The following is a 72,089-nucleotide window of genomic DNA, read 5'->3' as shown; positions in this document are numbered from 1 at the left end:
GCCTTTGTATGATACCTTTATAAATCACTCCTGCAGAACCAAGAAGTGAGCATCCTGCTATGCACAGCTGCTTGTCCAGAGAACTTCAAATAAAAAAAAAAAAAATAGAAAGAAAACTAATGTGGAAAAACACTACACAGCTGAAAACTTAGGCAAGCACAGTTTGCACTGGATCATTAGTCATGTATTGGCCAGTCCTGATTATCAAGGGTGTCACCGGCTCATAAGCCATTTGGCATTCTGATTTAGACTGTAAATATCTACTCACATGCTAAATAAAACAGTCTTTTTTGCCCATGTTATTTTAGAATAAGATTCTTCAGCTATTTAGAATCTCCCATGAAGATATTTTGGAATTTCAGTGCACAGAACAACTGGAAAATCAAGCCCTTAACTAAGCCATTTATAAACTACTCTGTTCTTACAAAATGGATTATCAATGTGCAATAGTCTGTCCTGTGACAGTTGATTGCACTTTTTTGAGGTGAGCCAAGAAATGTTCAGGTAAGATCCAAAAAGCTAATGGCAACTAAACCATAGTTCATTGGATTGCAATAAAAAATTAACATTGATAAAAGAAATCTTCCACAAATAGAAGTGAGTCATGGAGCTTTGGCTTGAAACAAGGTCTATCTCAGAGAATTCCCAAGAGGAACCCTGCCCCATGGAAGTGGACAGAACCAGCACTTTTGGAGTGAGCAAAAGAGCTTTACAAATGGGACAGATAATAGTACTATCCAAACAGTTTAATACATACTGGAACTTAAACATTTCCAGAATGTTGAATTGAAATGAATAAACTTTACTCTGATGCACATACACAAAAGATGAGCAAGGAATGTTTTATCCATTCACAAAGCAAATGAATGAAGTTTTTACCAATTCTCCAGATGCATTAGATTAAAAGGAGATCAAGATGAGTCGACAGTTTCAGGCTGCTAAAAGCAAATATTCCATTAAAAGCAGATTAACAATGAATGCACAATTGTTCTATACATTTTTCTTAAAGATTTTAATGTCACCTACTAGGGTGCAAAACACAGATGATAACTGGAAATGTTAGGTCAGAGACTAAAGGTGAATTCAAGGTGAGAAGTATCTTAAGAAAGAAAAATAAGAAAGAGAAGGAGAAAGAAAGAGAGAAAGAAAGAAGGAAAGACTGAGTATACTTAGCTAGGAAATCTATATAATGTATTGGTATAGGATATATATATACAATAAGATGGCATAGTTTATGCTTTTCCTTTAGGGATAGTGTACCTATCAATAACTAGAAGATATCAGTGCAAGATGTGCAACGAGAAGAGTGTTTTTTTGGTTTGGTTTTTTTTGTTTGTTTTTGTTTTGTTTTGTTTTGTTTTTGTGAGCAGAATTCAGCAATACCTACAGGGAAATACAAGGGTTTAACATATATTTACTATAAGACAGGCAGGGAATTGCATTCAAAGTTGAAAATGATGAGAACATATCAGCATAGGGTCGTGACAGTTGGATAGCCAGAGAGAGAGGATAGGTTTTCTAGCACTTGCATTCTTTAAAAACTGTTCTAGATTAATAGTTTCTATTGCCAAAGGTTTGACATTTCTAGATATTTATTAGTTTTCCCTCAGATATTTAGAGGATAGTTAAGAATTATTGAGATTTCATTTTATTGGCAATCCAAGACTTATTTCTAAAATATTGGAATGTACTCCATGTTTCAGTGAGAAACCACAAAGGCAGGAAATCTCACCGGCAAAACCTTTTTATGACAGTAACTGAAACAAACTTTTAGACTGAGTGGGATTTGTAAAGCCTCTTACCTTCCTCTAGATAAAAGACACACTACATCTTTACAGGAAGGACAAAAATGAATAATAATATTAAGAAACAAAAGCAGTGGACAAATACATACTTGCATAATCTGTGAATGATCTTTTGAGTGAGAGGTCGGAGTTTTGTTCTTTACGCACTAATACAATACAGTAATACAGCAGTAAAAAGAAAGCGTGCTGGCACCTGACAATAGTTTGGAATAGTAAAGTGGTACAGTGATATGGCAAGCGAGATCAATGTCTAGTTAGGAGCTGTAATTGTGTATGAGCCCATCTGGAAAAGCTGGTTTTTATGTTTATACTCAAGGTTTTCGGTGAGAAGATTTGGCCAGACTGATGGAAAAAGTAATGCTCTTTTAAGAAAGTTCAGCTCTTAGAACGGTTTCCAAGCCCTTATATTTTTGGTCACTGAGGATGAACAGCCACTAGGACTGCAGAGCAGTCCTTGGGGCTTATGGTTTACACATTACTAAGACAATTAGTGAAGTAGCTGCAGATCCAGTGCTAGTGATTTTAGACTGTGGGCTTTTTATTGTGAAAGGTCCTCAAATACGTTTTTTTCTGGTCAGCCATTTAGACAGGTTCATCAGAAGCACATACCTATTTCTCCCCTTTGTCCACTGGCTTACAGTATTATTTGCTTTAAAGAGTCCAAAACCGGCTTTAACAATAATGCTGATTATTTCTGTTCACCTGTGGCTCAGTAGATGGGCTTAAGCAGTACATGAATGTATATTTGGAGCCCAGACAAAACCTCAGTGGAACCAAAACTAGACTTTCAAAAGCCCACACCATGTTTATGTAATATTTTCTAATATTTCACATGCAATTACATTTAGTGTCTGGCTGCCCTCGAACTCACCTGCCTCTGCTTTGTGGCTTCCCTAGTCAATAATTTAAACATAAAAAAGGAGGAATCTTTTTATCTCTATTTTATGGATTTTAGGTCAAATGATGGATGAGTCAAAGTGAATTTACCAATGGGCCAGACAGGGATATACAAAGATGAAAATAGATTTCAGACGTGTTATTTAATTCAGGAAGCATCTGTGGGTGGTGAAAATTAAACAGTGTCATCCATCCTGAGCTTTACTGGACTTGAGATTCCTTTCCCTCTTCTGTGGGGAAAATAAATCTTCAGCAATCATGGCTAGTCTAAACTGAGGCCTTGTTTTTAGAAAGAGATGACCCTAAAAATCGAAATTAATTATCAGATCTATATTTTCACTGAAGCTGAGGTTTTTTAGATATGTAATTATATTGTCCGTAACAGAGATTTGAGTTTGTCATAAAGTTCTTGCATGGATCCAGATCATCATTTTGCTGAAGTAGGAGGCTGTCCAAGTCCATCTCTCATTTTGATAAATGGGAAATAATGACATTGTCTTGTTTCCCCTCAACTCCATCTAATTTTGCTGAAGTTTCCTTTGCAAGAACAAATTGTTTAAACCAAATTATGGTATGTATACCAACAGCAATGGTAAAGCTACTTCAAAGTGTGTGCAGAAAAATATCTGGCGGGGTGCCTTTTCCCCAGAGAAGATGGGGAACAGCTGTTTGGCCAGTGAAATCTGTCTGCTCAGCTAAGTGAAACATGCACAGCCTGCTGCAGAGGTGGCAGATGCTGGTGCTCTTCCTGCCAACTGGTGCAACACAGCTCTGACTCTGTGATGGCATTTGCATGCAGCAAGTGCAGATATATGGAATTACACCTTTTTTGGTTATCTTTTTACATCAAGATAAGCTGCAAGTTTTCAATGATCTGTAGTTTAGGTACAAATATTTCTGCAGTCAACATGGTCCTGCAGGAGCCTCACCTAGACTATAGACATGGTTGGTTAAGATTCCTCTTATAATTTATTTTTGAAAGAGTCATCTTTAGACTTCTGTTAAGTTCAAAAGGGAGAAGTAGAAACTTGTAAGGTGTGACTCATCTTTTGCTAACTAAATTATTTAAAACATGTCAGACAAATCACTCTCGAGAAGTGTTTAGGTTTTATGTCAGTCTGCAAAAGGAGTCTTGGCACTAGTTAATGTGTGTCCACATTGCAAACATTTTAGATTAGTCAGATGAATTCCAAGATTTGTACAGAAAATGCTCACAGTGGCTTAGAATAATTTGATGAGACTGGATTAAAGATGATTAGAACTATTCTTTTGAAAGGTCACACAAAGTAATCATAGAAAACATAAGTCTGAAAGTTTAGAGAACACAACTATGTATGTATGAGAGAGTGTGTACATTCAAATGCACATTTTCCTTTTTATGGTCCTATGTTCTTTACATGGGGCAAATATCAGTATGCTGCTTTGAATCAACAACTGGTATGTGATGTTGGTCAGGGGCAGATATTTAGAAACAAGTGTGTGAAGTTTTCTCGTAACCATGCAAGAAATTTTCAATGGTAAATTCATCCTTACCCTCCACCAAATAGTGGTGGGCTGATGAGGGATCAGAAAAAAAAGGACTAAGTGGATTAGAATCTCACTTAACTGAGGAGATTCACAGTAATTTCTAGTGGAGTTCTTATCTACTCAATGCTCAGAAAAGAATAAAGCCTAAAAAATAAACTGCTGTGTTACTTGCCCATGTTTTTTTCTTGCTGTTCTTTTGTTAATTCTTTCATGCAAATACACATACCAATACCGAACCTTTGTATTGCCATGCTGGTATACTATAATTACTGCAGGACATATTTAAACGAATAAAATATTTGGTTGAAAAAGTGATTGGATATTGGAAGCAGTGACATTATCAATTAACATTTGCTTTCTTTGGTTGGAAGAAATGCAGAGTTCATAGTCTTTACCTTGGGTGAGGTGTCGGTGTTACAAACAAGTCGGGGAGAAAGGCTTAACTGTACTCTAGATCAAGAATAAAGTTGGTAAACAAATCCCACTTGGATAACGAGCAAACTACAGAGATTTGGCAACCTTGCTTTTGTATTATTTTTGCCTTCTGTTGTTTTTTTTAATTAAATGAAGCAAGGCAGAACATTCAGAGAATGACTCAAGCTATGGCTAAAAGTACTAAATTAGAGTTTGGCATTTATGTCCCGGCAATTTTGACTCAAATACTTGGACTGTAAAGAAGGGAAACCTTGAGGAATGAGGCTGAGGTCATAACTTCTGAAAAGTCAAGTTCACATACTAAGCACCAACACAGAAGGTTCTTCTTAATGCTGTTTCTGTGCCATCCATATGTCCTGGTTACACAGTATGTCTTATCAAGAGAGTTTATTAGATGTTTCTCACATAATTTGGGAGGGAGCATTAAACCTGAAGGAAATTATAGGACATTATACATGTAGGGTGTGTAGGGCAAAGGTACTGTCAATGTCTAAATCCTTTGCTTCTTTTCATGGTACCAAGTGTCATTTTCCAGAATATTTCAACCCACTGTGCCTGTGCTAAAATTATGTTTTAAGAGCTTGTGTTGCATCTGCTCCCATTCTACACACCAGAGAGCGCACCAACAGAAGGCTTCTCAAAAAGGGGAAGCTGTCTTTATCATAGGGCCCTAGATGGTACCTAGTGGTACCTAGATTAATAACTTCATAATTTAAATTTCTTTGCATTCCATGTTACCAGAACTACAATGAACCACAATTCATAAACTGCAAAGATCCTCTTTTGCCTGTGAAGGTGGGTTTTTTTCTTCTTTATTTATTTATTTGTTTTTCTTTCTGATGAATGGTAGCTAGACAACTGCAGTCTGAATATAAGGTGAAGAGGCAGAAACATTTAGGAAAAAAGAGGATGACATAAGGCTTAAAGGTTAAGTAGGTTCTTGCTTACTTCAGCCCCCCTGATTAAAAAAAAAAAAAAAAGTTATCCACTTTATACAGGAATGTAATGACCTTTCGTTTATTTACCACTGTCTGACAGCAAGCCCTCTCTGCCTTCAGATGTTTGCAGAACACCCAGCTCAGTCTGACCTCACTTCTTAGTGCGACTTTCCTGTTACTCTAATGCCAATATTTACCAGCCATGATTAATAAAGCTTGTAAGGCCATATGCTTTTTCTGTAAGGAAGTCTGTTTAACTTGGGATAAAAATCACATTTTATCTAATAATTTTCACTTACCTGAATAAATCTAAGGATAGATATCAAACATGTTTATCAGAAAGGAAAGTGCTTTATGTTTGTGATTTATTTTTGAAAGTATAGCCTATCATATGCCATGTAACCCTTTATTTAAATTACATTCAATGGGGAACGTAATTTTACATCCTAGGTTTGTGACAATGTGATTTTCATTTATTACACGCCAGTTAAAAAGTATAGGTCACTATCAGACAGTAAGTAACTGACTTTAATTTGTCTACTGATAGGATTTTGCTATGGTGGATAAATTTTAAATGCAGCCCTTTAAAAACCAAAGCATTATGCTTAGTCCCATCAAGAAAGATTTCTGCCTTCATGCACACAGGGGAAGGGGGCGGGGGGGGGGGGGGGGGGACACAGGTGTAAAATAAATGACCTATTACCTTCTTTCTTCTTTAAAAGTTCATAGACCAAAGTATTATAGAGTTTCCTTAATGCTTCCTCCATAACAGAGCTCAGTGTTGAGTTTTAAGCCACGGATCTGACAGGGAGGATGTGATCTACATGCAAAGGGTATTACATTTCCACATGACAGGTTCTAAACTTCCTGGCTGTAAAATGCAAAACCATAACTGCATAAGCACTGATTACTGCACCTCTGGAGCAGATGTTTATTCTTCTAACCATTTCTTCCTCTTTACAGCCTTCCAGTCATGCAAATAAAGCAGTAATGAAAACCCAGTTTGTGGAGTTCACCATTGTAGCAGAAAAGAGAAAAAGTTGTTGTTGTTGTTTTCCTTTAATGAAGGAATTTTTAGAACAACAAAGGTTTCTAAAACCCAGGGGGAAAAAAAAGATGAAACCCTCAAACCAAACAGACTCATCCTCAAGATACATAAATACATGAAGCATTTTCAGTGTCAGTGACCATGAGGAGAAACACTGGTGGTTTTAGCCACTGATTCTTCAGCCCTATTGGAAAATTAGATGTTGTTTATGCCTAATATACTATTGTACCTCTTTTCACCTTCCCAAATTATGCAGAAGTTAATCTATTCCAAACAACACTAGTAAAAAGATAATATGGAAGACAGGATCACACTATAAATATTTATTGGGCCAGGCTAAAAGTAATAAAATAACATGCACCTAGAAAAACTAAATTCATGATAAAAGTAATTTTAAATGAGTCCCTGCAGAGCTATTCCAAGAGTCTTTTTTGGCATGTGTAGGGAGCAAGTGCTCTGTTAAAGGAACAGAAAGCAATTCTAAAGACTGCAGCTAGTCAACGAATGCTTCCATAAAAAAAATTACAACCATAAAACAAACCTAAAAAAACAAACAAAAGAAACCCGCAAAACCAATAACATCTAAAAGTGAATATAATTGTACATCCTTGATATATTATTTTTCCTTTATGATTGGACTCTTAAAATAAATAAACACATACAATTGTACAGCAGCAGGACAGTGCTACTTATATGAGTAACATCTACTCCAAAGCATATGCGTTGACTCTTCATGTTATAATAATCCTGGACTAATAAGCGATATATTCCTTACTCAAACATAAAATTGTGTGCAAAGTTCTGTTGTCTCTTAAAAAACACAATTGGTTTTATTCACAGAAGTGTGCATCTTTTTTTCCATGAAAAAATAATGGAGAGAAAATACTAATGTTTCTTGCCTTGTTACAAATGCATGGCAATATAAATTATTTCTTAATGGTTTCATTAGACATGTCTATTTCCTTCTCGTAATCTTGCCTACCGCTGGAGAGGGGGAGCCGGGGGGGGAAGGAAAAGAAGAAAAGAAGTGACAAGTACCTGTTAAAATTTGCAATCCATTTTTTATACCCAGAACTTTTCTAAAAAGTTTTAAAAATTGCACAAATATGACAAATAATAACATATACAATAAAAATTAAGACTTCAATGGATACTGCTCTGAATATAACTTTGACTTCTTTTTACTGGCTTTGCCAGAAAAAAAAAAATGCTTTAAAATCTTATTATCATACAAATTACCAAAAACATCATCACAAATCCAATCTAAACCTATAACTAGACAACTATCTGCCTTCTATTCGAGGCTGGCTGGGAGTCAGAGGTTACATATGGCTACCTACCCTATGGAAGCATCCACAGGAGCGTGGGTGCCATGAATATACTACAAGCAACATGGAGCTGAGCATGAGAATGTAGAGGCTGTCTTTTGCCATAACAGCCTCATGGCTGCAACACTCATTTTCAGTGGGGAGATGTGGATGCAATCCTTCCTTATCCAAAAGCCTGAAATGTTTGTTCAGGGTAGAAGTTGCTAAGCTGTGATCTGTTCTGGGGAAGAGATGGGGACCCTGTGCCCCTTCTGGTGCTGTTAACTGCTGTGCTGTGAATCACACACGGTACGAAGGACTAACAGAAGTCTAACATCAATGACTTATAACTAGAGCATCAGCAGAAAAGAAACCAGTTTCCCAGTTGAAGCAGCAGCCCTACCTCAGTAGCCTAGCAGGTAGACCACTCAGGTGGATAGTAGATGCATCAAATATTTTTTTCCTGGTCCTGGAACGTACTACAGGGATAGTGACTATGCTAACACTCCAGCCTGAAGCTCCCTCCAGGATGCAGAGGTCCACTATGCAGCAGGCACAGTGGTGACAAGACACCACGCTTTGCAGTAGGTCAGTGCTGCTGAAGGATGTGGCACGCATGGCTCAAACAAGAGATCCTGAATGCAACCTGCCTGATCACCCAGCTGCTGCCAAAAGCCTTCCTATGCAGGTAAGATGTTGGTACTGTTGCTTAGAAAACAGTCGTTATGAAATTAGCCAGCAACTAAGTAAAAAATACTGAGTCAATGAAAGAGGCATTGCTAAATTAAACGTGTGTAGAGCAGGTAGTCTGAGTACCTCTAATGAGGCTGTTCTCTGTCTGACATGTACTATTTAAAAAGTTGCATTGCACTGTGCACAAAGTGAAAATAAGGTTCAATAGCTTGAGAGAAAGTTAATATGCAGAAAATTACTTTTAAATGGCTTAGCAGTATGAAAGGTAAGGCTTCAAATATTTAAATCAAAGATTACTTCTCATTAAAAAAAAAAAAAAAAAAAAAAAGAACAGTTAAAAGCCCAGCTAAGATTAATACAAAATCACCGACTTTACCTCCATTATGAGAAATCCTCAGCTTGCTCTTGGAGAGATCTAATGTATCTGAATGATCCAGAGTAGAAACTACCTCCACCTCCTCGAGAAACTATGTAATGTGGCTTGCGTGCAGGGCCCTGCTGGGTGCTGACCCATGTGCAGGTTTATTCCCTGCACCATCAGTCTGGAAGGCTATTTGAACACCAAGGTGTACAGAGAGACTTATGAACTCTCTCAGCCAGAACAATTTACTAAATATAGAATTGTACCACTACCATCACCGCCCCCCTTCCCCAGTTTTGGTTGTAAACAGAGAAACACAAAAGCCACAAGTAACCGTAAATGTTTTCATTCTAAATTTGTGCATGGCTATTTTTAACTCAAGACTTGTTTTTTGAAAGTGAGGAAGAGGGAATCGCTATAAAAAGTGACTTTCTTGTTCAGATCAGCTTATGTACAAAATAACTGCATTGACATTATTCTGCATCTATGCTGTTGGTGTACTGAAATAAGGGATCAGCTTCAGGAACTGAAGTTCTCACCGAGCTAAGAAAACTTTCCTTGTGTAACCTTCAGTGCTTCATCTGGTTGAGAGAACATGGGGGGTGCCCTCATTAGCAATACTGTGCTGATACTGGTTGCTTGTGTATCAAGTCTCAAGCCCAAATACAGTAATCTAATAACACCACAGGCAAGCTATATTCAGGCAGTTCAACAATACAGAAAGAAGTCGGGAAGTCCAAGAGTTTGAGGTGCTATTAGGTAAAGAGCTTTGTCTGTTTTAAAAAGAAAGGGACCTTGTATGTCTCTTACTGTTTCTAAGGATGCATTGTGCTGTATGGAACGGATTTTGCTGTCTTATACATCAGTATTACACCTACGTAATTCCAAAGCTGTGCTGGACTTCCATGGATGCTGATGACAAGAGATTCAGGCCCCAAATCTGGAATCCAGTACATTCCCAACACAGAAGTGCTTAACTTCCAAGACATATGACCATAGCTGTCTGCAAACCAGCTGTCTTTGCTGATGTATTGGCACAACACCATCATTGCCTGTAGAGCTACAGACACTTACATAAAGTGAAGTTCTGAATTTCTTTTGCACTTGAGCAAAGATGAAAACAGTTAGCCAACGTACAAGAGGTAGGCAGGGCTATAGCCATGTTTCTTGGATAATTGGAGTGAGCTAAATTAATTTTGAAATTACAAAGTCTAAATATTAGGATTTAGTACAAGTGATGCCACAAACATTTAAGGATTCTGAGCATTATTCTGAATAAACAGAAGCGTAAATCCTGGATGGCAAAACTGATCCTCTCTCATACAGGGCGTTGCCTGAAAAAAATACTAAGAAAGAATCCCTCCTCTGGGACATATAACTACCGCACAGGCATTTTCCCAAGGGGAGGGTACAGACAGATGGCTGTAAATCCTCTGGCTTCTTTCCCCACAAGTCTTACTTCAGACTCCAGAGGACTCTTTGCTTGAAGGCGTATTGAGCAACCACAGAGCTACACTTTTCTCTACAAGTAGCCATGAAGCAGAGCTCCTGCTCCAAGCAGAAGGGAAGCACATGGTTCTGCTGTATTCCCAGCTGTCCATCAACTTTTGTTTTAGGCTGGAGAATTTGGCTTTGAGGACATTTGTTTAAATTCATCCTATCCTCTGGTGGATAACAACAGCCATGCCTGTGTTACCTTGTATTGCAGAGTAAATAATCACTGGAAGACTGGCAATTATAGTTAAATGGAGGGCAAAGTTTTTAGAGAGAAGAAAAAGCTGATGGCTTCCTGGCTCTGAGTTTTGTATATTTCTCTACATTTACTGCTCTATTGAAATGTTTCCTCAAACCAGAATGATGCAACACATTATCTCATGTTCAGCTGAAACTGTAGATGGCAGAGAATACAGAGAATACAGCTCTAATCAAAGAAAATAAGAGTAGACTTTGGATCTGATCAGGCAGTCTGGTTATTTTATAGCTATCCTGGCCCTTAAGGAAACAGATCTTTTTCCAAACAGAACCTGTTAGAATGCAGTCGGTTTTTGACATGCTGAAAGTCTGCATTTGTTTGATCTTGACCAACAATCTGAATGTATATCAACAGAAGGAAAGCACACATCTGCCACAACAGGCATGTTTACAATCATTTTAATGACACCATTAGATTCTGTTTGCCAGTGTTCACTTATTTCAGGCTTTTATATAAAAAGCATGTGAGATAAGTTTACCACCTGTGCACAATGGAAACAACCCACTTAAATGAATAGTTTTAATGGCAATCTATAGCTCAATAGTTTTCCTCTGTTCACCAACATAATTGTGGGAGCACAATTATGTTTACCCAGAATACACAGACTTTTTGTGTTCCTGCAGAAGGTTTCTTTTCGATTGAGCCTGGGCTAAGACTTACTCCAAACAGAACTTTGTGAGCTTGCAAAATATACAAACACGCTTTAAAGACGGGTCAGTTTAGAGTCTTTCAGGTGTCAGGTTGGATTAGTTTTAAATGAGAAATCCAGTCTTAAAAGACATCTGAAAACATTTACCCACTATGTTAAGCTCCTCTGGATTTAAATCTTTTAAGACAGTTGAAGAGCTTGTCTGTGAGGGCTTGATGCTCCCACTGATGTCACTGGGAAAATTCATGAGAGTTTCTAGAAAGCGCAATTTAAATTAAGATGGAATATAGGTGGTGTCACTCAAAAAAGTCAGAGAGACTGAAGATACGGTAACAGCCATGCATGGCAGATGTAATAAAATGCCTGACATCAGGTTAGTTAAGATGAACACACATGTACCTTCCTCACTGAGATCCTCATTGTACTGCTAGTAAACCTCCTAGAACATCATGCACTGACTGTGCCTTGTTGTGCAAGATAACCAAAGAACAGCAACAAAAAGACTGTCTCAGACACAAAGAGCTTGGCGTCAAACCCATGGGGGTGTTTAAATCTCATCGACTGGATGGATATTTATAGTCTAATTATCTAACATGTAATTAGCACTCCTTCTGGAGAGAGAACAGAACAGGGGATTACACGTGATGTTGCTGAGATGTTACAAGAGGTGGTGCGATACACAATCCAGCTTTTTGTGACAAGGAAAATAGTGATACTAACACACATCCCAGGTCTGCCCTATTGCTTTGCTCAAGGGCACTGAAGAGAACCATTGCTGGACAAACAGCAGCGGTGAAGGTGTGACGTACACACAGGTCACCTGCCCAAATCAATGTGCGTCTAGGTAAAAAAAAAATTCAGCTGAATTCAGAAGGGTACTGATACCTGGTCTCTGTTAAACTACACGTGGTTTAGCACCATTTTCAAAAACTTCATTATCTAGAAAGATGGCATTCAAAATGGATGTCAAATACTGGTACTGATACTGGTACAATACTGGTACTTCCACAGAAAAACCGTGGGGCTTAACACCACAACAGATCAGAACAAACGAAAAATAAGCCAAACCTCAGCTTTTTGTATTTATCAGTTGTACTCAATGAAGTTCCAGTGATCAGTTCTGAGTTTCGGGTTTGCTTTTTGGGTTTTGTTTTTTGGTTTTAGATTAATTATTTTTTTTAATTGCTGGGAAAATGTTATTAGTTTTGGGTTTCCATTGAAACATTCAGAAGGAATAACCCCTCCTTTTCCTTACATACACACACTTTATTACAGCTAGGCTAACCCCCCAAATTATAGAGCTTTCTTCACATGATTCTTTCAGTGTTGTTTTCTTACTGCCTCATGTTATCTTACATTCCTAGAAGGTAACAATGCTACTACATCCCAGAAAATGAGACATACTAGCATCTTAATTTTTTCTTTGAAATAATGCTCATGCAGAATGCAAAAAGAGATTTTACAGTTTTGTAGAGTCTTAAATAAAACTGACTATTAATCTTTAAGTAGCAAAAATAAATTCTAAAAAATACTCTAATAAAACATAAACCTTTCTTACAATCAGCATTTTAAATTACTGGCCTTAGGCACAGCAGAGAGCTGCTGGCAGTTACATGTGCTAACAGATTTGCAAATCACGGTACTATTCAGCATCTTGGACTATATGGTGTCTCAGATATGTCAGGTGCACCTTTTCAGTAAAGCATTTAATTGTACAGTTACACATGTATCTAAGTACCACTGAGTTATGTGAAAATGAATTAAAACGTGGTCTGAACATGCGCTTTACATTTAAGCACAGTGTTAAGTACAATAGTCAGCTTGGCTCTATAGCCTTTCTATTTTTCAAACAATTAGTAAGCCACTCCAGAGTATTTAAGGATGTTCTTTCATATTTCACAGGTGGGTAATTGAATAAAATGGATATTTTTTTTTTCTTCAGGCGGTTTTAAGTTGTTTTTATAAGGAGAATTTTATATGCATTTCACTGTGCAAGTTCAGCAAGCTCAGCTCTGACACATGCAGTGTGTAAACCAGGTGCTTTTATTTGCCTGCTTACCATGAATGCATGATTCATTAGAAGCTGGTTTGTCTATCCAGCAAATGTTACAATGCAAGTAAATTGAAGTTTTGCAGTTAGTCTCTCAATAAACCCTTTTAACTGGAAGGTTCTCAGTTATTACAGAGCCATCAAGTTGGGAAGGCACCTCTGATGATCATCTAGTTCAATCCCCTGCTCAATCATGGCCAATGAAAGCAGGTTGTCCAGGACCATGTCCAGTTAGGGTTTGAATATCTTCAAGCTTGGAGGATTTACAGCCTCACTGGAGCAACCTGCTCCAGAGTTCATCTAACCTCACAGTAAAACAGTGTTTTCTTATGTTCAGATGGAATTTCCTGTGTTTCAGTTAATGCCCATGCCCTCTTGTCCTGTCACCAGGCACCACTGAGAACTTGGCTCTGTCTTCTTCACTTCCCCCATGAGGTATTCAGACACACTGCTAAGATCCACCTGAGCCTTCTCTTCTCCAGGCTGAGAAACCCCAGCTCTCTCAGTATTATTGAATGACAGATATCCCAGTCCCTTAATCATCTTTGTAGCCCTTCACTGGATTTACTCCAGTAAATGAGTGTCTTTCTTGTACTGGAAAGGCCATCACCAGACCCAGCACTCCAGAAGGGTCTCAACAGTGTCCAGTAGAGGGGAAGAATCACCTCCCTAGTCCTGTTGGCAATACTAAGTACAACCCAGGTGGCTTTTGGTCTTTTCTGCCATAAGGGCTTATTGCTGGCTCACGATCAGTTTACTGTCTACCAGAACCACCAGGTCCCTGTCTGCAAAGCTGGTTTCCACACAGCTGGTACTGGTACATGGGGTTACTCTCCCTTATGGGCAGGACCTGGTATTTTACTTTATTGAATTTCATGAGATTTCTGGTGGTCCATTTTTCCAGCCCGTTGAGGTCTCCCTGAATGGCAGCACAGACCTGCAACTCCTCCAAGCTTTGTATCATCTGCAAACTTGCTAAGGGTACACTTGGTCTCATCACCCAGCTCCTCAAGGAACAGTTAACAGTTTAACAGTATTTGCCCTAGTATCAAGGCTTGGGTACGCCATTTGTGCCTGACCTCTGGCTGGAGTTCATGCTGCTGATGGCAACCCTTTGAGCCTGGCAACTCAACCAGTTTTCACTCCACCTCACTGTCATACTTTAGCAGCCTGTCTATAAAGATGTTACGGGAGATAACATCAAAAGTCTTACCAAAAATCAAGACAAACTACTTTCACTGCTCTTCCCTTACCTATCAAGTCAGTCACCTCATTACAGAAGGTTGGTTAGGCATGACTTTCCCTTTGTAAATTCTTGCTAACTACTCTTGATCAACTTCAAAAATAATGTTTTCCAGCATTAGCTGCCCCATCACACTTGTGTATGTCCAGCTTCATTAAGTGCTTCCCTAACCTGAGTCTTCCTTGGCTCCAGATTTTCCATGTGGTCTCAGGGCCCTTGACTGCTGAAAGTCAGTCTTAGCAAAGACTGAGGTGATGAATCCTTCAGTCTTTTCTTTGTCCTTTGTCACCAGGCATTCAGAAGCAGGCCTGTGTTTTCCCTGCTCTTTCTTTTGTTCCTGATATACCTGTAGAAGGTCATATTTTTGTCCTTCATGTCCCTTGTCAGATTTGCCTCCAGGTTGTCTTTGGTTTTCCCAACTCCATCCTTCAGCACTTGGACAGTGTATTCATATTCCACTCCAGGGCTTTATCTCATGGTATTCTTCCAGGCAGACCCCTCAAGAGGCTAAAGTCTGCCCTTCTAAGGTCCAGAATTGTGATCCTGCTTGTATTCCTGCTCCCTCCTCGCAGGATCCTGGACTGCACCACCTCCTCATGGCAGATTATACTAGTGACAATTTATTTATGGCTGATCATCTTCACCCATGCTAAGCAGAACTGATAACTAATAAAAATCCTCTTATTTCCCAGTAGTATCCTGCAGCTTTCCACTGCTGTGTAACCCCTCAAACGAATGTGTGCAGCCAGTATAAGGAACTACCTTGCATATTTTGTTAGTCAATATTCTGAATTAGGGAGTGTAATTCCACTTTTGGAAGACGTGCTTTACAACTGTTTGATGAAGTAGGCATTTTCTTCCTCATGTCTCTTCCTTTCCAAAACATAAAAACATTTTGGTTGTGGAGATATGAGTCTAGTCTCTATTTTAACCTCTCACTTAACTAGTTTTATCATCTGCTATACAAAATCACTTAATTATTTTAGAAGCAAACATTTCTAAGAAGTTTTGATTTAATACATTGAGATTCTCAATGAGAAAGATCATAATATTATAACAGAAATGCCTACCTTACTGACTAAATGAATAATGAAAGAGAATGATAGAGTCATTAGATCATGGAATCATGCAACCATAGAATCACAGAACAGCCCAGGTTGGAAGTGACATCAAAAGGTTATCTGGTCCAGCCTTTCACTGGAAAGGGAGCTTAGATGAGATCATCCAGCAACCTGTCGAGTCACATCTTGGAATCGTTCAGTGATGGGAGGTCTATCGCATACCTCAGAGGTTGTTCCAGCGATTGATTGTTCTCACTGAAAAAAATGTCTCTCTTATATTGAGGTGAAACTTCTCTCAGTGCAACTTGTACCCATTGTCCATTGTCTTCTTCATGTGGCTCCTTGTGGAAAGACAGCTGTCCTCTGTCCTCTTTGTAGCCACTCTTTATGCACTGGGATACTGTGTTCAGGTCTCCCCTGAGCCCTCTTCTGCAAACAGGAAAGACTGAACTCCTCCAGTTTTTCCTCATAGGGCAAGTTCTTCAGCTCTATATATCTTCAGGATCATCATTGTGTCCCTCTTTTGGACCCTCTCCAGTCTTTCTACATCTTTTATGAATTGTGGGGATCGGAACTGAACACAGTACTCCAAGTGTGGCCTGACAAGAGCTGAGTAGAGTAGGGTGATCATGTCTCTGTCCACTAGTAATGTCCCTGTAGATGCAGCCCAGGATCTGATTTGCATTTGTTGCTGCAGCAGTGCACTGCTGACTGGTGTTCAGCTTGTTGTTGACCAGGACATCCAGGTCCCATCCAGCAAGGCTGCTCCCCAGCCACGCAGATCCCAGCCTGTACTGTGCTCTTTGGTTATGTCATCCCAGGTGCAGGACGTTGCACTTGTCTTTGTTAAACCTCATAGCGTTCTTGCTAGCCCACTCTCCCAGCCTGTCCAGGTGTCTCTGTAAGATGGCTGTCTCTTCTGATGCATCCACCTCACCACCCAGTCTAGTGTCATCAGCAAATTTGGCGAGGGTGCCTTCAGTCCCATCATCCAGATCATTTATAAAGATGTTGAACAGCATGTGACCCAGTTTGACCCCTAGGGGACTCCGCTTTTGATGGGCTGCCAGCCTGAGTAAAGAAAACATTATCCCCACTCTCTGAGTGTGGCCTCTTAGCCAATTTCCTAGCTGTCTTGCAGACCACCTATCCAATCTGTATCTTGCCAGTTTGCCTAGAAGGCTGTGGATGACAGTGTCAAACATTTTGCCAAAGTCAAAGTCAAGATAAATGGAAAGTGAAATGAAATGCCTAAGTTTGGTACAATGATCCAGGAAATCCATGTGGCTAGTATTACTCACTGGATGACTTGCCCCAAGGTTCACTTTGTGCCCATGTTTAAATAGTTTTGAAAATTAGAATGTAAAAGATGTAGAAATGGAAGTCAATGCTTGAAAAGCAAAGTACAAAAATATTTCTACTGTCCTCTGCAGATCCATGATTTTTGGTGACCTGCTCCCTTTCCCTTTCCCTTTCCCCTCTTTCCCTTTCTCTGTCCCCTCTTTTTATTTATTTTTGCCATAACACATTAAAACATTTTTCTTCGGAAGAAATAAGGGGTTTTTTGCTTTGTGTATTGCACCATGCAGCTATCAGCCAAACCTCACTGACCCTTGTATGCTCTGTACTTTACAGAACTATGGTAGGAAACAAAAATTATCTCTAAGATTTAACAAGTTCAAAGTGCACAAAGGTCTGTCATGCTGATAGCTGTGAATATACCTTGTAAAAATATAGGCTGCAATCATCTACTTCATCTTTTGGAGCAGAAACTGAATCTCCCCAATCAGAAGATACATCTTATGAAAAATATGCAATACTTTTGAATAAGGACTAGATGCGAATAAGGACTAGATGCAAATAAGAAATAGGACTATTTTAAGGAATAAATTTAATCCCACAGGTATTTTTATAGTAGATTGGCAGTTTAGTTTATACAGGTAATATTGTCTGCATTACAATATAAATCATGTTGAACCTGTTGATTCAAGATAGAGGGGTGGTTTGGACAGTCCATGAAAATGTATTCCCAGGTACCTGATGGTAAAGGTGTGGGCTGGACCACAGGTTTGACACACACTGACTGATGTGAGTCACATCAACGTAATGCTGAGTTTACCATTATGGTATGGTCAAAGGCACATTCCTGAAAGATCTTTTTCCTGGCTAAGAGGAGGTGAAACTTATCATCCCAGTCAGCGGGAATCTTTTTCCCTTTGTGGATTTATCCTGCATAGAGGACAATCTGGACATGATCAGGGATCAGGAGTCCCAAGCCCAAGGTGTTATTTTTAAAGTGTGTTTAACTCCAAGGAATTGACGCAGGTAGATCAAATATATTACAGAGCATAAGGAGAGTAACATTTCAAGGAGGTGACTATTCAAAACAGGCAAAAGACAGTAAGAGCAAAATGTTTGAGTTCTTTTTCTCCCACCACCTTTCCCCCAGTAAATATGCATGACTAAAAAAGAAAATTAAAAAAACACAGGGGAAGTAAAGCCAGAAAAATGAAATCAAAGGATTGTATACACTACAACTATTCCACAAATGAACCTGTTCAAGGCTTTGCTCATGTGTCTCACAGAATTCACTATTTATATTTCTTTCAGTTAAAACAGCTACTTACTTTCTTACAGGATTTTTATTGTTTATTGATCTAAGAGAAAAGCATCTGCACCATGATGGGCCCTGACTCCTCCACATTTCCCAGCTGTTTACTACAAAATGAGTAAAAGAGCTCGGTGTCCTCCGCACTCTGATTCAGTGTGCCCCAGAGATCTGCCACCAGTATATATATTTTCCTCTCTGTTGTAAAATTAATTTGATTTCTACCACTCCTGACTACAAGCAGGGTCTAAAACATTAAAATCTGCTTTGCTTTTTGGTGAAATCTGTAAACCTTGGCATTCAGCATACTCCTGCCAGAGTTCTGACACAGCCCGTTCACAACGTGCTAGCTTCAAGGTCCTAACAAAAAATGTGTAGTACAATAAAAACCCTTTTCCATAGTCAACGTGAATCATTGCTGTGGCTTAACCCCAGTCGGCAACTCAGCCACATGCAGCCGCTCACTCACTCCCCACCAGTGGGATATGGGAGAGAACTGGAAGAGTGAAAGTGAGAAAACTCACAGGCTGAGATAAAGACAGAGATAAAGACTTCCCATGGGCAGGCAGGTGTTCAGCTGTCTCCAGGAAAGCAGGGCTCCATCACATGTACCAGTTACTCCGGAAGACATCACTCCAAATGTCCCCCCCTTCCCTCTTCTTCCCCCAGCTTTATGTACTGAGCATGATGCCATGTGGTCTGGGATATCCCTTGGGTCAGAGTCCCCTTCCGAGCTCCTTGTACCCCTCCAGCCTGCTCACTGGTGGGGTGGGGTGAGGAGCAGAAAAGCCCTTGGTTCTGTGTAAGCACTGCTTGGCAATAGCTAAACCACCCCTGTGTTATCAACACTTTTCAGCACAAATCCAAAACACAGCCCCATGCCAGCTACTATGAAGAAAATTAACTCTACCCCAGCCAAAACAAGCACAATCATAAAGGTTCTATGTCTGATCTAAATTTAGACTCAGAGATCCAGCTTCAGGTAAAGTCTTGGCATGTCTCTCCATATACTGAGGAAATCTGGGATATGGGAGTCTGAATCTGTTCCACATAGCACTATCCAAATGCCACATAAAACTTTCACTGGAAAAATCGTAAACCAAATTTTTCCTAAATAAATTGAGATATACATTCTTTCCAGTCATATGTTTTCTCCTATGACAGCAGATAACAGCCAAACTATACCAGACCACCCTTTGGTAATGTGTTCTGATTTTTATTACAGAAAAGTATATCACAAGGAAGTTAGTGGGAATCAAAGTGGCATCACCTGACCTACCACAGAAGATGAAAGCTAATCCATAGGGGGAAAGAATCCTATTAAAACTCTAGTCTGTCCAGGTTGCCTCCTCTCTGTGTAATGCAACCATGTTTTCTTGTGTCTCTTTATGTTAACTTCTTTCAAACTTTCCATATTCTACAAAATGTCTGCGCCATTTCACCCTGAGGTTTTTTCCCTCCCTTCTTTAAAGAACCGTAATGGTCTTTTTCTTTTGTAACTGTGCCTGGCATATGTTGAAAGGTATCTTCTAAGATTTCATTTATGATAGCTCAAAAATGTATGTCTTGCTAAGACTACAAAGCAAGCTAATGGTTTTAAAAGCACAGCGATGAAAAGCCTGGCAGGGGAGTCCGTACTAACTACATACATGGATCACGGAAGAGGGTACAAGAGGTCATTTTTTTCCCTCCTTCGTTTCCCCCTCCCCCCCCCCCCCCTTTTTTTTTTCTTTTTTCCCCCCCAGATAAAGGATCAGTTCAGGTCACATTGGTTACAGCCAATTGCACAGTGGCATTCTTTGCCATTCATCCTTGTCCAAATCCTTAATTACGGTCTACACAATCAGAGCCAAAGCGAGGAGTTACAGCCCTGTATTGTTCCACGGTGAGCGCTTAGCAAAAATGCAAGAATCTGATACTTGGTCACAGTTTGCAAACATTGTGGCTGAACCACCTGAGAGGGTCACATTTTTACATTCGGAGACAATTTATTTGTAATGGTGCTTGTCACTTGTAAGACCCCTCAAGCTCCTTCCTCTGTGTAGGTTATCTAAAGGCAGCTTGCCTTCAGCAGTGGTTTAAATGAGAGGCAAATAAAGCAGGCGATCCACCCACTTGAAGTAATTTACAAGAGAGCAGAGATTTCTCATCCTTCCCTTAGAACTAGTTGTCTGTTAAGAGCTTCAAAACATAGTGGCAGACCCCTTGAACTGAAAAAAATTCTGTCTGGGAGACTTTTTAACGTCTAGAGCCAGATGAGCCTGATGTAAATGACTGATATTTATATATATATCTTTAAAAAAAACCCATTATACTTCAAGGGACAAAAGAGAAGTCATATATATTTTCTTATATCACCTATGTGCTAAACACTACCTACCTGCAACATGCTGTTAACAGCCACAGGGAAATGTAGAACTGCCAGTCCTGTGTCAGAGACCTACCTCAACTTTTATTTTCATTTCATTTTAAAAAGGCAAAAAAAATGAGCCAAACAAGGACACTTTGTTAAAATGCCGTTTGCTTCTTGACACAAACCCTCCAAAAATGTCAAGGAAATTTGAACTTGTTGATGCTTCATGAACTTCTAGACAATACACCAAAGCAAGCTCAGAGGGAAAGCACTCTGAAATCAATATAAATGCTCCTGGGGTTTTAAAGGAGTTTAAGATCTAGAGATGTATGTAAGCTGTAATTCTGCATGTGCTAAGATGTTCCCTCTGATCTGCAAAATTTATTCGGCAAAAGCAGCCTTATTAAGGTGAAAAGGTATGCTGAAAATAATATTCTGTAACTGCAATGCCTCAAGTGCTAGAGCCCTCTGAAATCAAGGAAGTAGTTGTCCAGCTAAAGGTTACTTTTTTCATGCAATTTATTTTCCAGAAGAGCCTTCCAGACCTACAAAGGTGTCAACATATGCTGTGCCCAACTTATTTTTTTTAAATTGTTACAAAGAATTTAAGGCCATAAAATTCACCCCTCTTTAAAGAGCACAACAAAAATAAGACAAAGACGTTTGTCTCATATATATTTGGCCAAATTCTTTCTTAGAAATATTATCTCTATAGTAATTTACCTGCTTTTTAAATCAGGCTTTTTTTCTTTCTTCTTTTTTTTCTTTTCATGTTCTTCTGGCTACCATTCAGGAATTTATCATATTACAACTTCTGTTTTTATGACAAGACATAGTGTATCACCCTATAGGCAACGTAACATTGGCCTTGCTTGTAACCAGGCTGTTTGACAGAGCTTTTTAAGCTCTTTGCATTCACTGAAGACTGTGTGGGCAATTTGAAAGCTATGAATAAGAGAACTTCTGGTAAAGACAGGAACACACAAACTCCACAGAACACAAACACAACTTCTAAGAGATGATAGAACCTCAAAGCACATTTGAAAAGAAATTTTTTTCAACAATTTTGGTTCTGTGTTAAATTTCACAGGAGAGCAAAAAATCAACCTTTGAATGAAAAGAGAAAAGTTGGAGAGAAGGGCAAAAAAAAGATAAGATATTTATTTTCTCCAAACTCTTTTTCTCTTTCAAAATTGTAAACACCCATTTGTATTTAAACAGAATTTACCAACTTTGTTAATGTATCTTTTATGAAACATAAAATACAAGCATCTTAAAAGAAATCAGGTCTTTATCTACTACAGTTTACTATTAGAGCCAATTGGGTGGGCAATTAAACCAGCCAAGTTTCTTGTTTTGAAGGGATACAAAAAATAAACAAACAAACAAACAAATAAATAAATGAAAACATACCTGAGATACACAGAAGAGAAGAAATACTAGAATTTGCAGGTCTGGGGAGAGGCAGATTTGACTTTTCTTTTGTATTCTCCAGACACAGTTGATTTTTGCATGTTCATCTCATACTAGCAATGAATTAGCAATGAAAGTAAACTATGGTATCTCCCATTACCCTGGCCTACATCACTCCTATGAACGAGAATGACCCCAATACTGGTAGGATAATGGTGTTTGCACACCCTGGAATTTGACAATTATTTTGACCCTGGAATTTTCAGTGAAATTGCTTTGATAGGTAAAGCCATAACTGCTGTCTTAAGCCTACTTTTTGTTTCTTCCGTGTATGGGTGTATTTACGGTTATTTAGTTGGGATCAGCATTCTAGAGTTCCTACGCACCTCATGGCTTGACAATACAAAAATAGTAAGAAAACAAAGTCATGCATACTGGCATTCTGAAAACATTTCTCATTATCTTGGCAATCTAATGAAAGTTCAATACTGGGGTTAAATCACTGATTCAAACTTTTTCTTAGCATTATGCTTCCCATGTGGTCAGAAAAACAGTGAATAATTGAGCAGTGGAGAGAAAGGCAGATGTTTATATGTGCTATTGAGCTTCCCCTTTGCTCATAAGCAGGAAGGTTAACCCCCCTCACATGTAACAATTAATTTCATACCGCATTGATTTAATGACAGGCATATCTCCAACTGATGAAAAGATTTTGCAGCATCTTTTATAAAATATATTTTTCTTTTCTCTCACGGTTGATAGGGGTGGGTTTTTAGTATGATGTATTCCTGAGCCCACCCTGCAGTTCTGAGCTGACTACCAGAACGAGGTATTTAATACATATTATAGACTTAACCCTTTTCTGTGAAAGTCAATGGGAGTTTTGCCACTGACTTGAACTGGAATTCAGATTGCCTCATAAAGGGAGAGCACTTGAAATAAGTAATATGTATTTGAGTTGGACTATGACCAGTTATACAATCCAGAGTTCTTCCTGACATATCCAGCTGGGAATGTACTACTTCACAAGGAAATCTGCTTGATTCTGGTGGCCAGTCAGACAAGGTGCAGGAAATGTAGAGGTTCCCAGTATCTGGACCATTACGTGTGGAACACATTGTAATAGTGATCAGAAAACAAACTTCGAGCCCATGTGGGTAAAAATACAAGAATATATCTATTGTGATGAAGAAGGTAAAATATTTTTGATTGATTGAAAAAGGTAATTTATTTTTTTTAAAAAAGAAAACGTCATTTTTATAGATAACACCACAAAGACTCCATTTCTGCAACTCAAATATAAACAATATTCAGTGCCTCTGGTGTTATATAATAAAACATGTAAATATTTGAAAGTATTTAGTTATAAAGAGATTTTAAAGTAAACACTCCAGTCCCCAGGCTGTATTCAGACACCAGAAAGAATACTTTCTGTGCGTAGAGCAATTAGACATTCATAATTACAAAAAGATTTTGAAAACAACAATTTTTCTCCTATTTATTCTCTCTCAGTTACTTCCAGATCCAGTTAGACCAGTTTATAAAGACAAATGTGTATTTTTTTCATGAACAGAGCCTTCACCTGGAACTTGAATATCAAACTTTTCAAAGTTCATGTTATGGTTGCTAAGAAGGCAGCATATTTTTCAGTAAGGTAGCAAAAGTACTGGAATACAAGGTATGAATGTATCCTGTTTATATGGTACTAAAATTTTCGCTGTCTACATAAAAAGCAGACAACAAAACCCAGGTTGAATCCCACTGTATAGGCTTCTTTCTTGTTCATAGCCATACTTTGAACCAATGCTGACATGCTCATAATTGAAACAACAGGGTCTTGGTAAGATATTGTCTTATTTCCTGGTCTCAGTCATATCCAACAGTCATCATTTCAAATTCATTTATCAGTCTGTACTTTTCAGTGTTTGAGAGGTTCTGTGCTTGGTATGGTAATGTGCTTTTCCATAGGAAAAAAAAAAAAAAAAAAGGATCTTATGTAAATAAAACATACTCAAACATTAATATTTAAACATGGAGTCAATTCAGGAAACACACAATTAATAACATTCAATGTGGAGTGTCACTTAAGCCTGAATTGGTTTTATTAAGGGAAGCAAAATTCTGTGATAGCAACATAGGAAATGATTAGTCTGAAATATATAATTTCTCTATTTATTCACATCTGACTTAAAAACATTCTCTTGCACTACATCGCCACGAGTGCTTTAGATGGTAAATGTATTATTAGACATTTTTTTTCTAGTTTGTTTTATTTTTATGACATCAATTAGGACATCTCACATACTGTAAATACATTTCCCATATACTCTTGAATACGCCAGACATAAACCTATTTGGAGACTATTTATTAATCTAAGTACATATGGGACTTCCATTTCCACTACTTCATACTAATGTAGTTTCTAGCCTTAAGCAGACATGGCTCTAGCTTCTCCAAGTGGGTTCAACCACAAGCAAGCAGACTCATTTCTATGTCATAGCATGTGTTTTCGATTACACCGTGAATTAATCCAACTTATTTTAAAATATGTTTATTACTCCTTTTTCTAGAAAACAAAGTCTTCAGAAAGTGTTGTAATATATTAAGACTTTGGCCTTGATAATTAATTACACTTTTTTTTTTTTCAGAAGAGCAATTAGAGTAAATTCAGTAATAGATCTAATAGTTATTTATAAGCAAATCTGCTGTACTGCAGAACAGTAAGTGAAAAGCATTTATGCTGAACTGTGAATGTCTCTACCAATTTCTGGCAACTGGTTTTTTTTATAAAATAAAATAAGCATTATGCTTATGTTTGCTTTAAGTGATTTTCTTTTTTTCATGCTGGTCTAAGTTTTTGCTAAGAGCCCATCTACAATAACTCTTCCAGCATCAAAGGAGTTATTCAAGATTCTCAACACTACAGTTTGAGCAGGATCAGCCTCTGAGTCCTTCACTAAAGGGCATATTCAGAGTGACTGAGTGAGTGGCTACGTGCATGGCTCATGTGCAGACACACCAGTGTTTTATACATCACCAAAGAAGTTCCTAATCATTAATGATTTATCTCACTGTCAAATTGCAAAACAACATTCTCCTCACCTACCAAAAAAATGTTTTCTTTGGTACTGTTTGATAAGCAGCTTTAGTCTCTTACCACCATATCTCCTTCCTCTCCTTTATCCCTCCATTTTTCATCATTTTCTCCTTTCAGGAAGGCAAGAATCATGTACATGGGATGGATTATCATGAAGAAAGAGCACTTTGCAATAAGTAAGCTAGTTTCAACAGCTTTCAATTATACAAAAAGAGATGCCATAGAGTATTCTGATACTATGTTTGTCTACAATAAAGAGAAATGTTAAACTTTTTTCTCATCTTACACATAAACCTTTCTGCTGCTAGTGAAAAAGAACTGAAAGACAGAGGAGCTTCAAGACCAAAAGTCACCACTGAAGAAGAAACTAAGCTGACTTTCTCTTTAATTGAAGCCACATTCAGATTAGATGTTTTAGAGACTATTTCCTCTACTGGCAAATATTTCTAATGATCTTAAAGAAAAGAAGTCCTGGAAGTGTCCCTTATGCTGAGAGATAAAGTTATTAATATGGAGCTCGATGCTTTCCATGAAACTTTGGTTATTTGCTGTTTCAAAGTTATCAAAGTGGAGAGGAAGAAAGAAAACTTGCTGGGGAGAATGTAGATTAGAATTTTGAACTGGGGTCACACTGGGCAAGACAGATATTGGCACAATTTTACTCGAATCAACACAGATACTTTGAGTTGAATTCACAGCAGTTTGCATAAAAACATATACTTTTTATAAAGGAACTGTCTCAGAAGAACAAAAACAAGATCAAAGTCCATCTTACATCTCAGCAAGCAAATATTCATTTAGATTTGTAAGGTTTTGCATCAGTAGAGACAACAACTCACATAGCTGGCCTCGGAAATCTCGGGTTTCCAATTTCTACAGAGGTACCCAATATTCAGAAGAAAAACTTGTATTTTGTCAAGTGTCACCTCAAAAACACAGAAAGCCAGAATAAGGCTGTATTTTCTATTTGCAGTGGCAGATATAACTGTGCTTAGGAAGATTTATTTATTTTTTTTTTTAATTGGGAAGAAATAGCCCCTGTCTTCAGTGAAGCCACAAGTGTTGTGTTTTGATCAATTTTAAAAAACTTTTAATGCAAGACTGCATGTAACTTTACTCACCTCATTAGGTCCCCTGTACTGAGAATGAATGTGTTTCAGTTTTTGCCTGCCTATTTGCTCTCCCTTCCTTAACCAGTTTCATCCCATATTTCTTGTCCTCTTTGTCTTACTTTGCCCTCCGAACTGCACCACTTCATTTAATTTCCTTCTATTTTCCTGTCTACCTAAATATATGAACAAAAATCATATGGATGCGCAGTATCAACTGCTATGATGTCCTTCCTGCTTATGTGGTGACCACTCTGATTATGTCTAGCCTGGCTTGTCAGCTGTCTGGGGCACAGTAATAGATCTACCCTATATTTAAACAATGTCACAATGGAGATACTTTTGGTTTGGTCAACTGGCAGCACTGTGATTCTGGAAAGAAAAAGAAAAACCCATCTTACTTAGAAAAACACTTGCGTATTCACAGAAGCACCTGCTTAACTTCAACTGAAATAAAAAAATAAACAGGTATGTCTAAACTGTGTGCTCAAGTCCCTTCTAGACTAGAATAAGTGAATTTCTGTGACATTAAGATGTCTATTAGAATTTTGTTTTCTTTATTTGTCATTAGGTTTGAAACAACTAGCGTGTTAGCCATAAGACAGATCTTTCATTAATCAGAAGACAGAGGAACACTTGAAAGGTAATTAGGCAAGCTGTTTATAAGAACCAGGTCTAGGGAAGAGCTTAGACTCGTAAACTATTTATACTAAAATGTCACTGAATTCTCAGATTGCAATGATTAACATAGCTATTTGTAAACAGGATGGATGATCAAACCCTTATGAAAATAGAGTGAAACAAGCATATTTTTTTTATTTATGCACAACATTTTTTTAATGCTGTTTACACAGAGAATGTAACAAGTATTTATAAATTTGAGAACTTTAAGCATACCAAAATTTGCAAAAGCTGTCTTCGCTAGTATCTTTCCCCTTCTGTCTATTCACAAAGAGAACATGAAATGTTCATGTCTTCCTTAATTAAAAAATGTTCACAATTCCCTCCCCCCCCAGGAAATAAGCCATGATCTGCAGTTCATTTATGAACAGTTCATTTTAAAGATCTTCAGTTCACCGCGTGGTATTGTTTCTGTTCCAGGTGATTTATGGTATGGCATGTACCTAACAAATGCAGTGTGAAATATGAACACTATGAATCTTATATATGGCTGGAAGCAAGCTCTCAGTAAAGAGTAGAAGTCTCAAACTTAAGGCAAGATTGCAACTGGCTGTTTTGGACTGCCAAAATCCAAACAACAAGAGAGGGAATCATCCTCCTTAAAGCACTCAACACAGTGTTATTTCTGCCTGCATGAGAACACACAGTGCTTACTCTGCACGGTTTTTGGTACAATGTTTTCAGGAAGGAAGCGCTGCTCTACCTTCCTGTGTGTGATTAGGACCAGCGGGCTGCCAATGTCATCTCAAAGACATCCAAAGCTCTGCTTGCTCCTCTTGTAGTGACCTATCTGGAGAAGGCACAGTACTAATCAGCCTCAGCCAGTATTGTGTCAGCAGAGAGAAAAAACAAAAAATGGATGCATGGAAGAGAGAAGAAAAAAAAAAAAAAAAAAAAGAAAAAGAAAAAAGAAAGAAATGTGGTTTTAATAAGGAATAATACAGCACAAATACTGAAAACCAAATTTATTCACTTTGGAACTGACCTACAGCCCACAGATGCCAGTGGGATTCTTTATTTTAACTTCAATAATTTTTAGTTGAGATCCTTGGAGGAAAGCTAGAAACAGCTGGATCTATGGAAGAGAGAAAGAATGACCCACTAACCAGAGCACAAGGCTGTGAGTCAGGACATCTAGCTGAGCCACCTGCTTTGCCCCAGACTTTGTTAGGTCCTGAGGCTACATCTATATGTAAACAGCATATCAGAATGTGGATATGAATGACCTACTTGAGCGTGTGGCAGCTCTGAAACATGGCAACAACATCAGGCTGACACTTGACCCAGCATGACATGGGGCTGATGCAAATCAGAACTGAGATTTTTTCTGCACATAAACACTGTGATGCTTAACAGGGACATATCACTTTGGTGATCTCAGATACACCCAGACCAGTGATTCAATGTGAGTACGGCCACAGCACCACCCCAGAAAACACCACAGAGGGCTGTAGTCTGGTAAATCAGTTACGGAAGAGTTCAGGGGTATGTTCATGAAGGCCAGCTGAAAAGATATATCATGAAAAGCAGAAACATAGCATTCAGTCATAGAGAAAGGACAAAAAGACTCCTAGTATTATGGGAAGGGCAAGGTTATGGTTTGTTTGGTGACATTACAGCCAGATTAAAATCAGATATTATTACGTGCAAATCCAACTGGGTTCAAAGAAAGATTAAGTTTCCTTCTTATCAGACTTCACTTTCAGACTCAGAAGGGGGAGGATCCTACAGAAAACTTCAAAAAGGTAAAAAATTTAGCACACTGTTCAAAATTATGTAATGTATTTTAAATTATTCTTTCTTTTTTTTTTTTTTTTTGCTTTTAAATACAAATACTTTCTTTCCTATATTGTCTCTTAGCTTTCCTGCAGCTTCCTTTCTACTTGTATGTGTGTAGCATCAGCAAAGCAACAATATTGTCAGTTTTACATCTTTGAACTGAATGTACAGAGCTTGAAAGTTAATTTCTGGGGTGTTTCATATACAAAAATAGAGACATAGATCAGGGTGTATTTAAAGGGATGGACAGATCTGATATGAAGCTCTAAACAGAGGCCAAAAAGGTTATCAGAGGTTAACCACAAAGATGATTTACGTTAAGGCTATCAAATGAAGATGTGTCGCGGCTGGGCTGACCTCAGAGTAGGATGAAAAGAATTAAATGCATTTAAAAAAGAGATGTCTTTAACAGAATCTGACCATATTTACATTGCTTTGAATTTTACCATGTGTATAAAAATGACTGTTTTGTAGACAGTCTGTTATGCTTTTCCTTTGCCATTTAAAAATAATTAAAAATCAAACTTATGTCAAAATGGCACAAATAAGAAAATAAAAAGGAATCTACTTACTGATAAGATGATGGACTATATATGCTTATTGAATAAAGAATTCATAGGTTTGCAAATTACAGGAGTAAAAAAATAAAAGTAAAATTGCACATGACCACTAATATTTTATTAACATTAATATTAAAAATACTAAGGATAAATATATTTGAAGTTTATACAAAGATATCTGTTTGGGGGCAGAGCAGAGGTGTAGAGTAATATACGTAATTGTTATGTGATAAAACCGTTAAATATTTTACCTTCTTGTGTTCTGTTTTTTCCAATTGTTTTCTGTGGTAAATACATGACATATTTTACTGGGTCACCAGTTCTTGCTTTGTAACTGTGAGGCCTGCCGTGAGTCAAGGAGCAGCCACAACCCAGTGCTGCCTGACAGTCTTGCTCCCCTACACGCTGCATCAAGTGACAAGGGCATGACCCATATTGTGGGACTATCAAAGATGAGATAAGCACATACACTTTGGCATTGCCTAGCACCACAGCTTCTCTTCACATTTCCATATGCAGTGCACAAGGTCAGGGAGCTACAGGGACCTGAAACACTCAGAAATCGCAAGTCCTCAGTACTGCAGTGGAGGAAGAGGAGCGAGGGGTTAGAGAGAGCCAAAATGCAGATTTGAGTTGGATAGTCACCTCCTCTCCCTCTGTATTAGCGCTACAACTTCTGCATGAAGCTTTGTTTTCTTCAGTACTGCTCAGTATTTTATTTTAGACTCCTGGGGCACTGGTCACATTGATAAGAAAGAGGCAATGTCTTGTCTCCCACCATCCACTGGAGCAGCAGATTGAGGACCAGAAAAGACAAACTTGTCCACCTTTATGGCAACATGAGGGCTAGTGAGTCCTGCTCTACTAGTCAGACATAAAGCTTTCCTAACTTAACATTGCATCCTAATGTATTCTTCTATCTTCTCTTAAAATTTGGCATTAGAATAACAAATTAATGTGTTCAGATCACAGTATCCCAGCTCAGGTCTTCTCTAGACTCTACATTGATACTCAGATATGGTGACTTTAGGATCTTACAGTGAACTTCAGTGGTTTATCCTGTCAGTTGTACATCTAGGGCCTGCACTGAAGGAAACTGAAATGCCCTACCTTTTCTGTGCATGGTAAGTCTCCTACTTTTTTTGCTCTGCTGCTGATTCCTTGGATCCTCACTTTCAGCATTGAGCTCTGCCACCCCACAGCGCATGGTAGAGGCCTGGGAATTAACCTGTGATGGGGGGGTGGGCGGGGCAGGAATTATTCTCTCCACAGTCCTTAATTTCCTATAGCATAACATCCACCATGGATGCAGTTCAAATTATTACAACTATTTCTTTCCTCCCAGCCTGATCCTATGATGTTTCTGAAAAACCACAATACTCAGACCCACCCCCCCCACCCCCCCCATAAAATTCTTAGGAGTGGCAAGTGTTAAGTTAAAAGACTGCAGGGTGAAACCAGTCTAAGATCAAAGACTCTTTGCAAAATAAGAAGATTATCCATCTAGGTTGTATCTTTGTTTTAGCAGCCCACACTAATCTTGTTTGCTTAACTCCCATGACAATTTAAAGCCTTTATACATCCTTCTTCCCGCCACTTGGTGTGGGGGCTCCTAAAGCTTTTGCAAAGCATGGAAAGTAAAGGTGCTTGTAAAACACACAGCACGGGAGCAGTACAGTGCAAACACTGCCACAAGTGTGTCATCCTAAGTGATGGATTATACATCTATCCAGTGGAAGAGAGATTGAAAGCAGCAATGCTACCAGAGTTCCAGTTACGGACACACCATTTTTTTATGACCTCAGGAATAAGACTCCTTTTGTTAGACAATGGCAGGCAACAGAATATATCAGTGCACTACATGAGGAAAATAAATGGTTAAATGTCAGGTAAACAGGTGGAATAGAAGCTCGTAAGCTGGGAAGAAGTGGGGCTTCCCAACTCCTCAGCAGCCTAGGAACCAAGAACGTCTGAGCAGCTTCACACGCTGCTCAAGGGGTAGAGCACAGGCAGATAGGTGTCAGGCAGAGGTGGACTGAGCATGCCTCATGTAATGGTCCTGATCTGGAATGCAGCCACATGTCCCCTGGGAAGTGGAAAGAGACTAGAATTGCTTCCACAGAAGCAAAGATCATGCTAATGGGACGGATCTGTTGCCATTCTAGACTGGAACTGAAAACATTATCTGACAAACCAGCCTACAACATTGACCCTCAATCCTTCCGTGTCTGCCTCTCCTTGCCATGACGTACACCACTGCAGCTGAAAGAACTGCAGGCTGATGTCATGAGCGGTGACGTGGCAAAGGACGTTTGAGGGTTTCAGAATACTTTGAAAACTTCACCAGCAAAGGGTGGACAACTGGCTGGGCCAGGTGACATTAATGGATTATAAACAGGCTTTGAGGTAACTGCTGTTGCCTCAGTTCCACCCTTGAGGTATGTCCTCACATCTTTTCTAGTTTCATACTGGGTAGGACTGATAAATGTGGAAAGGACTGAGGAGGTATGGACTGAACTCATCAAGAATAGATGAAAGAACTAGTAGGGAAAGGAAAGTGTTGGGAACCAATGGTGGGAGCAAACCGATTCTTTCCTCCCACCTTCCTGTGTTGTAACAATCAGAGATGCAAGTGGCTTTGTCAACCAGCTGAGTGCAATTCAGAATATACTAATTTGTAATAACTTTTCTGATTAATCTGACAATCTGAATTTTAGGTTAGAGTAGAAATGGGACCTAAAAAAAACCCTAGTGTTGAATCTGCCATATTTTTAAGCCTTAGTTTGCCTTTTCTGAGTTTCAGAGGGATTTGATACTTTGAGGCATAACAATTCTGTGGTTTTCATGTAGTTTATTTTCATGTGATTCTATGATTCAGATACAAGGTATTAGCCCTCACTGTACACCTTTGTTATTGCTCTTTCACTATTTCATCCTTCTCTGTCAATACTGTATGCTACAATTCAGCAGTAGTTTTATGATAATCCATTAGCAATGAAATTACTTCTTGAGAATGTGCAAAGCCTGTATTATTACTAATTTCTGCAGTAGTTATAAACAAAACATAGGTGCTGGGGGCCAAAGCTTACGTAGAAGTTTCTCAGAGATGTTAGCAAGGCTATTACCTGCTTTTTCAATGAAGCTGTATTGACAAACGGGGAGTTCATCTGTCAGTGATCAGTGGTACCATTTTTCTTTGTCTTTCATAACTTGCTTGAACTCAGAGCAAGAGGTCACTCATCACTCCCTTTGAGTATTTATGCAAGCAAATGAGAAGCGTGATTTCAGAAGTAAATCTTTAGCAACTGTCACATATTTCCTTTCTCCTGTTGGTGTTACTAGAGGAACATGTATAGACGCTTGTTAAGCTAACACGTCCACGAAGCTGGAACTATGTGATGGGTTATAGAGCTAGAGGACATTCAGACAATGCAGTTAGGGGGTTTGGTGGCTTTTTTGTGTTTGTTTGTTTCTTTTGTCTTAAATAGCATGTAGGAGGGAATTGGACATTGACAGGTGACTACTTTGAACATAAGAATGAAATAGTTTGTCCACACACAATTTTCAACTACTGTTATGTTTAACTCAGCTTTGTGGGATTGCTGGGAGCTGGAAGTGCTGGACCTGGCAGTGCTGGTGGGCAGCAAGTTGCCCATGGGCCAGCAGTGTGTCGTTATGGCCAAGGGGCCAAAGGGACCCTGGGGTGCTTTAGGAGGACTGTGGCCAGCAGGTCGAGGGAGGTGATCCTCCCCCTCTGCTCTGCCCTGGTGAGGCCCCATCTGGAGTGCTGGGCCCAGTGCTGGGCTCCCCGGTTCAGGAGAGACAAGGAACTGCTGGAGAGGGGCCAGTGGAGGGCTGCAAAGATGATGAGGGGGCTGGAGCATCTCCCTGGTGGGGAAAGGCTGAGAGAGCTGGGGCTGTTCAGCCTGGGGAAGAGAAGGATGTGAGGGGATCTTGTCAATGCATGCAAATATCTTAAGGGTGAGCACCAAGAGGATGGGGCCGGGCTCTTTTCAGGTGCCCAGTGACAGGACAAGGGGCGACGGCCACAAACTGCAACACAGGAAGGTCCATCTGAATATGAGGAAGAACTTTACTTGGAAGGTGTCAGAGCACTGGGACAGGCTGCCCAGAGAGACTGTGGAGTCTCCTTCTCTGGAGACATTCAAAACTTGCCTGGACATGACTCTGTGCGGCCTGCTTCAGGAGACCCTGCTGTAGCCAGGGATCTCCAGAGGTCCTTTCCAACCCTGGCCATTCTGTGATTCTGCGATCCTGTGAAATGTAATAGCTTTGTGGGGGGAGAGGAGGAAGTACTCCGGCCTTTGGTTTTACTGTGATTTCATACTTGTCACAATAAAGTTCATTTCTAACTGTGGATGAAACTCACTGAGACAAATCCTTCTTGCTCTATTCTATGAATGTCACGTATTTGTGTTTCAATAACCCCTAGAATGAATCCCTAACCAACAGAGACCTGATCATAGCGTGTCTACACGCATTTGGAAAATTATGGTCCCTGCTTAGAGTTTAATGGTAAAATTAAGTGCTGGAAATGATTGCCACTTAATTGACTTCCATGTAGAGTTCCTCGTACAAGATTTCTCTTGATATATATACTAGAGGGGAATTTGTCCCAGTGGATGTGTACAGCAATATAACTTCTTGGATGCTTAAATATGTGCTGTGGGATGATGTAATCTGAGATACACAATAAATTAAATAAATTATGCTCAAAATATATTATACTTTATTGAAGAGATGCAATTATTTGAAAATAGATACCAATGGATTTATTAGGAAAACAGATATGTGGCAGTGACGAAAACCTCAGGCATTAACAAAAGCAATCCTCTGTTACTGCAGAGGCTAGTATATCTATAAGCCCTATATCTTATTCAAAATTTTATGAAGCACCACCTTTAAATAAAGAGGTTGTTGCTTTTCCTGTCATTACTGTTCCTGAATAAAAACTTACCTCTTAGGGATTAGAAAACATTATTTTCTGGGCTGGTTCTAGATTGGTCTTATATCAAAGTTTTGAGAATAATCAGTTTTCTCACTTACAAAGCATGCCATGAAAAGGTTCTGTTTTGTATATACCATAGGTAACAACAAGAAATCACAATGCTAGAATTCATTTAATGTTTTGATGAGCTTTGTTAAAAATCCCCAAACCTACAGCCTCACACTTGAGAATTAGTTTTAAACACAGACTCCTAAAGATATGCAGACTACACGTACTTTTCAGAGCCACCTTATATCGTCTGTAATTTAAGATGTCTTGTTCTGATTTAAGAAAAATGAAGTTTGAAGACCTTTTCTCCATGAAAATCATATTTCCCATGGAGTGAAATGTACCGTATTAAATCAATCTACACATCCAGCCTCTTGAATCCAATTAAAATGTTCAAGAATTCTTGGTTGTTTTTTTTTTAAGGCAGAATAATAGAAACTTAAAAACAAATTAAAGACAAATATGTTCCTAGAAAAAGATAAATGTTTTCTGACTAATACTTGGAAAGATGATCACACATGAGAAGAGACTGCTTGCAGGACAAAGGCAGAAATAGATTTATGAATGTGAAAGGATGCAGTATATTGTTTTATGGTGTCCAGTTGTGTGTCTTCTCAAATGACTTCTTAATTGATAAAGGGGCTGCAGTTTTTAGAACTACAAAAGACTTTCAGTTGTGTGCCCAACCGTTTTACTCTGTCTTTGTATTATTCTAAGCATCTTGAAAATTTGACTGGAAATTAGTATAAAATTCAGAAACTCTTTCTTTGGTTTTGGTTTATCTTTTTTTCTACATAAATCTCTCTGAATTACAAGATGTTACACACAAAAAAATCTTTTAAAATCTTGTTTGTCTGAGTAAGTATTTGTTGAACAAAAATCCTGGTTTTAATTTATATTTCATTTCCATAAATATTGTTTCATGACTAGTCATGCATTTTTGGAAGCAGTCTAGGTGCTGATTTTTATAAACAGTCCTGATTCCTCCAAGTGTCCAAAGCTAGACTGTTGGCTGCCATTGAAAAATCAATCCATCAGTGGGATTTAATAGCCTAAATATTTTTGAAGAAGTATGCTTTTGTCCTTGCATATTGTTACAGCCCCTGTTTTCATATATGTGTAGTTCTCACTGATGTAAGAGTATCTGCATGCTGAAAATGGCACTTTCTACTTATGTGAACACCAGTTACAGCATCTTTTTACCTTCTAAGGATTTATGACATCTACTTTCAGAATCTTAATTTTTTCAAACTGGAGGCATATTTTGAGCCTTTCCTGAAACAAAGTGTATCAAAATTCATTCAATAAGATATCAGGCAAGACATCAGTAAAATTTCCGTAAAGTACTGCAGAGGAGCAAAGCAGAAATTGACAGTAATGGAACAACTTTATACATCTGATTTACTACTGAAGAAAGGATGAAATTATTATCAAAAGAGATTCTTTGTTGATTTTTTTATGATAGCTAAAAAATATTATTCTTCTTTAAAGCAGAACATGTGAAAGACCCATTGGCACCAAACAGGACAGAGAGAATCAGTGTTTTCAGAACTGAACAGACAAATCATTAATTTTCAGTAGGAAATTAGTCTTAAACTCTTACCATGTCAGTGGGAATATTTTTGTGATAAAAAAGGAGTGACTCATGGAAATTTTTGTTTACTTGCTTAATTTGTCCATTTTTATCAACACTAGTGCTGCTTCATCTTATTTTTTGTACTAAAACCTTTGCATCTCCCTGACTGTCACTGGCAAACGTTTTGCTGATTAAAATGAAAAATAAACTTCAAAATCAAAATTCAGCAAGGAAAAAACCTCAGATTCCTAAGGAATCTGAAGAAGTATTCTATCAATCAACATTTTTTCAAATAGAAAAAAAAAAAAAGTCACTCTCCAATCAGCATAGTGCTATATCAACAGTCCTTTTAAAGATCCATTAGTGTTTCATCACTAAAGGCTGACTTGTTGCTGTGTTCGAGTTGCTTGAATGTCAATGGTGAGATGAAATGTATATATCAAGAGCTGAATGATTCTTTTATACTTATCCAGAGAGTAGAACCAATGAGTTTTAAATCCAGGAAGAATCCAGATCTACTTTACAAAACCCTGTTTAGCAGAATTTTTGTTCTTTTAATTAACTTCAGCCCCCCCCCCCCCCCAGTTTGAATAAGATAAATGTGCAAGAAGAAATGATGCTTATGCCAGCTGTCTGTAAACTTCATTTCTTTAAGTTTCTAGGCCTGATTCTGACCCCAGTCAAATTATGTTAAACTTCATTTCTTTAAGTTTCTAGGCCTGATTCTGACCCCAGTCAAATTGTGTTTACACCAGAAATAGTGTCTAACAGAAGCACTCCCACCTTACTTGTGTCAAAACCCCCATAACTTCTAAAAACCTGGATGATTCCCCAATCTGTGATTTCCAGATGAATTAAAAAATATAAGCCAGCTGATATGCCACACCAGCACGGGAATAGGAAGCATTCAGAGCTGTATTTGTCCCATTAAATTTCAGGGAAAAGATTTCCTTACATGGAAGAAAGCAAACTCTTCATCCTTCCTGCATCAGATACATAGTATATCTGCCCTTTAATAGCTGAAGCTAGGGCAGAAGAGTAATTACAACCTCTCATGGCTTGTCACGGTTAAAGTAATGATCATCATTTCTTAGGAGGCAACAATTTGCAGGAAGGCCTTCAAAGAATTTGAAGCTCCTTTTGGATGCCCCAATGGGGCTGGAGGAAAGGAGTAAAAGGTGGGAAAGTTATGGGTTACATTCAGCCTCCATTACCCACTACATCCTTTTGATGTGGTGCAGGGGAGAACAGCAACACTCTCCAAAGCCTTGGCAGGTATTAGCCTGCTTGTTTGAGGCTCTTGGAAACATTTTTTTCAAGATCTACAGCTATAGATGACTTGAAGTGTATATCGGATATAACTCTTTATAACTCTTCTGCAGTGTGTGGCACAGACAAAACATGCTTTGCAGATTCTGAAGAAGTATAGACTCCTGCCTACAGACTGGAATATCTTCCCCGGCATGGAAATCTTGCTTCTTTTTTTTTTTGTTGGTAACAGGATTTTTGACTTACAAGGATCATCTGACTCAACTGAACAATGTCATTTTTTCTTGCATTAAATGAAAAGTCATCACAAAATTATAAAAATGTAACACATGATTTGCCCTAAATTGCCTAAAAAGACACACTGTGTAACCTATTTGTTATACTTCGTGAGACTCTTCTACTAAAATATGGCCACTGCAGGCAGAATTTTTTCCATACTGAAGTTAATTAGAAATAATGTTTTAAAATGGGTTTCTAGGTAGCTATAACAAGAAAACCTTTCTAGCAGAGCAGCTAGACACCCTTGCTAGCAGATATGAACATAAAAGCTGCTTGACACGCTTCATGTGCAACAACAGTATTCGTTATAATCAACAACCAGCAAATTAGACAAATTAAAACTTAACTGTTTGCCCATCTAACAATTCTCAACCCTTTGGATTCTCCAGTAGTTGTAAATACTTCAAAGAAAGGTGGACTTTACAACATACCATGAAAGTCATCAAATGTAATTTATATGGAATTCAAATTATACATGCTATGTAATGTGCCTGACAGCCTGAGAAAAAGAATGAAAATGGAAAAAAAATCCTTACTGTATCTACAGATGCTGAATCCCACTCCCTGACACAATCTAGTGGGACAGTCTGAAAATACCATTTTAGTAGATTTTGTTATTAGTTTTCTCCCTTCCAACCCCCACATTTAAATATCTCATTACATTGGGACCAAAAGCTGGTAAATGCACGTTGCCTCCAGTGAGAGAAGATACTCTTGTGTTAGAATTGCTTCCTCAGTTCTTAAAAATTGAACTGGGAAGAGTTTTTAGTAAGATGTGCTTTCCTCACTTGTAAATTTACTTTTTAAATTTTACAAATATATGAAACATTTACAGTAAATATGCAGATTGGTATTTGCATAAGCAGATTAGTTTAATACAGTTAAATATTGCCACCATTTTTCAACATAAACATGCATTTTGAAGTATAAAAGCACACAAATTCCCAATTTCATTTTTATCTCACTTCATTCTTATTGCATTAAAACAGCTGTTGGAACAGATGCATAGATCAACCATTTATGCATGAAGAAATATGATTTTGTATTTTGTGAACAAGCATAGTCTAAAACAATAGGGAAAACCACATTAGCTATGTAAATAATGTAAATGTCTTATGGGAAAACGAAACAAAAAAATCATTTGAAGAAGTTGGGTTATGATCTACTTCAAAATGACCAACTTATTTAAGTCTTGCCAATTCAAATATTGCACACCATACACAATTCAGTTGGGAAAGATCAATTAATTTCCTAATGTTTATGCTTCATAACAGTTGCAGAATTTCCGCAATGATTCTGTACTTCTAATCTCTCCATCAGTTTAAACTCCACTCCAGTGAACTTTTAACTGCAAAGACAGAAGTTGAATCACCGGGGATTTTTGAAGAATTCTCCTACCTCAGCATAATTGTTATTCAGAGTAATCAAGGCTATCCTCTCTGCAAGACATTTCGTTGACAGCAGTGACTAGGCCAAACTTTCTCAGAATCCTTTGTGTCTGTATATTTAAGCTTCTGATATGCTTTTGTTTGGAAACATCTTTGTGACAATGAGTAAAAATGTTCTTTTTCTCATTCATTCATGAACAGGAAAAGATATCTGGTTTAAGACTTGTTATTTAGATGCATAAATAGAGAACTGTTACATTCAAGTTTATTGTAGACTATGTATGAGCGTAGTGACTGCTGACTGGATAACTATTTGCTAAGAAACCTCTGAAAATGGAGTTACTTCTTAAATCTCTAATTAAACTCTCTAATTAAACTCTCTATTTAAACTATCTGAGAAAACATATTGGTTAGATTCATCTGAGATTATTCATTAAGCGAATTAGTAGCTTCAAGGTACATGGGAACCTTATGAACGTTAAAAGAATAAGTTTAATGAGATTTTCTTTGTTGTTTTGGGGCAATTTGAAAGAATCTGAAAGGAACTGGTATCCAAAGATTTAATAATAACTTTCAGGTGACTGAATTTAGAGAAAAATCAAATAGTTTTGTTTGCTTTGTGAACTAAGCGTATTATTTATATTTTTCTATGTTATTTGTATTTTATATAAATAATATAGGTTTTATATTTACCTTTTCTTTAACATAAAATATTCGAAAAGTGATATTGGTATACTGAAACACTTAGATTTTTATAAATATATATACAAGGATAGATGTATGTGCATGTATATGTATGTATATTTTGTTCTTATCATGGTTGGGTGCAACTATGATGATTTGCTGACAAGCTCTGAGTCACGCATCTTCATTTTTCTAAGAAATAAGGACACTGACTATTATATTCCAAACAGTTTTGGCAAACGCCCCACATAAACAGAATACACTTGTCAGAGAATCATCTCATTATTAAGGGAACTCTTCAGACCAGTAGCGTTACTGGACCTAGTATACTAGTGAAGATGCAGGTACACAAATTTGTCTATTTAGTAGCCTCCCTTCTTTTCTTTTTTTTCTTTTTTTTTTCTATAATTATTATTTTTTTCTTTTTCCTAAAGGAACTGCATACCTAGTTTGCATCTACATTTCTATCCCTTTGGGGTTAGTTCTTGAATTAATCAGGACTTGCTTCCTTGGCTTGAAAGGAAGACTAATTTAATTTTACATTTTAATCTTTTCTGATCTTAATAGCTGATTAGGCAGCATTCAGCATTTCTCACAACAAGTTCAGCAGAGCACCAAGTGAAGGTATCTGGCAGCAGGTTTGAACAAAAGAGTGCAGCAATTATTTTTTTTTTTTCATATAATGAAAATTTAAATTGTGATGCTCACTGTCACAGTGCGTCATGAAAATGAAAAATCTAAATGAGTTAAAGGAAGCAATAGGCACAATTTCATGGAAGCAAAGTTTCTTGAGGGCTGCCAGCCAGAAGGATGAGAGGCACTTGTGGTCCAGGAGCCAGGGGAGGTGCCAAAGGACAGAGGTATTTTCTGTTCACAACTCTGGGTGTCCTCTGCTGACTGCAGTCACGGGTTGGACACCAGCACAGGCTCAGCTCTGCTCCAACTTAAATGCCTGCTCTCGTGTTTTTATCATATCCGTTGAAGTTAAAGGCTAAAGTACAACGGTTCTGCTCAGCCCCCACGTAGGATGAATGTGTTTAACATCTAAGATGAGAGAAATCAAAAATGCTTCACTCAAATCATGGAAATTGTTAATTAAACCAGTGCAACAACTATAACTTGAAGTGAACATGGCGTGAGGTAATTCCTCCTGCAAGCACCACTGTACACTGATCTGGACAAATGACACCCCATTTTTAAATACCCATGTATTTAACTATGGTATCTAATGGTTTTGTACAGCACTTGAATTGACATTTAACTGAATCTAGTAACAAGACTGTGTTTTCTTACAGGTACCGCTAAACGATGTAATATTACTTCCTGTAGCTATGGAGACCTTTGCTCTCGTTAGTGCTGCTATTCCATTTGACTGTAACCCTGAATAATCTTTAAAGAATGTTTTTAGTCATGGGCCCTTCACCTTCTGGTGATTTCATCCAGATACAATTTCCACAGGCTTTACTGGGTTAGACAGAATAAAAGAAGGGACCATCTGAATAAAATAAAATGTCACCATTAAATTGGCTTTTGTAGCTTAAGGTATAATGTAATGATATTTTCCCAACAGCTGCTTTCAGTTGAATTTGAAGTTTTGAAAACCCTTTGCATCTGATTCAAGTAATAAAATGCAGGTTGTGTTACTTCCTCCTTCTGTGTCGTATACAATAAGCAAAGCGTTGATACTTTACATGCAACTGGTGGTCATTAGGAATTTTTAATATATGTTAACATTATTTGCTGACCTCAGCATTTGATGAATGAGTCACCCAATGAAAAGTTTGTTTCAAAATCAAGGGGTGGATGGATATGATGTTGCAATTGAAAAAAATCAGTATTTTTTTCTAATTTCTGTTGCTCATAGAGTTTTATTAACTGTAACTTATTGTTTGCATTTTCATTTCTTTCAGCTTTTACAAGTAGACTGGATTTAAATGAGTGCAATTCTACATATCTTCATGTGTTGCCTTTTATTCCAAGAGATTTTAAGTAGAATCTAGACAAAGGCATCACTCCATCAAGCACTGATGTACAGCCATCCCTAAGGTGAAATGTAGCAACTGCTTGTCACTGTATACAACCAATATGTAAGAATTTAAGACAAGGAAGGAAGAGTAAGCACATTCTCAGGAATTTAGTGAGCAAAATCAACACCTGAGGCTGAAGTAATATGCCACAGTTCTGTAGTGATAATCTTTTGTGAAGCTCACTTGATATATCTAAAAGAAGGCACTACATCTTTCATCATATATTCCTTCCTGCTATTATGGTAAATATTGTAAAAACACTGAGTATTTTCTAAGCAAACAACAAAGACAAAGATTTTAAAGGAGAAATTAGACCAGAGACATGAATGACAGGCTCAGGAAGGAACCCGGTTCTTCCACCTGCCTCTTCTGCACTTTCCACCCCCTCCAGTAATACTGTCTTTCAGTATGACCAATGTCTTTGATTCCTATACTCTTCACCCATCTATCGTATTCAGCATCTGCTGTGAAAATTTCATCACAAGGCATTTTATGGTATAAAAGAATAAAAAATATGCCAACATGAAGACTTTAAGTAGCAAAGGTTGGAAAAGCAGATGTTTTCTGAGGCATCTGAGAAGCAACGGAAGAACCAATGAATGATGTAAGAAAGCAAGAACCATGTTAGCAAGATCTCACACAAACTGTGGGGCACAACAGGAAAACAGGAAAGTATTGTCCAGTAAAGTCAAAGTATTGTCCACTAAGTCAAAGAGAAACAGGAGACTAACAAGTTGCATGAGGCAGAACACAAGAGGGTGGGAACAGATGCAAAATATGAGTCAGAATGGCAGTAGAATAGGAACATAGAGTCCAGAAAAGTGGGAGAGATTAAGAAGCCACACGAGACAGAGAGCCGAAAGACCATGGAGTGTGTGAAATGCAACAAGAAAAAACAAACAAACAAACAAAAAATCCCAGCTGTGTTTTTCTAGGTCACTTTTGACCCAAACTGTCAAAATGACAAGCATAAAGCAGCTCTGTTTTCATGGAGAACAACTTGTCTGTTGAGGTGACTTTTCTCTTTCTTTTTCTGTTACCTGTTTTTCCTGGAGGATGTGACAGGTTAATACTAGTTCAGGTCCTTCTAAATGAGCTGATGCATTTGCAACACTGTCAGTTGTTCTTCACTCCAGAGGGAATGTCACTGCAAGAGTCAATCTCATTGCAGAAATTAGCATTTTGCTGTGACTCAGCTATCATCTTAGGAAAAACAGAGACACAAGCCTTGAAAAGATTACGCTGGCATACCTGAAGGAGTGCTTTAGAGAACTTCTTCATGACTGTGATTTATATTAGGCATCAATAATGCTGAATGATTGCTTATGCTACAAAAAAGCAAGAAACTTTCAGTGAGAGACTGCAAGATCAAGGAAATTAAGAATTATGAAAAGCCAAACACATAACAATGCTTTTCAGAAATTTCAGGCTTAGATTTCAAAACCTTTCTATAAAACACGCCCCTGCACCATGCCTCACCCCAGCTTTGGTTTATATGTGCTCATAATCTTCAGTCTCATTTGAAGTTTTAGGTTATTTTGTATCCACTCACAGAAAGTGAAATACAGCCAAATCATGTCTGGTTTTCATTGGAATCATTACAAAGAAATAGTTTTTGTCTCAGTGACAATGAAAACTATAAATCCCTCAGAATCCTGGGAGTTTTACCAGACTTTCACAAAAAAGCTAAGTCCCATATTGTTCCAAACTAGGTATGTTAACAGATATATGAATGTAGTCTAATATTCATTCAGTTTTTATGAAATATGACTTGGAAAAAGATTATTTTTGACTTTGCCATTAAAGTTCTGGAATTAAAGCATTTCATCTTACCAAACTATCCTTGTATAGTTAAAAGTATTTGAAGTGAAGTGAAAGAATTAGCATACAAATCGGTTACAACCATTTTCACTGAATTTTCAGGGTCACAAGAAGTCACGCACATACCTGCCGAAAGACAAACTTCTTAAACACTTCCCTGTGAAAAAGACCCAACTCTCTAATAGCAGCTGTTAAGTGATTGTATGGGTTTCAGCTGAACAGAGTTAATTTTCTTCATAGTAGCTCCTGTGGGACTATGTTTTGGATTTGTTACCAAAATGATATTGATAGCACAATGATGTTTCAGCTGTCACTGAATAGAACCCACAGAACATCAAGGCCACCTCTGTTTCTGACCCTGCACTGCCAATGTGTAGGCTGAGGGTGTATGAGAAGCTGGCAGAGAACACAGCTGGGACAGCTGACCCCACTGCCCAAAGGGATGGTCCCTGCCATATGATAGCATGTTTAGTAATAAAAGCTTCCAGGTGACTGGCTGGACATCAGTCAATTCATAGGGAGTGTTTGCATCACTTGTTATTCTTTAGGTTTCTTTTTTTCCCAATTTTCCCCCATTTTTCCGCCTTTTTTTCTTTTTTGTCTTTTACTTATTAAACTGTCTTTACCTCAGCCAGTGAGGTTTGTACTTTTGCCCTTCTGCCCACTGCAGGGAGTGAGTGAGGGGCTGCATGGGGCTTAGCAGTCACTGGGGCTAACCCACAACAGGGATATAAATATTTCCACTGATCAATGAGAGTATCCTGGTAATTGAGAATTACTGATGTTGATTATGCTTGTCATGCACAGAAAAAAAAATAATAAAATCACCTTCCTTCTAATGATTGGAGTTTTTCATAATCTTCATATTAGTACAAGTATTCATCATTATACATTATAATTGCCAAATAGACCTTATCCTACATTTAGCTGATTGTTTCCTGTAAAACATTTGCAATACTTTCAGGTCCTGCTGTGATGTTCCAGTGTCACAAAAGAGGGTAAATCACATCATATTTATTTATCTTTATATAGGTTTTGTACTTTTTTACCATAAGGTACTCAGCCTAAACAAAAGGACTCTTTTTTCTTTAATAGGTAAAGATGGAAGCTTTGAAAATTAACACTTCTGCTTGTGAGGTGGGTACTGTATTTCGCAAGGATCACTACAGAAATAGTATTTGTTGAAAGAAAACCTTAAGGGACAGAGATAAAGAGCAGGAGAATCCAAAATCTAGCTTGAACACCTGGAAAAAAGTATCTCGGATAAGAATGCTCAGAAGAAAGTCACAGAGTTCTCAGGCTTTTTCTCAGTGATTTCATTTCACTATGTTCCAAGACAAAGGCTTAAATTCCCCCAGAAAACCATCCAGAACCAAATCCAGAACAAATCAGCCCACATGTACAACCATCCTCTTTTGTTTTGGTTGAAGTTTGCTTTACCTATGTCATGACCCTTTTTTCCCCTCTTAATTTTTTTGAAAATTATTTATTTGTAACCCTTTTTCACAGCAAGATGTTCAAAAAACAAAACAAAAAAAATTAACACAAAAATAATAAAAATCAAGATAGGTAAAAGGTGCACCTATGCTATCAGATAGTGCTGCTTCTGGTTCAGTGAGGGTCCATGGTACAGGTAGATCAGGGTATGAGCTGCTTTCTCCCCAACCAGCCTGAGCTGGGGGATGTCACTATGGACACCTTCACCCAAAGCAGGCTTCAGAAACCTTCAGCTGGTGGGAAGAAAATTATCTCCAATCCTCTTGCCTGAAAAGCCAAGACTTCAGCAGGCAAAACAACAGCGTAAGCAGATGGTAGGAGTGCCCAAATGACTTGGGTGGGTTTCTCTGTCTCTACACTTGTGCCCCACAAAATCATCCGTCCTTATCCTTTACTTGGGCTCTGGTTGGACTGTCATCAGTCCCTCTCAAAAGTACCTGTGAGAAGCTGGCATTTTCCTCACTAAAAACAAAACAAAAAAACCCCAACAAACTGTCAAAAAGTTCCTGCCAACCTTTGGGCAAAATCATCTTAAAAATATTGGGGAAAGCCACTGCTAACCAACGAATGTTGATTAAACAGGGAAGTGGTTATTAACGTTATTATTATAGCTGCTGGTATTATGGAAGGATTATGCTAGTGATTTTTCAGGAAAATAGCAGCTGCAGAAAATGCCTTCTTTGTGATCAACTAGGAAAAATTCACAACAGGTGTTAAAAATGGCATACTACCATTTGTGGCACCTAACCACATCTCTTTAAAGCCAATAAAATGTAATTGCCCCTTTGCAAAGAGATGTAATGAATCAGAAATTAAACAGTTCAAGGAATGGGAAAGGATTGACAGTGGATGCTCTAAATTTTTGTCTCTGTATATATCACTTTTCAATGTATACTTGTTGAAGGCTTTTTTCTTCATGCCTTTCTACTCTTATAAATGAGCACCTGAAGCTTAGAATATCCTTCCTCACCTAGGAACACATCCTGCAAGAAGGTGTCTGATGTCAGTCTACCTGATCCAGAGCTTATGTTCGAACATTCTGATCCAAAAGCCAATGAAGCCCATAGGAAAAAAAACAAACTAGTTCTATTGAATTTAGGAAGGTTTTGACCAAGTCTATCAAAAAAAACCCCAACACCTGAGAGGTTTGTTTCCCACAGGAAAAAACACAAGAAAGTTCCCTGTGAACTTCCTACTTTTCCTTCTGCACTTCTGCATGAAGGCATCTGACCAAGTAAATGCAGTGTGGCTTATTCCTTTCTATTAACACAGATTTGTATTTATCTTAATGAATCAGATCTTTTAATTCTTATCCTCGTATCTCTCCAGTTTATTCCTTTGCCCTCAGATATTCTTTCAACAACCACAGTTAACTCAGTGACTATGAGTCAGTGGAAAATATTACACTGTATCTGATTTAAAATCTCTCTAATGTGTCATTGCTTCTCAGCCGGTCTCTTAACATGACTGACCACTATACCTTTTACCAAAGACATGGATTTGGGAATGGAGTACTGTTACCTTACCCTTACTTGACACACTGACCTCCGTTTAACAATTCATCATTAATAATTGCTCTCCACATTTGGTACTTCTTCATGATTATGCATTCAGATTACTCTAGATACCCTCTGAAATTACAATTTGTAAATTTAGTAAACGTCTCATTAAAGTTATACACTATTTGATGATGCAACAAATCTGTTAGAATTGCCTTTTGAAAAAATCGTGTAGATACATGATATTTTGTACATTTTGTAGACATTTTGTACCACGTAAATTAATCGGAAGAGCATGCTGCTGATAAAGGATCCCTCCAAAAGGAGATTAATAGCACACTTCTATTTCAAAAGTAAAGTTGTACTTACAAATTCATATTTCTGAAGAACTGACATAATAGAGAAGCAAGACCCAAAGGGATGTTAATAATTCTGTTTGATTATTGTATTTACAACATGATCTGCAGCCACTCTTAAAAAGATAAGGAAAAATCAAACCACTGGAAAATGGCTCACAAAGTTGGCACTACACATGCTCTGCAAGCCAGGAGGGGGATGTGAGCAAGTGACACTGATTCCAGCATATTGCAACAGCAAAGTGATTAACGCCACCATAATAATAATGTTCTTTTAATGCATCTTTCAGGGGTGTAATTATAACTAGTATTACTAAAGTGCCAGCTGAGACCTATTATTCCTTGTACCATGTGCTATGCTACAGACACAATAAAAGAGAGCTACTTCATACTATTACAAGATCTGGATGCACACTATCCCCTGCATGTCCGTGTTTCTGTTTGTATGGGAAAGGCACATGCTAAATGAAGGGCTGCGGTGAACTTTAACTAGTTCCAGGATCTGGAAACTGGGAGATCAAGACTGCACTATGGAGCACATTTGCACTGCTACAGAATTTAAAAAAAAAAAAAAATAAAATTCCCACTCCGTTTTTCTATGTTTTACAGAGACCGAGAAAGTTGTTAGTTTTCCTTTTTACATAATGGCAAATGTATGGTAATGTTCACTTTTCTAAAGCTTGCAGAGAAATGCTGTGAGATTAAACCATAAATGCTTTCATATGTTAAAAAAAAAAAAAAAAAAGAAGAAGAAGAAAAAAACCCAAACCCCAAAAAACTATACAAGGATCTGGCTAGTCAGCCAACAAATCCAGCTGGGGTGCCTGATCCTCCACTGTGTAAATGCTCCCAGTCCTACTGAAGGTAATAGCAACTCTTATTTGTGCCAGCTGGGGATCTAGCCGATGAGGCCATAAAGCAAAGAGGGTAAAAAAATCCCATCAAACTAAACACAATACATATAATTTAGGCTACCTCCAAGGGCTCCTAAACTAATAAAACCTGAATTAAGAGCAAGGACATAATTAACTCTATTTGTGTCATATTTAATTTTACCAATGATATGACTAATTGGCCCCGTTTCTATCTGTTTTCATTGTTTTCAGGCCTGACTCACTTTTTGCTTGTACATTTGCCAGGGGGTTGATGGCATTGCTCTTCTCTGGGGTTAACCTCTGCAGGAAAGAAACGTCTTTGGATTTACACCAGGGCAGCTGAGAGCAGAATGGTAGGTTCATCGTTTCTAACTGACCTGCTCCTACATTCACCATAGCCATTGGAAAATGAAATATTAGACTGCCACACTACTTAAATTTTTACTTATTTTTTAGTATTCTGAAATAACCTTTACTTTTTTTTCTTGCCTGTATTTTTTCATTTTTAATGCATGACCACAGTGAAATAGTAATAACTGTTAAATGTACCTGTCTGAAAAGCAGGAAATTTCTTTTCTATGTTAAGATCGTATTGCTCCCTTGAATTCACCATGCTCTTCCCCCCTCCTCTACATTATAGTGTGTATAAAATCCACGCTGTATTTGAAAATTTGCCCCACTGCTGGTTTGCATTCCATCATTCTGACAATCATGAAGAAATTATTTATAAATTTATGCAGCATCCTTGTTACAAGATAAACTGTTAAATTTTTGGTAGACATTCAGTTTCAATGTGAGCTAAATAGGTTCTTACTATATTTGATCTCACCTAATATATATCTCATGCAAAAGAAACATAATATCTACTCATGAAACTAGTTTGAAGATTGATTGAAATACTATGTTGCATTATGTAGTATGGGCAAAATACAGTTAATTAAAAGAAAAGGTTGAGACCAAATGAAATATGAACTCATTGGGACCTAAAATTTTACATATACAGGGCCTGATTCTAATTTACATGAGCTGATTTAAAATGTGAGTCACACAAAAAACAATCCAGCCACACCTCCAAAATGAGTATAACTGATAGGATTACTGCTTTCATTGTCTTGAAATGAAAAGAAAGGCTGCAATCAAAACCAAGCAAAGAAATATGGGTTACTGAAATTAAATTAGTCTGTATTATATTATTGGGGTGGTTTTTTTCTTAGTATAGCTACCATTGGATGTTGTTTTCCATTCTGGTGCCCATACTTTCACAGGATTTGAGAAAGTGAGCAAAGAGAAGGACAAAATTATTTATAATATAGGATTTTGAAATTTACCTCCAGGTTTATCACATGTATCGTTAAGCATCTAATACAGACATCTCAAGACTGGATATGAATACTACAGACTCCTGCCATACTTACTACTGGCCTTTCAGTGGAGAGTAAGAGTTATGTCCAGAAGGCATAAAAATGAATCATCCAGTGGAGGTCCTTACCTCACCCTAGTGAGTATATAGAGGACTCCGTATACCCAGAAATTAATCTGAGACCAGTATCTGTAAAAAAAGCTACATTTTTTGGGGTGGGGTGGAAGCGAGAGAGAAGGACTATAAAATATGATGACAGTAACACTACAAAAATGAATGGTTGGAACTGCTGGTAGAAAAAATAAAATCAGCAATTCAGAAATGGTAATTAACTACTGTAGCAACCTGGATTTTTTTTTTTTTTTATCAAGTGTTCTAATTCTACTGTGACTAATGGACTTGAAATAGGAATGAACTCAGAGCGAATGAAATCTTATATCCCATAAGTTTGGTTAAACAGCTTTATAATTGACTGTCACCAAGTTCTTCCTCTTCCCTCCAAGTAATTAAAAATCTACCTGTTCTGCACTTCTTTCCAGCCATAAAACCATACTGGAACCAGATGGGACCTCAACATGCATATTGCTTGAAGCCAGTGACAAATTCTGTTCTTAACGTTTTTGTTTTCTGTGTTATCTGAATGCTGAATCCCATATATATGTTATAGATGGTAAAACAGTGCAGAATTTCAAACACAGACAGCAGATACATAAACATAGCAATAATTCCAATGTTTTTATGGCTGAAGCAGATTTCTTGCTTCTGCTCAGTCTCTTAGTGCTGTGCTGGACACTGCACTTAGAGTCTGGGGAGTCAGCAGCTGTCTCCAGGTGGATATTCCTGGCGCACGGCACAGACCTGGCCTGGTAAGTCCAAACCACCCGCCTTGTGGCATTTGTCTTGAGAGCATGTCCTGGGAGCAGGGCCCGGTCCACCGCTGTTCTCTGCCTGCTCTGAGCTGGTAGCACCTCACAGAACAAACCATGCCAAGGGTAATGTAGACCTGGCTCAAGAAATGGGGAACCACAAGAACCTTCATTCAGCCATAGGCATTCCACTCTCACCTGCTGGGAAAGTGCATGAAAACCCTAGACTTTCCAAAAGGAGGCATTATTATGAAGTTGTAACATCTCTTTAGGAAGAAAAAAAATTAAAAAAAGAAAAAATGAAGAAAAAAAAAGAAGAAAAAAAAAGAAAAAAGCACTCCCTTCTCTAAAACAAATCATGCACAAGAGCACTAAAACTAGAGTATAGAAACATAATTCAAAGATATCCATTCTTTTTCATAATGTTCCTGGTTTCACTAACAAAGCCAGTCTGGAGGTTGGTCTTTCACACAACTGAGTCAAAACCCACTCTGAAATTCTCTGCTTTTAAACTAGGAATATATTTTAGCAATGCTTTCCACTTTTCTTTGCATAGACTTGCAGCTTTACGTAAAAAAGATTGAAATTAAAAAAATATTTTCTGAAATGTCTCAATACTGATTTCCCAGTTTCTTCTACAATTCTAGTTAATTGAAGGTAAATTAAATCCAACTATGTCACCCAATTACATCCACATTGCCCGTTTTATTACATGTGTCTAAGTTGACAGCATAAAGAATTGCCTTCAATAGAAGAAAAGCAAATTATTCTCTATTTAAACTGCTGGGACGGCATTTTAATTCTTTAACACTTGATAAGCACTTAGCAGAAGAGGACAAAATTACCTTAAAGAATCAAACCTTCTGTTTTTCAATTGACTTCAGTAACTTGAAGCTTTTTAATTAAGTATACCAGAGCAGTTTATTGCTTTAGCTGGTTCCCTGTACCTTTGAGTCTTCTAAAGTATAAACCCTTTTATGTGGTAATAACATTCCATATAGGTTTTCAAACAGCATAAAGGTATTGGTTTAGCCTATTTATGCTTAGCTCTCTACATCTGCTAAGTAATTGCTTTTTTCTTAAATGAAATATTAGAACACTAGAGCATGTACTTTGTGTGTATAGACACTGTGGATAGTGTATAATAAAATCATTCATGCCGCAATAATTAAAGCTGTGTCAGCATTTTCATTACAAACTCCATTTTCCAAGTGTTTATAATTCAGCCGTAAAAAATTATCTTGGACTCTTTCCACCCTATTTGAAGGCCAAAAAAATATATCCATAAAGAAGTTTACAAGTTTCAAACACTTGTTTTGCAGGTGTAGAACCAAAAACCAATTTTGATTTACAATTGAAGTTTGACAAGTAGCCACTGGCATTTTTAAACCCAAACAAATTCAGAACACTGGAGATTATCAGGTTCATAAAATTGTGATTTCTGTGAGATTGTATTAATTGCTGCGAATGTGTGTTGTCATCCCTCATCAAATTTGTGATTGGTCATGAAAATACTGGTAAATGCTAACAATAGGTAAATTTGTAGCCTACAATATCTTAAACCTAATAATGTGAAGTGTGATTGACATATTCTTTTATGAATGCAAGTGTATATATACATTTAACTCTTTGTAAAGGTGCTAAATCAAAACCCTATGCTATATCCAAGCTCTGTGAAAGTCAGCATGAGTTTTGGCAGAATTTCCTCACTGGAGACAGCAGTTATCTGTTGTTTCAGAGAGGTGGTACAGCATGGGCATCATCTGTGTCTGCTTTCCCACAACACCCCGCCGTGTGCCCTACACTGGTGTGAAGGCAGCCGTTACAGCGGTAACAGGGCAGCTCACTAGGGGTGGCACTTAATCTTTTCTGTCTGCTAAAATGGTGGCCAAGTCAGGTCACTCGGATGGAGTTGCTTGTAACAGGACAAATGGGTGGACTGCGGAACCACAACTAATTCCTTGAAATAACAAACAGGGCCTTGCTTGGTATATCCCTGCCACCTCACAGGTAGATTTGTCAGCTTGTTGAATTTTGGCCTGTGAAGCCATGGAAGCACTGATTCATGGACCATCAGGCTTTGCTGACATACTGTGTCCTTGCGGATGCATGAGGAGCCCTGACAGAGCTGTTCTCTGCGGCACTGGCCATCTGCACAGCCTTCTCAAATCTCTGCTTCATCAAAGGGAAATGAACACCATCTCTGTTAAACTAAGGGTGTTTTTTTTCCCCACTAATAAGCTTGCAAGTGTGATTATCTTTCAAGCAGAATAACCCCTGTAACTCCTGTCCTGTCCTATCCTATCCTTGTTATAAATCAACACTGCGGCACTGTATCACTTTTCAGCTGTGCATTAACCAATGAACAATCTGTCGGGGATGAGTCTTTCTGTTTTGCTGTTTGCGGCAGGTGGAAATGGGCTTTGCCCTACAGAGCAAAACTCTGCAAACCACTGCCCTCAGCCTCTATTCACACCCATTCTGCGTATTATTTCGCTTGCAGAGTCATAAGCCCTCATGTGGCATCTCTATGGCCCTAAAACATGACTATTATTTTGTTCAGGTTTCATCTTGATGCACGTGAAGGATGCACTTAAGCAGTGCTCCAGCTGCTTAAGTGGTGTTTTTCAAGCACGATGCCTGGGATCATGAGATGGATGTCCCATTTTGTGATAGGGCAGGTTGGACTAGGATAATTGTTTGGGATGTTGTTGGAAGACTCTGCGTGGGATAGAGGTGGCAGCTGGTGTCATGTTTGTCTGTAACTTTTGTGTCCTTATCAAGATCCTTTTGTACTCTGCAAAGACTTGACTGGGACAGTAGATATGCCAGGTACCATCCTCACAGAGTAAACTACAAGACTTACATTGGAACAGGAATATATTTGGGCTTACTAATAAACTGGTTCTTTAGGAATTTTATAGAACATGATTTAGAAAAACAGGTTTGTTTTTTGTTTGGGTTTTTTGTTTGTTTGTTTGGGTGTTTTTTTTTTTTATTTTAATTTTTTTATTATTTTTTTATCACTTTGCCACAGCACTGAAAAGAAAATCTGTGTTTGTGTGGATGCATAATGCCTATGATTTAAAAAACACCATTACTGAATCTGTAGCACGTACCAGTTCTCCAGATGGAAGGGTCTATTTTCACTGTGAGAAAACCTACTGAGGTAAAAAAAAAACTTCCAGTAGAAATTACATTACTTTGTACCATGCATGTTTCTTTCATTTTCTCCAATGTAAATTTTGAGGGTAACACTAATGTTATTATACAGGTATGACACACATCTGTGATATGCACCATGTGAATTTTCTATGCTGATATTTTAAAGACTGGTTTACATTCATGGAGCTTTTAAAGTCCAGCACAACCTTCTGGAAATTTAACAAACACATTTTTGACCTCAAACCTTCCTGTGTGCAGTATTGTTGGCCAATTTGTCCCAATTTTACAGGTTTTTAATTTCAAAGTTGTCAGAGTAACAAAACTTGTAGCTGGTGTTACTTTAAAACCATTCAAAATAAAAAGTGAGCCCTGCTGTTAATTCCAAGGAGGTAAACGAAATAACACCTGAGTTTAATTTAATATAGTAAATCCAAAATAAGATTTGGGGGCAAAAACCCACAAACGATCCTATTGTTGTCTAGTTTAATCTTTTTCTTACTCTTAAATTTAAAAGAAAAAAAATAATGAAAAATAAGTTATTCTGATTCATGATTTCCTTACCACTGTTTTCTGAGGTTTTACACCAGAGTATAAGCTACTGAATCAAACTCGCAGTCATTTGTGCATGGGATTTGTGCATATCATGGGGTTCATATATCTTTATCACCCTTTAAAGAACAGCAGTAAAAAAAAAAAAAAAACAACAAAAAACCAGAAAGCCTTTCCCATTAATCATTTCAAGTGAACTCACATTTTTAGAACAAGGACAGAGGCACGTTGCTCTTAAAATGCACTCCCTTGCTCTTTGTTTTAATAACATTTGCACTCCAATGCCTGATAGGAAGAAGAGAGTAATACACAGCTTGGCCCTAGAAAAGCATTATTTTCTGCAGCTTTACTTCCATTATTCCTCCATATTTGTACCTACTGCCATCAACATCTAGGCTGCTCACCCCCTTTAAAAACCAGCCTACTAGTAACTGTGAGGAAGCCCACTTGACAAACTGGTACTGGAGTATCAGAATGATGAATCAGAATGACAGCGTTATTTCATACAAGCATTTTGTGTGAACATCTGCAAGTCCATATATTAAGAAAAAAATTATCGACAATCAACAAATCAACACCTCTTTACTGTGATACCACAGAATTAAATAACCAGAAAAAACAGCTTTATGGTATTTTGAGACTTTCATTTTGATACAGAGCAGCAAGACACAAAATGTATCATTGACTGAACATGCCAGAAATGTTGGAAAACTTTTTTTTTTTCAATTGAGATGATTTAATCTTATTATTGACACCAGCAAGAAACCTTTAATTGTAACCAGATTTATCTTTAAATCAGACTTACATGGTATTAAACATTATTTCAAAAGTATGTGTCATTCATTCACTACCAAATCCTAATTATCACTGGACATAAGATTTCTAGATCAAAAGCTTAGCTTCCATGGCAGTACCTAAAATGCCCTGCATCAAAGCAGCACTGATACTTAACGTAAGAAGAATGAAAACCAAATGATGTTCACTTCTACCTAAACTCACAAGACTTCAGAAAGTACAATTTACAAATCTGAAGTGTATTGGTGTAAATAAATGGTGCAAGTTCAATGTAAATAGCACTAGCAATGCTTGCTAACTAGACTTGCAGTATGTGGCCTTAGTAGAAAAAAGATCTAAACTAGCTTAGAATTGATGCTATATATGAAGAATAATAATACGGATGAAGAGAAATTTTCTTCAGTGATTGCTCATGGAAAATATTTTGGATTGGTGGAACATACATGATTAGAGGTTTTCCTGTAACCCTAGCTAATGTCCTGGTAATCTTTTGATGCTCATCAGTAACATACTGTTATGCCTATAAGCACTTTTTCTGCATCTTTTTCAGTTTAAGACTCATTAAATCTTTAGCAGCCATGAGTAATAGTATCAAAGAAGATAATACAGGATTCATTGTGTCATACAATACCTATAGCTTCCACTACACTAGCAAATGGGAGTAAAATTAAAGCCTTCTGTAGAAATGTTAGCTATGGAAAGAAAAAAGACTTGCTCAATATTTGTGTCTTCAGTGAAGTTTTGTTAGTAAACAATATGATCTAATTAGGTCTATTAACAAAATAATTTCAAAATGACTACTGATTAATTAACAATTTTTTTTATTACTATAGATTACTGAAGTGTTAGACACTATGCTTCCATTATAAATCTTAAGTGTAACCAACAATTTGCCATTGGGCTTTTGGTTGAACATGGAACTAATATAGCCACAAATCTCAAATGTCTGTGCTTAAACTAAGTCTCCTAGGGCTGTACTCATGCATTTGAACAAAAGGCCTAATGAAGACAAACCTAAATCTGTACATTTAGGTGAATAACTTGTGCTTTCAGATTTGGATATTTTTTCAGATCCTGATCTTTTTTTTTTCTTTCTTTCTTTTTTTTTTTTTCCCCTCACACAACCCAAATTAATTGTAAAAGTGACTGGTATAATAATTCCAGCAACTGACACATTGCTGTAAAGTACACTGTCAGCACTAACTAATATCAGAAATAAATGCTGTTGCTCAACATATTGCTACTTTCTTTTGTTTGGGTAAGGGCAATGATAATCAGGTTTATGCGTAAACCCAGAACTGTGTTACACTCATGAGTTGTAGCTGAGGTCAGGAATAGGCTCTAAAATATGGCAATGCCATATTTTTCATGTTCAAATTATTTTAGGCACTGAAGCCAAGAGAAGAGGTCTTGAAGATCCAAAGCTCCATTTCCAAGTGGGGGGAAAGCATAGGACATGACATTTCTTGTGAGTGCATGTGTGTACACGTGCATGTTTATCAGAAAGATGAGAAAGAGACAAAAGAATTAGATATAGTGGTTACACTGCTCACGCTCAAAACTCACAGTCATAATAAACACATGGGGTGAAAAGGTACCACACGATGGATGCTTATTCAAAATACTTAGAAGTTGCTCTATTGCAAAAATGCAATGCAGAAGAGCAGATGATATTGTAACTTACATGCAGATGCAGAATGTCTGAATTTAAATAAATATATCAAACCCCAATAGTTGCATAGTATGTATGATCAAAACACATGGCACTTTTTTTAGTTTTCTTGGATTAAATTGACAAGCAGACTGGGACACCTTTTGTCAGGTGTGTTTACGTAAACAGAAACTTATGACTTTGTAGCATCCTGTCTTTAAATGCCTTAAAGAGCAATGAGTTGCATTGAAAGTGCTACTCAAGTTTGTTAGACTGGGAAAAGCAGAGTAATTTGTTTCGATCTAGATGTTGGCAGAGTAGCTGATGTGAGTACGATAGGGAGAATGTACCCCATACCCCTACCACCTCTTTGGTTGTACCTTAACCTCACAGCTGTACTGCAATATCTAGGACCATCTTTTACATAGTATTATCATGTATGAATTGTTGCAAAGTTGTGTTCAAGAGACATAAATTATGTGCCTGACACAAAGTAAGACAGAATTTCTTGTGAATTCACATTTGCACTTTGCAACTGTGAAAGAAAGGCGCTGCTGATTATGGCGTTTAAACTCTAAAAGCCATTTTCCACTGGGTTAAATTTAAGAGAGAAAATGCCTATTGCTATTTATTAGTTCTGTTATTTATTAGTTCTTTCAAAACGACTTTCTGTTAATCACAGTCCGACCTTGCCATTATGGGGCAGTTGTTGGAGCCTGAGAATAGCTGCACTACTCGAGCGTACGACCTGAACTACTACAGTGTTCTTGCAGTAGGGGAAGCATAATGAAATTAGATTCTCTCCCTGTAGGGGGTAGACGTTGACCGCTGTCTGATGCCAGCAACTACGGGTCTAAATATTCCTGAGATGGTTGTTTTCCCTTCCTAAACCAACTTCATCCCTTTTAAATTGCCATAATTAGAAGCTTACTCTGTTAACAGACTGGATGTTTTTCAGCAGCAGAATTAAGCTAATGGCTATCACACACAAAGGATAAATGTAGCAGCCTAAAGCCGTGGCTAATTAAAAGGACCATATATACTTGTCTGTCCAAGAGAGAAGAAGATAACTCTTCTGCAGAAAGGAAAACTACTGAAAGCATTTTAAAGGCGTAACTGCAGAGACTCATTTGTTCCACTTCCAGTGTTGACAACAGCCACCAACCTGGGTAATAGTTCAGGATAAATTAAATCTAAAGTGAGAAGTGTCATCTCATTGGATCCTCCAGAAAATAAATTCAGACATATTTCTGGTACACATTCTTACACTGTGTCATCATCTACTTGAGATGCCGGCAGGTCCTTTTTATACTGCATGTGTTTATTTCTCAGACGGAACATTTTGTATATGCAACAGACACATTGTTTTACACTGGCTGACATTCCACCTGAAAGTCCATCACAGCAAGCTTGTTAATGTGCTTCAGGATATACGGTACAGTAGTAAACAGACTCCCAATAGCAAAGTAAATCGCTGATAGGAGGCTCGAAGAATATGCGTGTGCTAAGATCAAATCTTGACTTCAAGTTCAAGCACAGTTTAACAGCAAATCTGAAGTTGTAAACGCAAAGTAAAGGCAATTTTAAGGCTGCTTTAAAAAAGCATGAAAGGCTGAGGATTCGAAGTTGAGATTCTGTACATCTGGTTCTAATATGCCTCTTGCATTTTAGACAAGTGACCTTTTTTTGTTTCAGGGTTTACTATCACTGTAACTGGTACAGTTAGCTAATAGTTTGGCAACATTCTCAGTATGTTTGAATCAATGGTTTAGTAAACAAAATAATGCACCATCCTTTTTTAGGTCAAATGACTTATACCTTTTAATGCCTAACATTTTTAATTATTGCTTCCTCCTTTCCCTCCTCTATCTCCCTGCACTGGTCCACCTCCCGCAACCCTCCCCCCCGCCCCCCCCAAAAAAAAGAAAAAAAAAAAAAAAAAGGTTTGGAGTATTTTACTTTCTTCATTTAAAAACTTTCATTTATTCATTTTTAAATAAAGATTATTAAACCCTTCTTCTTCTTAATAATCAGATATTGTACAGACACATAGCTTAATAAAGAAATGGACTTATGTGTTACTGACATCATTATGTAGCTCAGTTTTAGATAAGAAAGCTGTTTCAGACCAGCTGTATGGTCTGAGCAACGAGGCTGAAGTGGCAGGACAAGGGCACAGTGTAAAATGAAACATGAAGAAATACACAGGGGATCTGCATGCAAACATTATTCTGCTTCATTTCTGCACCAGCCTTTAGAGGATTCCCTCAAAAGTAAACACAGTTAATTAATTCCCAAGTAAAATAAGTAAACACAAATTTTCCACTTACTGTGTGCTGTGCTTTGTCCGTGCACTGAAGAGAAGAGACAGTTCTGCAGCGCTCACCTAGATCCAGGTTGCTTTCTAAATTAGTCATACATGTAAGCTGGAGGAAGCTCATTGACTTTTTAACTGTGCAAAGAGCAACCCATCTCACGGCTGCTAGACAGCCCTTCAGGACACTGCGCTGAACTTCAGCACAAGAGCACGGCATCTATTACGCTTGAGGCTCTACCATTTCACCTCCACCTGGGTGGATCTATCAAGCTTCATCTCTATTAGTGCGGTTTGACTATGAGGTTTGAAGAAAAAAAAATAAAAAGGGAGAGGGGGAGAGGGAAAGAGAGAGGGAGAGCAAGAGAAAAAAGGGCTTGCCGTTGTCACACTTGTTTCCTATTAAAGAGCCTTACGGTGGATTGAGTAATTGTGTACGAAGGTAGTCTGGCTGGCAGATGTGTGCAGCCCCAGTGGAGCACTAGATTCAAGGCAGATGGGTTGTACCAGGGCGCAAACAACACTGGAAAAAGAGAGGCGTGATTAAAACAGCAGGCCGCCGTTTTACAGTGCTCAAAGTGGGGATAGCCTGAAAGCTCCCAGGAACTAAAGCTCCCTAATATGGGAACGGTACAGACACAAGCAAACCGCGATGAAACAAACCTGATAAAGCAGAGCGGATGATCAAATGGACCAAGTTATGCAATGCTGAAACCATCGTGATTATTAATGAGCCTCTCTCCCCTCCTCCTCCTCACAGGCACTTACATTAGAAATACTCAGTTGCAAAGAGCATGAGCACGGGTTTATTCAAAACAGAATCCCGGGCTACTGTACGGTCTGAGGTATCTTTTGGAAATGGATTAGTTACTTTGGGGGTTTTTACATTGTCTGTTAGGTCTGGTTCAGTTTAAAAGAAAAAGAGAAGCTGAGCGGTGGGAGAGAATCTGCCGTTAGCAGTTATTTCTGAGAAAGGTTGAAGCAGATTGTCAGAGAAGTGAACAAGGAATCCTTATTACAAACTTCTGTCTGACATGCAGAGGGCCAAAATCAGCCCCAGTATAACCACACCAGTATATGTCGGGGGTGATTTTGTCGTGCTGCCACTCCTGGGTTATTGAAACTTGGCTACAGCAGATGAAAAATCCCTGTTATCACAACAATGGTTAGTAATATCACATGTTAGACTCCTATACAGACAGGAGAGGAGGGCTACTTGTATAGTACTGAAATGATCTCAAGTGCAGAGTTCCCACGTGTGAGCTCATGTCTGCACCAGCTGTCTACTTTGAGGTTTAAGTAGAACTTAAACGGTGCTTTCCCACCTTTTGCTGGACTTCTTGGAAATGATGGCTCTGATTCAATTGCCTCAGTGAATCCCTACTGCCGTTTCTTCCACTAACAGCGAAAGGCAACACAGCACAGATGCCTGCATCTGAGCTGGTCACCCTGGGGTGCCTTGGTGGTCAATGGTGAGAAGCAGGCACTGCTAGCAGGCAGCTGGCCTGAGCCTGGGTAGGTATCTAAAATAGGTGGAGCAAGTCACATCCTGTTCCTATCAATTATCACTGCATTTCAGATTGGAGATAACTAAGGCAAATCCCCCGCTCTGCATGCCTGAACCTCAACCGGTTTAAATCAGCATTGATCAGTACGTCTTATAAGAACTGAGATTATGGTCATGCAGCCCAAAACAATGCTACTACAGTATTCTAGGATACCATGGTAGGATACCATAGTACTTATTTATTATGTACAGGGAATGCTGGTCCTTAATATCTACCAGCTGTTTTATCAGGCCCTTTAGACAAGAATGGTTTATATACAAAATCCTATGGATATTTCCCATGTAAGCTCTTGTTATTAATTTTTCAATAAGGCCCATTCATATCCAGGTAACTGAAATAGCAAAGGAAACATAAAAAATGGGCAAATATTTTTCTTTTCATAGCAAAGTTCCCTTTTTTCCATGTCCTAGAATTCTTTCAGCACAATGGGAGTTTCACAAGTACGCATTTTTCATTGCTCCCCCAATTTAAGAAGCTACATTGTTGGCTTTCTCTTCTCTTCTCTTCTCTCTTAATGAAGTTTCTTAGCCACACAAAAGAAATGAAGCAAGAGTTAAGGATTAATGAGGCTTATAATTTCTATACAGGAGTTGCCTGCACCTAAAGTCAGAAGACATTTAAAGTTAATCAAAAGTCTTAAATTCTGACTCTGGCAGTAGCAGAATGTCTCAGGCCTCACAACACTGAGCAGGTTGTGCTCCTTTTCACACCTAAATTTTTAGGTTCCTCAGAAAGTGATGGGTTCTCATTCAATCTAGAAGGTTTTTTCAGACTGCTGATGGAGTCACCTCATACGAAATGGACTTCCAGTTTTCAAAGACAACAGAATGGATTCTAATGCACAACCCTACTGTCCATCTAACAGCAACAGGCTTGCTGGAATTAGATGCTCTCAATGCCTGCACTTCTCATGAGGTAGGAAAGCGTACCCTGGCTCAGCTTTGGCATGGGAGAGCCCCACTGTTTAGCCTGGTAGCTGAGATGTTCACCTGAGGCAACAGAGATGGAAAATGGCTTTTTAACTATTTACCAAATAGTTTGTTTAATCAAAGACAATTTAAGGAAAAATACACAGACCGTCTTTGACAGGAAGCAGAGCTGGATCTCATGCCTTCAGGAAGAGAAAGGACCGGACCAAGGATCAGGATATTTATATTCCAGAAGAGGATTTCAACAAATAATTCAGAGCAAAAGGCAGCTCTGTTACAGGCATCATTTCTGCCCTCCCCCTGCATTCTCTGACCTTCTGAACTGAAATCAGTAGACATACACTTTCAGGAAATGAGTCTAAATGAAAGAAGATACATAATCTGACATATAAACGAGGCACCTCACATATACAGAAGGAGGTGTTCAGCAATGACCTCCTCTTCCATTTCCTGCAGCATCCCACCCAGCGCACTGGGTGCTGGGAACTGTGTCCTTGGTTCCTTGGGTGCTGTGGAAAGGGGCAGGGTGTGTGCACAAAAGACCAAAGATTTAGTTGCCCAGGCGTCCCTCAACAGTCAGAGAAGTTAACAAGTCTATAAGTGCCACCTGTGAGCAACAGGCTGGGGAGAATAATACTGCTTAGCTCTAATAATGTCCAATGCTCTCAGTTAGCTCCACATCCAAAACTATACAGTTTTCATTTTCTGTCTTATTTCTTTATCAAGGTGACTTCCCCGTGTAAAATACAGGTAAAAACCAGCAGGGTCTGTGCCTTCTCTGTGCTCCTCATCCAACTGTTGTGAGTCAGTGGGAGACAGTGCTCTGCTACCTTGAGAAGTAGTTGGCATATCTTGAGCCTTTCTCAACTATGTATGCAGAAACTGCTGCAGTTATTCTTGAGGAACTGCCACAGGGTTTTGGCTTGGCTTTTGTATTTTAAATAAGAATTTTCCTGGGAGATCTGTCTTTTGCCATGTAGTTCCTGGCATGTAGTTTTATTTGGCTTCTGAGAAGAGAACCTTCCAGAATGGTGGGGCTGATTCTCCTCTTATTTACATCTCTACAACTCACTGACAGCAGGATAAGTCCCTTCCTGACATCTCCAAGAGTGTTAGGATGGCTCTGTTGTCTATGAAACTGTTACATGACCACCCACTACTAAACAGATGTTCCCTGGCTCAAAATATAAATAAAGTCTGGAGCGTGAAGCTGGCTGTGATTTATTTAGGTAACTGTGACCTTGTATGGAAATATTCTCACTTTTTTCCTTTTGGCAAAAAACCCTTTGATTTTCCTTTTTTTAAATTTTCTCCTGGGCCAGAAAAGGGCTTTTCCTTCACATACTATTATATTGAGATTTACCTGAGTTACAGGATGTAGAAAATGCCTTCTTCAGGAAAATATAGGCAGAATTTTAAAAAAACAACAACACCACAAAACAAAACAAAAAATACCAAACAGAAAAAACCCCAGAATATCTTTAGAAACTGGGTCCGTACCCTCCCTTTAATGAAATAATTCAGTTTGTAGCCTACATCTCAGCAAACTAAATGCTTCAAGTTTCTTGTTCAAAAAACCCCCTAATATTCAGTCAATATTTCACATAGGATGTCTCTGATAAGAAATTGTAAGAACTGCCCCATGAGACTACTGATATTGCAGGGGAACTGACACTTTGGCAACAGACTGGTGGCAGAACTGTGTCTGTAATGGGGAGGCAAGAGGAGATGAGATGGCCGCTGGAAGAGGTTCGGTGAGCTGGCTGTGGAGTGATGGAGCCCACCTGGAGCAGCTGTCAACCTAGGGATTTCATTGACACCTCCTCTCTGCTACAAGAAGCCTGGTCTTCTTATTGAGGATGGTTAGAAAAGCCAACATAAAACACACAACCCTTAAGAGGGCGATGCCAACCTTCTAGGCTTGGTGGTCACTTCCTGAAAACAGTGGTGGAGATGCCTACATGACATCTCTCTGCTACCTCTGTGGAAGTTATTCTGTGTGTGCATTAGATCAAGCTCCATCTTGCAGGTTACATGCTTAATGAGCACATTTGTGTCCAGCAAATCTGCGTGGGTTTTTGGAAGCAATAAATTTGTGGGGAGAAGCATGTAGGACGTTGTAAGGGAGTAAAAATGGGATTTTGGGGAGCAGACTGCTACACTGCCAGAACGTCTCGTCCCTGCTCCCAGGCTGCCTATGTTGCAATAACCTGTCTTGGATGATCCCGTATATCCCACACACTGCTACACAGTGCCTCTGACTAGGGCCAGGCGATTTAGAATGCCCTCAAATTGGGTTTTGAGCCTGGATAATGAGTTGTGTGTGTTGGATGTAACTGGAGTGGGGAGGAGAGTGTCCATAACCTTGGCTGTCCCTTGCTGCCTGCCATAGGAAGAGTTCAGGGCCAGGGCTGGGCCCTGGGGACAGCAGTCTCTCCTTCTATTAATTACTTAAGTTTCCCCAGATAATGTTTTAGAGGGTCTCCCCCCAGGTAGGACTCTGTTCATCTAACTCCCTTTACGCAAACTTATGTTTTTTAAATGAGGAAGTGCTTCTTATTCTGAACACCCAGACAGGGCAATTTATTTTCCCGGGTTTCTGGGTGAAGGCCTGAGATGGTGTCACATAAGAATTTTAGCAAGAATCCCTAGAAACCAAACCCAGGCACTCTCTATTGCTAGGCTGTTCCTGGAAAAAAGATCACAATTTTGTAGTTAGATTAATGGTGTAGGAGAAATAAATTGCACTGGATCTTAAGATTCTTTTTGAGGTTACACAATGTGAATATTCACTAGCCCTGCACTATGTATAGCAGGGATCATACAGCTCTGACTGAAATGTGGCAGGAGGTGGTGGAGGGGAGAAGATGCACAGGCATTGTGTCACCACACTGCATGATCTGGGACCGTGCCCGCAGCAGCCAACGATAATTGGGATTGTCACCTCTGAAAGGAGTTACTTCAGACATGGACGAACTTCAAATGTAGAGATCACTAGGGTCAGGGGTCTAGGACATGCTAGAGGAAAACCAGATGGTCTAAATAGTCTGCAAGATAATAGAAGAAAACTAACTGGTTGGTGTAAATACAGGTTTGAAACTAGCCAGATGAGCTGGGAATTGCTAAGTGTGCTGTGGGGGAAGAGGAGAAGGGAGGAGGGATGGTAATTAAAGCCTTCTTGCCCTGTTAGGACAATAGTTTGCCTATGAAAGTTAACAGGCCAGGTACTGCAGCTGCAATTTTGCCCAAATCTTGGCCAATCTGATAGTTTGGCAGTGCTGAAACCGAGGAGGTGCCATTGCTCCCCCTCCCCGCCGTGGGGTGGGCAATAGAAAGTGGCTGTGTTTGATTTCTGGGTGTTCTGGTCAAAATTCTTATGTGACTCCAGCTGTGGGCTGGAGGTGGTGAGGCTTCCCTCTTGGCAGCGGTGAGCTGCAACGTTGGCTCACAGCACCTCACAAAACCTCAGCCTAATTTTTTGTCATTTCTTTCTGCTGCAAAAGATGTATTAAGTTATTCAGATCTTTCCCAAATATTGGGTGAATATTACCTGAAACAGGGGCTTAGCATTATTCCACCAGAAGCTTTTTTTATCAGCTTGACAATGACAGCAGTTGCAGAAATGGGTCCGTTCCTGTATTAAAGCCTTTGAACACTAAACCAATCAAGCATTTGTGAATTAAACTCCTTGAAAATAGAACGTGAATAATTGCATCATGCTCACAGATTATAGGACTTTCTAAAATGTCCTTCTGCATTGCTGTGCCCACATGAAACAACCGATTTTGTTTTGTAGAGAATTTACGAGTGCACGCTGCTATTTTTTTCAGCTATATTAAGGAGAGAAGGAAAGAATGTTAACAGGGAGAACATGTTCATAACTTTTTACTACTGTCTCCTAGTGGAGGTGCTTAGGGAATTACATCATGGTGAGCAGTTCCAGCAAGAGCATAGACATGTCTTTTGGGTTGTTTTTTCAGCAATTACCAGTGGTTACCGGTAGGTAATAAATATTTCTGTAGTGACTTATTACTGTGCTTCTTAGCAGTGCTGATAAACTCGGGTTGTTGCGCTCTTGCCACAAGTCAGTTGCATCAAAACCCCCAAAGCTCAGGTTTAAGAGTGAAAAAATATACAAAGTAGGTTAGTATGTTTTAGGATGCATGTATCTAATCCTCCCCCTCTTCCTCCTTCAGCAGCCCCCTTTAAACATATTTCTTTTCCATGAAAGTGGCTGAAATCCAGAATAACAGGATGGGTCTAGTCTGTATAGAGGAGAAGAGCATTTTCTCTCAGTCCAAATGTAGACATACCACCCTCTACCTCCACCACAAAGTTGCAGAAATCCTCGAAATAATTCTGCAGACAGCAAGGCTTCAGAGTACCCCTGCAGCCTTGCCCCTCTATTTTTTCTGATATAGTTTCCAAACAGGAGAAGCTGGTGTTTTTTTGAAGGTGATCAGGTGATCTTGGGTAACTTGCTTTATTTTATTACTCCATAGTCTCACCATCTGTCAAAAGGCAATGATACTGCCCTCCAGAAAGGTGGTTTGAGATTTATGGATGGCAAAGGCAGAACAAGCAGTAGTTTTTATTATATTACAAGGTGGGACTTCCACAAGCTTAGTTAAATGTCATGAAATACATATTTCAGTAGGGGTTTATGTATTTTTCAACAGTAATGTACTTTTCTGTAATTCTTACAGGACCAAGAGCTGCAAAGGGAGAGTGATATTAATGGCCAGTTTCTCACTATTTTGCATTAGCATAGCTCTGCTGAACTGTACCAGGCTCTGAGAGCTAATAATTGGGATTCCCTCAGTTTTACTACATATAGGAATTCTCTTTCTCTTTGAAGATCCACTTCTTTGATGTCATCAGGGGAAAATTCTTTTGGTCCTTTAAATAATGATATTGGTATTTCTGTAAATAAAAATCTTAATGCATAATTCTTTCTTCACTCTACTTAATAAATTTTGCATATGTGAAGCTGCTGGAGTTTACAAAACAAGGAACTTAGATTATGACTGTTTGGCCTATTTATATGTAACTGTTAAAGAAGACAAAACTAAAACAAATCTTGAAGCCTTTTTACACAGGAAGTTTCAAGTGGATGTCAAAGCTGTTTCTCATTGTTCAAATTCTCATTCTACAATAATTTCACATTTCAGAGTGGCATGTTACATGTGTCATTTTATTTATGTCATGGAACCCTACAAGGCAAATGCAACCTATTTAGTAAGTCCAGATTTTGCTATGACCACAACTTAAAAGCACAGGAAGTTCAGTTTTTTTAACATAACATTTGCCTCTCTCTCTCCATTCATAATTTAGTGGCCTGTTACTGCCTGGGTTCCCATAGAGGTTTCTTGTTTTGACCTTTTCTACTTGCAGTTTCTACCAAATAATTCTCTTTTTCCTACCTACCAATTGTCCTTCAAGATCCCCCCCACACTGTGGCATCCACATTTTGACTTTTCCCTGGTAGAAGTAGTGAAGAAAATAAATCCTTTCCTGTTTAGAATTGCCAAATCTTATTTTGGAACCAAAATGGAAAACTTGAGGGTTGGAGCTTATTCCAAATTCAACTCAGTCTCCAAGAGGTATTGGTGGTTTGACTGAAGGGGCTCAGATTGATCACACCTCTGCTCAGAACCCAGCACAGTGTTCTGACCTGGATCCCTCCATCGGCCTTTTGCTGACTTGTCTTACTGTGTAGTCTCTGCGCTATGCTCATTTTTAAGGCATTTTACCTTGTTATCACTATATGGCATCATTCAGGCTTTTTATGCAAGTTCCATTTCCTGGTAATTTCCCAGGCATAATTTTGTTTGTTTTACAGTCCCATTTTTCCTCATTCTTACTAATTTTTAAGTCTTATACTTAAAAAAAAAAAATATCTTACTCACTGGTACCTTGGCTGTCTTTTCCTCAGGCTTCTGAATTATTTTCCCCCATACCATTTTCTCTTGTCTATGTGATAAGACCTAAAGCACAAACCCCTGCCTTTGCAGTTAGAAGAACTCCTGTTGATTGTAAGCAGTTAGCTGGTTTGTACAGAGTGGACTAACCATGGTGTCCTCTCACACAGAGATGGAATATACGGGGTGAGAAGCAACATCGTTGGCCGCATGGGCCAGGAGCAGGAATAAATAAGATTGTTCTGCAACATGGTGCAGACATGGCACTTGTTAGCCCTTCTGCTTCACGTCTGGCCCTGGCTATAATGGCATTCACATAACTTCGTCCTTCAATCTACGTCTTTCAGAGTATCTCAATTACACCACAAGGTTTTGTGTGGCTTGGAGTGCGTGACACTTTTTCTGCTAAGGCAGAGTGAGCATCCTGAAGGGCGCTTTTAATCTATTGGTAGATATACTTCTAGATGCACAACATTTACAGAGACAGGGTATAGAGACACACGGGACAGAACCAGGGCTTCATTTTACCAGACACCAGAAACAGGCCTTTTCTGAAGACTTCCTCATCAATAGTTGTCAAAACTGTTGACAGGTTGTTTTGAAGACTGGGTAAGAGTCATGCAAAAATAGTGTTTCCAGGAGATTACCTAGTGTTATAAAATCTCAAGTGATGCCCTATAACATTTTACTTCTCGGCAGTTATATTTTTCCATATGTAGATTCATATAAACTGGATTAAAGTCTTTAAAATGAACACACAGTACACAGATTATCTCCAATATATCACTTGCACTGAGAAAAATCACTGACGAATGTTGCCAAAGCTCATGAAATTCTTCAAGCTCTGTTCCTAACTCTCATGAAAATGACAATTTGTTGCAAGCTATGTGTACCCTATCTGGACTTCATAAAATCTTGTATTTCTTCAGGCTCTGTTCCTTTTAGTGCAAGATTCATTGCAGCTAGATAAATGAAACACTAAAATCACATAAAGAGGTCAAAGCTGAACTCAAGTTAGGTGTCCATTTGAAGAAAAACTTACACACAGACAGGGCAAGAGCTGAAATGTCTAATAAGAATTACTTTCAATAAACACATAAGGAGTCAGACACAAGTTACCAGAAATGGGGAGGAAAAAAACAATAACAAAAAAAGAATTTCTGGTATCCTGTGACTAATTATTGGTATGTGCAATGCTGAATATTTCAGCATGGCCTGTGGAAGAATTAAAACAATGAGGGTAACTTTGAAAATCAGTGTTAAGAAGATTACAGGGGGGTTTTTTTAAGTATTTTTTATTTTATTTAGTTTCTTTTTACAGCTTTCCCTGTCCATGCTTTTTTCCCCCAGTACTGCACAAAATCTGTTCCTCATAGCCAGTACGCTCCACAGTGTGCCCTGCCTAAGGAATGAGGGGGTCTCCAGGGCTCAGCACAGCTATTCACTGTTGTGTGAGTGTTGCACAATTTATTCTTGATTCAGGTTTTGAGGATTAGAAGTTTGAAGGGGTAGGCAATGTGTAAGAAGGCATTTGTCAGATTTTTCTGAGGCCACTAACTTAACTGAACGAGGCAAGCTATTGTAAAAAAGCATCGTTATTTCTGGTGCACTGAAAACTTTTGCTATGTTCATTCATTTTTCTGAGGCTAATGAATTGGTACAGCTAATTTAGCACAATTATTTTTTTGTGAGAAATTTAGGGACAGGAGTTTTTTCTGAAAAAAGTCTGAAACTTTGTTCTTTCTTTTTTTTTCTTCTCTCCCCCCTCCTTCTTTCTTTTTCTTTTTTCTTTTCCTTGTTCCTTTATTTCTTTGTTTTCATTTATTTTTGTTTATTTTTATTTTATCATTTGGGGGGGGGCTCTTTCTTTTTTTTTTCTTTTTTTTTCTTTCTTCTTTATTTTTCATGAAAAATTAAAGCTAAATATAAACTTGATAAAAAATCAGTTGCCAACATTCAGAACATTTATAGGGGAAATAAGGTTAGTTCATACAAAATCAAAATCACTGTATCTTCCTGCAGATTTTTATTTTCCTCACTACAACTTTTTCACACACATTCCACCTTAAGCCATTACACTGAGTGGTAATTCATGCCAGTATTAGTCTCACTAAATTCAAGTTTAACATTTCAGAATAATGTACATCTTTCCCACACAAATAGAGATGTCATTGCTGTCTTGATTTACTTAAATTTGCCTTTAATAGCTTTGCTTATACTTGCTGGTTTTTTTCCTGTACTTTGCTTCATTTAATCAACACCTTCTTTGCAGTGGAGAATGTGATACTCCAAGCTCAAGAACGTCAGAGACTTAACAACCCCCCCAGACCCCTCTCAGTTCTTTCCTGAAAGTTTGTTATATTTTATCTGCTTTCTCAATTGCTTCTAAGCAAAATTCAAACATCTTCACACTTTTTTTTTTTTTTCCTGAGTGATATAGCAGCTAATTCAGACCCCCTTGTGGCAATACATGTATAGTCAAGAGGGCTATATCCTCTATTTCATTACTTCACATTTCTAAACACTGAATTTGATCTCACGGAGTTTAGATTAGTGTTCACTTATACAGTTGATTACATCCTTTTGCAGATCTGACATGGTCAACTCACCCTCCTCATTCCTTTGTCTTCTACTACTCCACCAAAGCAGTACATCCATGGCAAACAGCACTCACCAGACACATGCGGCCGTACTTCTTTCTTTGAAAGCTCTTCACAGCAGGAGCTTAGTTTTCAGAGGATCCAGAACAAATAAAATGCAACTTTCTGGGGGCTGTATTATCTTTTATAGAAATACTTCTAATACCTATCTGCATTAGACCACAAAGGATAATTCCAGGGAACTGTGAAAATACGAGGCAGAAAACAGTGAGCTAATTACACCTTGTTACATTCTAACAGAGCCTGTCTCGAAGGCTAGCTTTGACTCTTAAACTCATCTGATAAATCTGAGCAAGATGTCAACATTTCCTCTACAGGGAGAAGGAAAGTGATGGACTATAAAGTGATGCTCCTCAGACATCCAGAACATTTATTTTAAGAGGGATTAATAACCCTCTGAGATGTTTAGTGCTTTTTTTTTTTTTTTTTTTTTTTGACTATAGAAGAGCCTAGAAGAAAAGTCTTTCTAGGCTGGCCAGCCTCAGAAGTCAACGTATCCCTCCTTCATTGCTCCCTCCTTACCCACCCAGAGCACTGCATCCATGTTACTTCCATGGTCTCTAAACCTGCTTTAAGCAAAACTGACCCTGAAAATTAAGCTGTAATTACCCATCTCTTAACTATCCTGACATAGCTACGTAGCTCATTCAGCTCCATGTTGGTTGTTTTCCTGTTTGGGGATACAAATGCATCTGCCTTCTCTTCTTGCCAACAGGTTGTGAAGATACCCAAAACCTGACACCGCCCCTATGGCTGCATGGTAATCACCAGTCAGAACTTTGTTTAAAAGGATCTGTTTCATAGTTTAGTAAAACCAAAATGTTCAAACAGATAAGAGCAAACGTTACATTCACTCATCCTAGAGGATCTTGCACTTTTTTCCCTTTTTCCTGCTCCCTCAGAAGCTCTCATGCACATATTACATAGTGTCCAAACAAATTGGAACCTCCTGCTTCAGCTAGAGTCTTGGCAAATTTCTCTCTTCCTGGAGCTCATTCAGGATTTTCCTGGCTTTGTCTGTAACAGAATGGCATCCAGACAAACCTCCACCTCCTAAGCCAGCCTTCTGACATATTTTCAAAAGGCAGCAGTTAGGAAACTATGACTAGGCATAAATGTGTAAACCAAAGGCATGCACCTTTCTCCAGTGGAATTGATTTAAAGCTTAATGTACTCAGTGGAAAGATCCTCACAGATATCAGGGGCTTTACATTAGACTTATTATTGGCATCCCTTTCAGAATGCAGATTCAGGAACGTGGAGGTAATTCTAAAATAATGCTTTGATTCTTACTGTAAATTCACACAGTTTGTATTATTTTAACATTAAACAAAAAAACAAAAAAAAAGAAAGAAGAAGATAGAAAAAAAAAAAGAAAAAGAAATTGTTTCAGGATGGTTTGCTTTTAAGCTGGATGAGGGCCAAGAACTACAAAATGGAAGGCAGAGAAATGTGTTATGCTGAGCAGTGGAGTAGCTCTGATCAGTAATCCAGATATCTCCCCTGATTGCTTAAGATCAAATCCTGATAAAAACAAGGTTGCTTCTGCTCGGCTCTGATGTGGTTTCCAATGGAAGTTAAAGAACTCAGCACATTTTTTTTTAAGGGAAAAAAGAAAGAAAACCCAGGACAACTGATCTTCCCCAGGATAATCCAGGATAAAATTATTCTTTCCAGAAAAATAGGATTTAGTTTCCAAAGTTGTGGTTTAATCTATTTCTCTTTTTCACCGTGGCTGATTCATGTTCACCCACCAAGATGTAACATTACTGGCACTAAACAGTGTTCTTTATAAAGCCCGTGAGACATGCTAGGTATAAATGTCAGTCAGTCATATAAAAACTTCTTTCACAGCCTTACTCAACTTAACCAGACTTCTCAGAGTGGCATAATAGTTAAGTGAGGTGCAAATGTGTGTATGGAGCTTAGCCTTACAGATTAAATTGTTGATGGACACTGATGAAAGACAAGCATGATCAAATGAGGCTCTGTCCCAGTGATTTAACTCTTTTAATTCTTGCCTCTAAGCTACAGTGATCTTGCACATTCGCCTCTATATTTATGTGGTTCTGGTGGATAATGCTTCAATTTATTAGTATGGCTATTGCTATCCCTATTGTTATTGCTGTTGCTATTGCTATTATTCTTATTACTGTTACTGCACTTGCTGACACCTTTTTTGTAGGCAATACACTTACAAATGTTTCTAACACTTTGCATGCAAATGAGACCAAATTCTAAATCCTTAAGGATGTTTTGAAATCAAAAGCAGACTCAGTCTACCAAATTGTGGCTTCAGCTTATGTTTAGGTTTACCTTGCAATCAGAAAAGACATAGCTTTAATGTAGATGTCTCCTATACTGATAGTATTAGAAAGCACTGAGTAGATGTCAGTGCTGTTGGGACTGAAATGGGCGCTATCCTGGTGACAATAGTTTGGGAAAGTCCTCCCTAGTACTCCAGGCTTCCTGACCACGGAAGCAGATTCAACTCATGTGGTATGGTCATAATAACATATTTGGTTTATTTTACTGATTAGGTTGCAGCAATCAAGTGCAGGACTATTCCCCAAACACTGGATTAGTAGCTACTAATCCAGACATAATTCAACTATCTCTGAAGTTTGGTTGTTCCTCATACAATGCCCCTTTAAC

The sequence above is a fragment of the Falco biarmicus genome, chromosome 5, assembly GCF_023638135.1.
Source record: "Falco biarmicus isolate bFalBia1 chromosome 5, bFalBia1.pri, whole genome shotgun sequence".
In the NCBI taxonomy this organism is placed as follows: Eukaryota; Metazoa; Chordata; class Aves; order Falconiformes; family Falconidae; genus Falco; species Falco biarmicus.
Note: the sequence above shows the minus strand (reverse complement) of the source record.